General features: G+C 39.3%; 2 protein-coding genes across 4 annotated transcripts; one reads left to right on the top strand and one right to left on the bottom strand.

Annotated features, from left to right (window-relative positions):
• Positions 1 to 12,281: 12,281 nt before the first annotated feature.
• Positions 12,282 to 23,603, bottom strand: TIMM10 (translocase of inner mitochondrial membrane 10). The gene is made up of 3 exons (XM_087950499.1): positions 23,471 to 23,603; positions 22,561 to 22,661; positions 12,282 to 12,590 (listed from the first exon to the last, which is right to left on the bottom strand). The coding sequence occupies exons 2-3, from the start codon at positions 22,629 to 22,631 to the stop codon at positions 12,389 to 12,391; spliced, it is 273 nt and encodes a 90-aa protein (XP_087806625.1). The 5' UTR covers positions 22,632 to 22,661; positions 23,471 to 23,603; the 3' UTR covers positions 12,282 to 12,388.
• An 8,974-nt stretch (positions 23,604 to 32,577) lies between these two features.
• SMTNL1 (smoothelin like 1) lies at positions 32,578 to 52,620 on the top strand. 3 transcript variants are annotated; one of them, XM_026683765.2, is made up of 9 exons: positions 32,578 to 32,731; positions 36,742 to 37,293; positions 39,707 to 39,845; positions 40,565 to 40,619; positions 42,276 to 42,446; positions 45,015 to 45,117; positions 47,089 to 47,240; positions 49,381 to 49,588; positions 52,255 to 52,620. In XM_026683765.2, the coding sequence occupies exons 2-8, from the start codon at positions 36,805 to 36,807 to the stop codon at positions 49,523 to 49,525; spliced, it is 1,254 nt and encodes a 417-aa protein (XP_026539550.2). In that variant the 5' UTR covers positions 32,578 to 32,731; positions 36,742 to 36,804; the 3' UTR covers positions 49,526 to 49,588; positions 52,255 to 52,620. The 3 variants fall into 3 exon arrangements, with proteins under 3 accessions (XP_026539550.2, XP_026539552.2, XP_087806627.1); XM_026683767.2 differs by having other exon boundaries at positions 32,579 to 32,825; XM_087950501.1 differs by having other exon boundaries at positions 32,656 to 32,903.
• The last annotated feature ends 2,032 nt before the right edge of the window (positions 52,621 to 54,652 follow it).

The following is a 54,652-nucleotide window of genomic DNA, read 5'->3' on the forward strand; positions in this document are numbered from 1 at the left end:
TTACTCAGGTTTATATTTATACCTATTATCTTGTAAGCGATTGACAAATCAAATCAAATAAAAAATAAAACACAAAGTATTGTGACCGAGAACAAATATTGCCTTAAAGCACATTTTCTATCCATTGATTCAGTTGAGCTAATGCACACAGTGTACAATAGGTTTCAAAGTGTCATGCTGGGCTGCTTGCCTGTGCTCCAGGATTAAAAAATAAATAAAACATGACGTTTCTCTTTTCCTTCATGCTGTCAGTACTACCACAATGGGGTATGGAAGGAGCTGACATTAATTCAAAGAATATTTTTCAGGCATTTGCCATCTGGTAGTGTGATCAGGATCTCTGCAAGCAGGTGTGCAAGTTGTGCATTGCACAAAAGTGCCATAGCATGGGGAGGGGGGTACCAGAACAATCGATTCGCCATTCTGAACACCAACCATGTGTGCTCAGTTACATCAGATTTCACTTCTTGCAAAAGAAGTGCTGTATATCAGTTCTGATAAACTATATATATGCATTGCACAATCTCAAACTTATCAGTGCTTGGTGTGCATATTGCTGCAGTTCCAGGTAGCTCATCCTAACAAATATGAGCTGCATAGAGTCATCTTTCTACAAAGCAACAAAACATCCCTCTTACCACTGGTTTCTGAGTTAAAGCTTATTCCAAACTTCCTGTCTAGTCTTAATCACTGGCCTGTTGTCTCAATTTAAGAGAGTAGCAAATGCAGGTAATCTTCCTCACTTAACAACCACAGTTGGGACTCACAACACCTTCACTAAGTGAAGGAATTATTAAATGAAACTCCATGTGACCACACAGGACTTACACCATCAGTTCCATCATTAAGCAAATCACCTGCAGTTTTTACGTGAGACATCAGATGGCTGTGACTTCTGACTTATTTGGTTGTAACTTGTGATTCTTCCATTGACTGCTTGTCAGAAGCTGGCAGCAAATTGGCAATTGTGATTGTGGGGACACTGTGATGCTCATAAGTTCAAGGACCAGTCATAACAGTTACTTTTTCAGCACCATCATAACTTCAAACTGTCATCAAACGGCAGTTGTTAACCAAAGACTACCTATAAAATTCTTAAGGGAAGGGGGCCAGCAAAACAATATTTTGCCAGTGGTGTCTTACAAATCAGTGGCAGTCCATAATTTTTAAACATGAAATGGCTTGCAAGCTAAAACACTAGCTCACAGTGTAATCCCCCTTTAGATAGATTTTTCTTGTTTTTCTAGATTCCCTTCTCCTAGAGTCTAGTTAAAATTGCTTTCCGAGAAAGGAGGATAAGAATGACATATGCTCTGTGACAAAGAATTCTAAGAATATTGTTTGACGTTCTAAGTTGTATATATCCATAGCTCCCTACTGTGAGCTCTTGCTGTGAAATTACTGTCCTCTCATCAAGCATATTTGCTTAGATTTCCCCCCCCCCCGCCCTTCCTCTATGTCTCTGTGGCTTGTGTTCCTCCATCAGTTGTTGTGACATGCCACACATGAGTGTTCAATTCTTGTGTCATTTCAACAACCTTGTAGTTTTGCTCCAATGGACTGAAAGACTTTGAAAAAGACAAAAAAAGACACTGAGAAAGACAAAGAGACACTGAAATTCTGAAATTATTTAAAAAAAAACAACCTTTAAATTTCCTACTCAAGTTCTTATGTCCTTGGGTGCATCACAAAGCTTGCTCTCTAAACTGGTTGTCTCTAGAACTCGCCAGACTAGCTAAGGCAGCTGAGCTCACATCTACCATGTAGCAAGAATGGATAAAGAAACAGGAGTCAGGGGGAGAGGAGGTGGGATAAATAACCACAGTGATATCCATGTGAGGGAAACTGCTTGTTGCAACTATGTTAAATTTTTGTAGGTAGTTTCAGTAGCGCTGTAAACTTAGGAGAATCATATAGGCCAGTGCAAGTTAACAGCATGGTGCCGCCTCAATGATATATTATTTGGAGACTAAAAGCATTTATGATTGTATGTGTGCCTGCACAGATGGAGGAAGCGTTCGGTTATCATAAGTCAAGTATTAGATATCATGGCTCTTCAATTGAAGAGACTGCTAAAAAAATATGATCTGTTTTAAGGCAGAAGGATAATTCACTAATTGCTTAGCAATATCCCTCAACCACAAATATTATTTCAGAACTTTAGATTTCTGTGCCTATTTAGGGCTCATGCAATGAGTTCAGTTGGAAACGGAACTGAGAAGCCTACTCGGTGTTGTTTATTCAGTCCAGCAGAACTTCATTTTTAAAAATTCTTCTACTTGAGCCATTCTGTGCATCTGATGAAGTGACGGCAGCTCACAAAAGCTCATGGCTTTTAATAAAATTGATTAGTTGGAAAAAGTGCTACCAGACTCTTCCTAATTTCTTGAGGAGACAGAATACAATTGAGACTTATGACTACTTGACAGGCTACATGTAATCTGTCTCATATGTTACCTTCATGTGCACAACCAACCTCTCTCTTCGGTGGTGGGATTCAAATTTTTTTACTACCGGTTCAGTAGGCGTGGCTTGGTGAGTGTGGTGTGGCTTGGTAGGCATGGCAGGGGAAGGATACTGTAAAATCTCCATTCCCTCCCCACCCCACTAACCTGCTTCCCAGCTCCATTCTCCTGTGCAGGGCAACAAAAGAAGACCCAGCCGATCAGCTGGGACTCAGGAGGCAGAGAATAGATGGGGGCAGGGCCAGTCAGAGGTGGGATTTGCTGGTTCTCTGAACTACTCAAAATTTCCACTACCGGTTCTCCAGAACTGGTCAGAACCTGCTGAATACCACCTCTTTCTCTCTTCCTCCCTTCCCTTTGCTTACCTCATTGCGATTTAAATACCACTTTATGTATCTCTTGAAGTGAGCTGCAGCTCAAAAAAACAGTTTATGTCTTTTAAATAAAATTGGTTAATCACAAAAGGTGCCAGCAGACTAATATATTGGTTAAGGCTTTCATGGACAGTGTTTCTTGGACAACGCTGCCCAACTGCTGTAGATTCTAGCTTTTTGCTACAAGATGGACTGTGTCAAGTAATCTTTGACACCCTAAAAGGAAATTTGTATCCCACATGAAGTTGCTCTCACCAAAATAGTGAATATGTCTGCCTCAGTGCTCCATTTTGGTGTGATATTGAACATAGGTTCTATAGAAGATCTTTTCCAAATAAAATGGATATGATCATTTATTTATGCAAAAGTTTTCAACTATCATAGTTTGTTTAAATACAGTTTTCTAACAGTTATAGCAGATGGGAAGCATATTAAGAATCTGTGGAAGATTGGTGCCTAGTATTAGAAACGCAATCTTAGAATAACACATAGAATCAGTATCCCAATGGCTCAGAAGTATCATTTTGGAATGCAAAATCCCTAGATTCATGTGCCTATGTATCAATAGCCAGGGCAGCAGCAGAAGAAGTAGATATAAATGCATCTTGTCCCCCTTTCCCCAAAAGTAATTGCTTCTCACTAACCCATTTGCTTAATGCTATTATAGTGAAAACCTCTGAGAGCTGTTTCAATAATTAGGGCCAGCTGTTTGGCTCATTCTATGACATGTTATCTCCACCACGGTATCCTCAAAGTATTGTCCAGCAGACTTATTCCAGGTGGTAATATTTAGCATTTGGTTACCATTGTACTTAGTGGATATAGAAGTGAAATTCTTGCCCATCTGCTCTGATAAATTGTTCAGTACATTTAGGTAGTTTCTTGTATCTAATCAGAATATAACACTGTATTTGAAGACAGCCTAGATCGGTATCAAAAGCATTTCTTAGTCATATATGGGATCATTGGTTTCAATAGGCAAGGCCTGAAAAAAAAAGATAAATGCTTGAGTCAATCTGTTCCACTATATGCAGTCTTAATCATTTGGCTTACAAAAGCTAGCAGAAGAATTTGGCTGGCTGGTTTGAAAGGATGGCAGGTGGGGGTTATCTGAGCAGGAGCAGGGTGTTATGAAAAGCGATAGTACAGTCTCTTCAGATAAGGACTTCCAGGAACTCAGGTATAAAAGGTAATCAACCAGTTGCTTTCCAGATAAAATGCTGAGATAATGACAGGCAATCAGCTTCAGACATCTTGGAGAAATTATCTATGGATGATGACCGTTCACTCATGTTCTGGAGGTAAGTTTTTAGACTGAAGTAATCTTGCTTGACCTGACTGGGAAGGAAGGTAAGGTAACTGCCATCTTGCTAGCACACTTGTGTCTCACCAATTTTTATATAATATTTTTTATTAATAATAAATTATTAACAATAAAATACATATTTTTGCACCAGCTATGCATGGTACAAGTTGGTGGCTATGTGATGGTTTCACACTATGTATATGCTGATTCCAAAAACTGGAAATGTTCTGTATAACCATGTCTATTAGGTAGTCTAATCTTTATATGAAGCTGCTAGGTGAGACCACCAGAATGATACAATATAGAAAAACATACTTCTCCATGTCACCAGAATCAAGTGCAGCTGTTGGATCACTGTTGAAGGCTAAAATAATTTGATGGGGAATCCACACTTTGGTGGTAGAGCTGTGACCTAATCATAGTAGAGGAATTCATATATTTTAGAGTATTCTCATGTACTTCACTTTTGAGAACATTCAAAGTGAAGCTGATTAAAAGTATAGTGGTGGCTTGGTACCAAAATCATCCCTGGTTTTAAAGGAATTGCTTGATTTCCATTATGCTTCCAGTCAGAGTTAATGTTAATACTATTCAGACATCTAAATGTTTTGGGACTGTTATGTTCGAGCGAATGTCTTTCCTGTGTCTTCACTTGCCTGAGTATTAAGATTTGCCAAGGAGCTGCTTCCTCTATTAGGGGTACAGTAGTGAATAATGTGGATACAATGTATAAATAATGTATTTATTTGTTTAAAACATTTATAATAGTCACCCATCTTATACCAAACTCTGGGCAGTTCACAGAAGAATATGGCCACCTAAAAAGTTAACAGCCCAAAAGTCAGATTGCTTTTGTTTTTCAAAACAAAAAGTTTTCATTTGTGCTCTTTTTTTTTTTAAATAGACGGCTATTTGTTTTACTGGTTGCTTGTTTTAATGGCTGCTTTTATTGCCTCATGATTACTCGAGATAAGGAGATGGTAGCACATATACTCCATTAGTATTAAAATACATTATAAAAACATTTTTGATTAGAGGTAATGCTCGTACGCCTAGAAAGTTTCACATAAGATAAGCTAGTAAATGCAGTGCATGGGTTATTCAGGTGTTTCTGAACAGCTCGGTTTGCGCCGCAGATTTAGTTATCATTAGCTTAACTATAATTTAGTCCATCTACACTCATTTCTGCAATTACGAACACACTGAGCTTATGAACAATATTATAGGCTTGGATTCAGGCAACATGCCAAGTTGAAATGTGTTTAGCTTGTTTGTGCTTCAGTTAGAATTAACAAATGGCTTGTCTTATCTAGGCATTTATTTGCTTTTTCTATCACTTAAGTTTATAACTTGGGAACTTGTGGCTGCTTAACTACAATAACCATCATCTCTGACCACTGATCAGACGAAAATTGACATTAAACCCATGGGAATGATTTTGGATAAGGCATTCTCTCTCTCAACCCATCCTACCTTCACAAGTTTGAGAAAAGTAGAAGCTAGCACTTTGTCTACTGTCCCGAACTCTTGAATGAAAGGCAAAATACAAATGTAAGAAACATTTTTAAGTTGTCAATCCAGCCCTGCAGTTATAGTAGTGACATTCTGTTTTAATATTGTTTTTGTATAATTTGATTGTTTTGTTTAACTGTTAGATCAAGGATTCCTACCTTTTTGCCATCATACCTCCCTTTAGTGTAATCTTAATGTACATACCTCAGTTCCGCCCCTAAAAATCCAAACACCAAATGAACAATAAAAACAATACAGTTGAACTACTTTCAATAAAGATATTTTAAAAAATCTTCACATCTCCTCTGGCCTCTATCTGCACCTTCCCAAGGCAGGCATACCTCACAATTTGGGGAATCCTGAGTTAGATTAATGTATTTGCCTCATCCTCTTATCCATATTGCTTTGAGATTTATGAATAGTATATGATGATGCACTATTAATTTTGAGGGAACAATCCTTCTAATATCCCTAGTTTACCATAGCTAGGTTACTATACCTTGAAAATGTTTTTTAACTTTGGCACATATCCACCTTACAGATACAGTAGTTGCCGCTCATTTACATTTCTCCTTTTTATTCATGACAATATATGTAAGATCGTGTCAGAAGCAACATATTCATAGTCTTTAGCACAATGCAAAAATATAACCCATTGCAGGTAATTTCAGTGTACTGGGTATATAAGATTCTGCCTGAAATTCTCTCCACCTAATCTTGTTCTTGAAATTCGTAGATGAGCAACATGAAAAATATCTTCAATTCATAGGAGAAAATATTGTGTGCTAAATAAGGAAGATCTGGCTGCTGAGCATAAGCAATTATGAAATAATTCTCTCTCACTGAATTGAATAGGGGCAGCATCTCAGCTCTCTGTTTATTTTAAAGACAGGGGTTGGAGACTTACAGGTGGTTAATGAGTGAAGTAATATGAATCAGGAACGGCATGACCCTGAACATAGAAAAAGCATTTTGATTTTAAGGTCAATCAGTGGACAGAGAATGGCAATGCCAACAAAAGTGAAAAAGCCCGAGACATGTAGTTCTAAGCTTAATTGATCAATAAACATTGCATAGACTGCTTGAGCCATAAGTTCAGCTTTATCCTTTGCAGAACAATAGCAATAGCACTTAGACTTATATACCGCTTCACAGTGCTTTTCAGCCAGGGGTGGGATTCAAAATTTTTAACAACCGGTTCTGTGGGCGTGCCCTAGATGGTGGGTGTGGCTGGGTGGTCATGTGACTGGGTGGACATGGCTTGCTGGTCATGTTATTGGCTGGACGTGATCAACTTGATATCACTCACATCGAGGCACGCATCTCCTCGCCTGGCCTCTCATGGCTGTGGGGATGCTGCAGCAGTCGTAAGTATGAAAAATTGTCATAAGTCACTTTTTTCAGTACCATTGTAACTTTGAATGGTCACTCCACACAAGCAAAGTACCAGCAAAGGACGGGGAAAAAACTCCAGAGATGTTCCTGAGACAGGAAGTCTAGTCCTGCCAATAATGTAATAAGGGTTAACGGAGGGGCAGTTTCTATAAGCAACACCAGAATGTTTCCTTCCTGCCTTCCTTACAGGATTAGGCCAGTAATTTCTTCTAACAGCTGGTTCTCCGAACTGCTTAGAATGTTAACAACCGGTTCTAGCGAATAGGTGCGAACTGGTAGAATCTCACCCCTGTTTACAGCCCTCTCTAAGCAGTTTACAGAGTCGGCATATTCCCCCCCCCCAACAATCTGGGCCCTCATTTTATTGATCTCAGAAGGATGGAAGCCTGAGTCAACCTGGAGCCTGGTGAGATTTGAACTGCCAAATTGCAAGCAGCTGGCATTTAGCAGAAGTGGCCTGCAGTACTGCATTTTAACCACTGTGCCACTGCGGAATTATGGATTTGCTTTCCATTTAGAAGCTGTGACCGAGAAAATTAGTTTCTATTAGAGCTCCTGATAAGGGAAATGCAAGCTTGTACCGCTAACATGACAATGGCAAACATAAAGCTAAGGCTGACAAGGTTTGGGGATCAACACTAATGCAGATTTAAACTTTGGAAGCAACAGAAGGGGACAGACTGAGCCACCCCATTCCTGTGAAAGTGTGAAGCTTATACCCTGAAGCAGGAGTGGGATTCAAAAATCGCAGCAATTGGTTCGTTGCCCAGTTGCTGGGTGGGCGTGGCTATGGTGGGCATGGCCTACCGGAACTTTCAGGAGGGCCATTTTTCACCTTCCCAAGGGTCCAGAGGCTTCCCTCAGGCCTCTGGGAGGGAGAAAACGGCCTCCCCTGGGCTCTGGAGGCCCTCCAAAAGCCAGAAACACGCCCGTTTCTGAACTTCCGGAAGGCCCATTTTTCCTCCTCCCAGAGCCTCCGCATGGACCATGCACTTACTTGCATCGAAAATGGGCCACGTGGAGACTCTGGGGAGGAGTGGGTGGGGCCAGCCGGTCAGTTCAAATACCGGTTCGGCAAACCAGATGCAAATTTAACATCCGGTTCACCCCAACTGGTCCGAACCAGTAGAATCCCACCCCTGCCCTAAAGATTAATAGGCTACCATGAGGAGTGGACCTGGAGGGGGAAAATGTAAATAAGGAAGCAATCAAATAGAAGGCAAAACCTAAATGGGAAAATACAAAGCAATGACATATATGAGAGACTAGGGGAAAATGAAGTCACTTGAAAAAAAAATGCTCCAACCTGTTGAAGAAATGCAGTAGATTCTTGCGTATATTCCCCAAAAGGAATATCTATAATCTGAAAGCCATAGGAAAGACATCTTGCCTCTACTGCAGGAAAGGACCTTTCCCCTCTCGTATCTATCAATAGCATACACATGCCCCAGCATCCTCATTTTTCTGCCGTGTCCTCTTGATGTCATCTTCACCCTGTCCCCAGTGCACAAGATGACGATCTTAAGCTTTCCTGAGCCACACTAAAATACTGCTTTCCCCTTAAGCTAACCAGATTTAGTGACAACTGAGATATAGTTTGCTTTTGTTACCCATTAGTTTGGAAAGAAATCAGGTAACTGCTGGGCCTTGAAAAACGAAGACGGTAGGGAGCAAGGACAGGGATTGACAATGAGGATGGCAAATTTCATGCCAGAGTCTTCTGCTAATTCAAACGGTTGTAAGCCATTCAGGCCAGCAGTGGTGAAAAAATCCCCAGAGACGCAGATGAGAACTGGGGTTTGTTTTACAGCATGGGACCAGTTTGTACAGGGCCAGCATGAAACAAGGGCTTGCATGACCTGGACAGAAAATTGAATATGTGTTTTTACTGTATATTTTTAATTTGTAAAGTACCTATAAAATATATTGATGGAGGATTCATGGATATATGGAACAGTGGTGGGTCTCTTGGCAAACATCTGGATGAAAGTTTATTTTTGATTCCTAACAATTGGAGTCTAGGTAGTCCTCAACTTACGAATGCAATTGAGTCCAAAATTTTTGTTACTAAGCAAGACACGTTAATTTTGCCCCATTTTATGACCTGGCCATAGTTGCTAAGTCAATCACTGCTGTTGTTAAGTTAGTAACATGATTGTTAAATAAATCTGGCTTCCCAATTGACTTTTCTTGTCAAAAGGTCGCATGCAACATGCCAGTTGCCAAGCACCTGAATTTTGATCACATGATCACGGAGATCATGCAAGTCATAAATGTGAAAAATGGTCATAAGTCACTTTTTTCAGTGTCGTTAACTTTAAATGCTAAGCAAATGGTTATAATTCAAGGTCTACTGTAGTACCTTCCTCCCAGAGAAATGAAATTGAATAGAAATGAACTGTTGTGAATCAAATTCCAGGTCTTATTTTGAAAGATGCAGGGGTCCCATTTCTCTTTCCTCCTCCCACTTTTCCCCAATCATGAAATCCTGTGAATGTCTTGCAATTGTTTTGCTGTTGCCCCTGTGCCTTAAACTCTGGTCGCTCTTCCCAGCCCCCGCAGGGTGCATACAGGGATCTATGAAAGCAACTGCAACATAGCATCCTGCCCGGGGTAGAAATAAAACCACAAGCAAGGATTGCCAAATAACTTCCAGCATGTGGTTTTAAATAACTTCTAATTGCTTTAAGCAGCTCTAATTGAATAAATCACCCTCTGGCTAAGTACTGCTATTTAATTAGAAAAGGTAGAGCGAGTCTAAAAGAAATCTAAAGGGCCCAATTATGAACTATACTCATTATAAAATTAGCCATACCTTAAAATTTATTTGTTTGTTTGATAAAAGTAATGCTCAAAAGTCTTTGTTGACCACCGACCCCTGCTGGCCATAAGATGTAGCAGTGTGCTTAGCTCGATGTCTAAGGGTTTTGGGCTCAGAAGTCTACTCAGTGTTTTCTTTAAAAAAACAAATTGTGAGGGCTGACACAGAATGACAACAGTGAGGCTAACGGACAAATAACAATAATTTGCCCGTGAAATTAAATGCCAAATAGACAGGTAGCAAATACTGAAACCAAGGCTTTCTGCTTCTGTAGAACCTCAATTTCGTACAGCGGAAGAAAAAAAAAAGGCAAATGGCCCTTCTGTCTTCACCAGCCGACTCATTTCTCCTACTCCCTTAGTCAATGCTAACCAGCTCAACTCACCCCTTAAAAAGTACCAATTGTAAAATTTTGTTTCATACGTGTGTGTGTGTGTGTGTACATGTGCAGAGATGTAAACCTCCATTTTACTGCCATCTTTTTTCCCTTCCGCTTCCCCATGGTTTCCTTAACCCAGACCTCTTACATTTGAATTTTCTATTTAATTGCATTGATTTTTTTTTCTCCCTCCCTCCCTCACATGCATGCACCATCCTGGACCAACCCACGCTTTTTCACCTTCCTCCCATGGCCTCCATCTGTTTTTTCCCTCCCCTCCTACAAGCCACAACAGGCATAATTTAGCCTCCGCAACCCACAAATATGCTGTGAAATCCAAATGAAAGTGGGTGTGTGCGTTAAGGACCCAGAAAGGTGCACCAAGCAGGCAAAGAATAACCGCTGTTCTGGGAAACAGTTCTTAAAAATATCAATCAATCTATGGGGGGGGGGGAGAGATCGCATAGTGAGCCCCATGGCAGTCTTCTGAAAGCTCCTATATGTTCACAGATGTCACACTAGAGACTGCAACATCCAGAACAATGCAGAAACACAGAGGCATTCTTCAACAGAGATTGAATTACAAGTGCATTTGAGGCAAAAGGCTATTTGGAAAGCAACAACGTGCCGCACCTCATTTCCAGCAAAATGAAGACCACGTGAAGAGAAATAGGATCTCTGCTTCAAATTACAGAGAAATGGTTTATACCCTCCAATAAAAAGCTACAACAAAAAATTTGCTGGTTCAGTAAGTACATCAAACAAGAACAGCAGCTATATTTTAGCCAAGAAGCTAACAGCTAATAATTTCAGTAATCTTTCTTTGAAGAAGTGGTTGAAATCAGAAGTCACTTATCAAATAGTTTACAATTCTCCAAGATGCACTACTCAATCTCTGCCTGGTGTCCATTAAGAATTCCACATATGGGGGCTCCTACTTCCTGAAATCTGCAAACCAACCAAGCAATCCTAGGGCCTTCAAAGTTGCAGGCTCTAGTTCCCCCTTCTGATGATCTGTTGCAACCGCAGCCAGTTTTATCAATGAGCCCAAACACGGGGAAACACTCAGCTCACATCAATTATTTAAACATTAACAATTATGTTATCAGGCGTAATATAGGCCAGCATGATTACTGATCTTGTTCCTTTTCCTTGGTGGAAAAGTCTGCTTCTGAAGCATTTCATATTTGAAATTTGGAGAAAGGGAAAATTCTACCTCTCCCCCGCTTCCTGACATTGGCTGGTAAATTGGATTGTTTTCCGCCCATTTAGCTTGGCTGACTACCTAGATCAGCTAAGAGATAGTTGTGTCATGTGATGCACCACTCCCATTCCCCATGGAAGTGAGTTAAATGGTTCCACATGCTGCAGGAGGGAGGGAACGTATTAGAAACTCCCTTAATACCCCTCAGCTATGATGTTATGATTCTGAACCAGCATTTGCTTGAAGATTGGACTTCAACTTCCAGAATGCCAGCAATGATCATATTGGCTGGGGAATTCTGGGAGTTGAACTCCACTCCTCTCAGAGTTGCCTAGGCAGGGAAACACTTTTCTAAACAGAAAAGCCTGCAGTTCTTTGACGTCAAATGCAAAAGGGGGACACCTGGGGAGATGCACACAGCATGTCTATAAATCTGTTTGGTGTACAGTACTGTAAACAGATCTCAGGAAAAGACATAGCAACTGCTCTAAGGAAGTAAAAGCAGTATTACACAAGTACCCTGCCTAGTCCTGAATTTAAAAACTGAACATAACTAAGAAGGGTATTTTAACTGAATGATAATAAACTGCTTCCTTTTTTCTCATAGTGTACCAAGGGAATGGAAATAAGCCAGGAAATTCTGTGGAGTTGGATAATAAGTGTAAAAATAGCCCACTAAGCAAACCCAAAGGTTCTGCTTCCAATGTTCAATGAGAAAGAATAAGCTAACGAAAAGATTCCAGAGATGAGCTCGTTTTCCTTCACAAGGCACAATCATTTATCAAGCCTAAAAATGGAAGACAAAGTTTCAGCCCCATTAGCAGCTGGCAGAGGGAACACAGCATGGATGTTTTATTGGCAAAAGCAAGAATTTTGAACACCAGTCCGGACACAAGGTGTAGAGAGAGGTTGGGAGAATCAGGAACAGGAGTTTAGGCAGGTCCAGTCCCTTGCTGCATCCGCTTCATCAGTTCTTCATCCTGCATTGAGAGTTCTGTCAGTTTCTTGCCCATCCGCTCATGAATGTCCAAATACTTGGAGACACAGCGATCCAGGCACACGGATTCCCCTTTTGACAGTTCTGCTTCCTTGTAGTGTGGAGGAACACATTTACGATGGCAGGCATTGGTCATTCTGTGATTGTGCAAGAAGAAAAGAATTTGAGAAAACAGCTCATTCTTCAGAGTTCTGCATCTGCTTTTCATTCTGATAAAACATTGAAGGCCATCATGCCCACAACTCTAATGGTATCTAAAACATAATGTTTCCTCTAAGAGTTTGACAATCTGTGGTGCAGCTTTGGTTTCTTTAGGATCAAAATTACAGATTGAGCCCTTCTTGATCTACAAATAGTCTAGACCAGGGGTGTCCAACCTTGGCAACTTTAAGACTTGTGGACTTCAACTCCCAGAATTCCTCAGCCAGCAAAGCTGGCTGAGGAATTCTGGGAGTTGAAGTCCACAAGTCTTAAAGTTGCCAAGGTTGGACACCCCTGGTCTAGACGATACTTTTGGACAGAAACTATCAATTCAATACTGAATTTTGTATATTGGACACTGCAGACTCAAAGCACCCTGAGTGACTTAGTTTAACCTCATCTTAATATTCTAATCCAGATGACACTATGATGGAATGAGTAGCAGCACTTCATTCAGAAATCCATATTTTGCCTCAGTAGCTGGATTACAGTAGGTTTCTTATTCTATTAACAATTCTTCAAATGCTTCTCTGCCATCACTGCTATCTTCTTTTAACAGCCATTCTGATGAAAAAGCACAATCCAGTCAGTCAGTTACAGGTTGTAAAACAGACCATGAATTACTGCTATTCAAATGGATTAAACTTAGAAAATCAAAGAAAAAAGGTATATCAGTAAAATATGACTTAGAGGCTATATAGTTGAAACACACAAGGTCAGTGCATGGTACATATTAGTATATTTAAATTACACAAAACTAAATCTGACAAGGTATGGTAAGAAGAGTTCCTATGGAAACCAAAGCAAAAACAAATAAGCCAGCAAACCAAAATCCCCAAAATTTTACCAAGGAAAAGATTCAAGTGTCTTTCAGAACAAGCTGTCATGATAGCTGAGGAAAGTTCAAAGAAAGGAAATAAGGATGTATGTTGACTGGACACAGACATTCCGTATCAAAAAAGGCACAAAAAGTTAAGGTTGTGAATAAATAGGGGAAAGTATCAAGAAAAATAGCAGTAAAAAAAACCAGAAATCAAGGGAAATTTTTCAGCTCTGGTAAAATATTCAACAAAAAATATAGAAAATATCTGAATGGACAAAAGAGGTTCAAGGAAGATGAAAAGACTACACTGGGATCATTTACAAAAGAGATTGTAAATTGACAAAGACATTTGAAGGGAGAGAGAATATATTTAGGAACTAGCCCAACAAGAACATGACCCGATAGAAAAGCTTCAAACGGGAATACATCAAATGCAGATGAAATGCCCACTGAATCCTTTAAAGTTGCAGGAAAAGAGGCACCGGTAGTTAATGCTGACATCTCTACGTGAGGCTTAGACAGTTGAAAATAAAGTGTATCTACCTATATGGGGCTAAAACAGGGACATATAAAACTATGCAGAAATTACCAAAATCCCACAAGCTAATAAATAAATATTTAACTTTTTACAAAAAGCATCCATACAGGTAATCCTTGATCTACAACGACAGTCGAGCCCCCAAATTTCCATTGCTAAGCAAGAGAGTTGTTAAGTGAGCTTTGCCCCATTTTACAACCTTTCTTGCCACAACTGTTAAGTGAATCCCTGCAGATGTTGAGTTAATAACGTATTTGTTAAGTGAATCTGGTTTCCCCACTGACTTTGTTTGCCAGAGGGTCACAAAGGGGGATCCCATGACCCTGGGATGCAGCAACCCTCATAAATATATGCCAGTTGCCAAGCGACTGAATTTTCATTACATGAACACAGGAATGCCCGTGACAGTAGTAAGTGTGAAAACAGCTGTAAGTCCCTTTATTTTTTGTTCTGTTGTAACTTCAAACAGCCCTTAAATGAATGGTTGTAAGTTGAAGATTACCTGAACATGGAAAGAGAAATGCCAAATAAAAAGGATGTTTTTTTAAAAAAATAGAGATGTGCAAAACTTTTCATTTTTAAAGAGTTTCAAACATGAAATTTCATGAAATGTTCTGCTTCAAGGAAAAAATTATTGTTCTGGATTGGAAATATTTTCCAAAATGCTTGAAGGAATCCATTTTGGGCATGCAAAAGTCACTGGCCAATTAGACCTGGACCAAATAATGATTGGCACTTCCCCTGGATGATAAAAGCAGCAAAAGATACGGATGGTCTAATCCAGGGGTAGTTAACTTTTTTATACCTACCACCCACTTTTGTATCTCTGTTAGTAGTAAAATTTTCTCTAACCGCCCACCGGTCCCACAGTAATGGTGATTTATAAAGTAGGGGACAAAACCCCTACCGTCCACCATGAAAGCTGGAAGGCCCACTAGTGGGCGGTAGGGACCAGGTTGACTACCACTGGTCTAATCCTATCAGCCTTTCAAAAGGCTGTGAACGATTGCCTCTTTCCTCAGAGGCTGGGCCAGACCGTAGTTATTGAAGCTATAGTCTCCATTTACGGTCTTGGTATCTTCTCAGATTTTTAATGAGGAGACTCGACTTGGGGTTTTTATATGACTGTTGATATTTTTTATTTGGTGCCCAGAGTTTCAATACATAGATAGGCAACCTTATAAAACTGATTAATACAGTAGCCCTCCGCTTAAGGCTACAGTTGAACCCCAAATTTCTATTGCTCAGTGAGACAGTTGAGTTTTGCCCCATTTTACAACCTTTCTTGCCACAATTGTTAAGCAAGTCACTGAAGTTCAGTTAGTAACACGGTTAAGCGAATCCAACTTCCCTACTGACTTTGCTTGTCAGAAACTTGCAAAGAGGTCATCACATGACCCCGGGATGCTGCAACTGTCATAAACATGAGTCAGTTGCCAAGTGTCTCGATTTTGATCATGTGACCATGGGGATTTTGCAATGGTCATGTGAAAAATGTTCATAAGTTGCTTTTTTCAGTGCCGCTGTAACTTTGAATGGTCACTAAACTAACGGTTTTAAATTGAGGACCAGCTGTAAATAAAAATAAAGAATTGAATAAGCAAATACTTACATACTTTGGGAATATGACGCAAGTAGTGGATAATAAGTATGTTTGGCATATTTAGGAAAAAAGGTATAGATGGATGGGATTGAGGGAAGCCAACACATCTTATCAGATTTAGACTTTCCAGACATCCTTTCTTACCTGTCCTTTTACATATAACTGTTACTACTAGTGTATGCCAGTTCCAGTTCCTTTTATTTGTATGTTTGTTTTTTCTGTTTATTTTTTGTTTTTTTTGTTCCCACTGATTCCCGAATGTCTGCTTAGTTTGCAGATATAAATATACATATGTTTATATATTTCTCAGGAAATAAGAAGCCTGTGTCAGCATATAAAAAGCCTATTCATATGAAAGATCAATGGAAACCAGGAAATTGAAAGAATATGGAAAGAGAAGAAAAACGGGGAAATCTCAGGTATTTTGTTTTTTTGTATTTATTAATCAATGACAGTGACATGAAATAAGCTGTTGTAATGGAATAGGTGGATGACTTTGGGAACGAGGAGAAAAGATGCTACCCAGGAAACTATAAGAGAAGAGAGCAGGAGCCTCCTGTGGCTTAACAGTCAAAGAAAGAACATTGGGAGGGAGCTGCCCTAAAATATCAAGCAATTAAAAGTGATGGTGGGAAGTTTGTACTTTCAGACTTACAAGATTGTTAATTCATTCATCTGGTTGTGTTTCCTGATTGTCATCAATTTTGCGATGCTGAAAGTACTGTACAAAATTCCTGCCCCCACTTTTAACTGCTTGAACCAAAATTGGCAGATATTGGTGACCATTCATAGAATTTTGGCCAGCATTCTTTTTGGACATCAGGAGAGATTGTGAAATTGCCATTTGCAGTTGGGGCAGGTGCTTCTTGAGAATAGACTGCAAGAACCAAAGTTTTTGCAGTCGACTCATGAATTGGGTGGCTGGGATTTCAAGCAAACTCACAGCCATAACACAGCTTATATGGACACAAAGTTTGCACAAGCTTACTTTCTTAAAAATTTTCTGATGTAACTAATTTTGAAATATTTTGGGGGTAAAATAACTTTTGAATAAATTGGAGACCAGAGATATTTATGTGGGACTGATGGAAAGAGAGTTGGGGGGAAAAAGTCATAGAACTTTGTTGTTGCATATGATAACTGCTGCAGATAACTTGTTACTATAGTGGTAAGTATCCCCACCTGTCACATGGGAGATTGGCATTCAATTTCCCAACAGGGAAAGTAATAGAAGCTATATACTATAAGCAAACGGCAAAGGTAATGATAGAGGGAGAGCTGACAGACTCTATTAATATAAGAAAAGGAACAAGACAAGGGTGCCCACTATCACCTTTGTTGTTTGTGTTAACTTTGGAAGTGTTAAACACAAATATTAGAGATGAAAAGAATATAAAAGGAATGAAAATCAAAAAGGAAGAATTTAAGCTGCAAGCATTTGCAGATGATCTGGTTTTCATCTTAGAAGACCCTTTAGAAACAGCATCAAAATTGATAGAAAAGATAGAGACATATGGAAAGGTGGCTGGTTTGAAAATAAAGATAAGACAAAGATTTTGACAAAGAATATGCTATTAAGACAAAAGGAAGAACTGGTAGACCTATTGAAAATTCAAGTCACGAATAAGATTAAGTATCTGGGGATATATTTGACAGCAAGATGTAGTACATTTAAAAGAGAATAATTATATTAAACTTAAACAGCAGATAGCGCTAGATTTGGCAAAATGGGAAAACTTACAACTGTCACTAATAGGGAGAATCTCAACAATCAAGATGAATATATTACCCAGAATTTTATATCTGTTTCAAACAATTCCAATTAGGCTTGGAAAAGATTATTTTGAAGATTTAAGTAAAATTGTGTTGAAATATATATGGCAAGGTAAGAAAGTGAGAATAAAGTTAAAACTCTTGCAAGATGCTAAAATTAGAGGAGGATTTAGTCTGCCTAATTGGGAATTGTACTACCAAGCTACAAATCTGATGTGGGTTAAGGAATGGATAACACTAAGAAATGCTAGATTGTTAACATTAGAAGGACATGATTTGTTGTTGGGGTGGCATGCTTTTTTATGGTACAAAGGAACTAAAACACAGGGGTATTTTAGAAGACATTATATACGGGAGTCTCTGTGGTTAAACTGGGAGAAGACTAAAAGGCAATGTTATTTGAAAATTCCAGTCTGGTTATCGACTATTGAAGCATTTCCGTATCCTATAATATACAAAAAGGAGCAAACAGTTAGATATGGTGAAATACTGAATGAAACGGGTGAACTTAAATCTATGCAAAAACTAGAGGAACAAGGTATGAAGATGAATTGGTTTTCATATGCGCAAATACATTCAAGGTATGATAAAGATTCTAAAACAGAAGGTTTCTATGATAAATTGACTGATTTAGATAAGATTTTGACAGGTACTGATGAAAAGGTGATTAAAAAACTGTATGGATATTTATTAGAAATTAAATTAGAAGAACAAGTTAAAGAAACTATGATTGTTTGGGGGAAGAATTTTGGATATGGGATTGATCTAGATAAATGGCAAAAATTGTGATCTCAAAATTATAAAATAACAATGTCAACAGCATATAAATAAAATTTGTATAAGATGTTTTACAGGTGGCATTTCCCCCCCGACAAGAATAGCAAGAATGTTCAAGAATAAATCCGAAAAATGTTGGAAATGTCATCAGACACCTGGCTCATTTTACCGTATGTGGTGGACTTGTGCGGATTCCAAAAAATACTGGACTAAAATCCACATGTGGTTGAAGAAAATGACGAAAAAACACATAGACTTGAAACCAGAGATATTTTTATTGGGAATTTTACCTGAAATTTATAGTAAAGACTTGAAATATCTGATTGTAAATGTATTAACAGCGGCTAGGATTGTATTTGCTAAAAACTGGAAAAATGAGAAGATACCATCACAGGAGGAAATCATTAAGAAAATATTGGAGTGTGCTGAAATGAGTAGATTGACATTTGAAATTAGAGAACAAGAGGATAAACAATTTTATAAAATTTGGGATCTTTTTTATCAATGGTTAGATAACAAAGTACAGTAATGAAATATGTAGATTCTTAGAAAATAATAAATATATAAAGATGATACTTCTTTTTTATTATAACTACAAAATGATTTTAGGATAGATTTGGGATGATAATATGAACTGTTATACAATAAATTAAGTAAATTATGGTTATCTTGTAAAATATGAATGAATCAAAGTATAGTCAAAGGATTAATAATGATACTAAGGTATTTAGTTTTTGATTGACAATATGAGATTATATGTAATGTAATTGTAATTGAAGACTACGAAATGGAAGCACAAAACAATTTGTAAACCAACTGGCACACTGTATGTACACCTATGGAAGACAGTTTGATGTTTTTATGTTTTGTTTGTTTATGTTTGTTTTTAAAAACCAATAAAATCCTTTTTTTTAAAAAAAAATCCCCAACAGGGAGCTTTCAATGCTTCTAGGTTTTTGTGGTCTGTCCACACCTTGAAGGGGATTTTACTGCCCTCCAGGAATTGCTTTCAAGTAAGGAGTGCCCAACAGACTGCATAGGGTTCCTCCTCCCAGATAGTCCATCATCTCTCAGTCTCAGAGAGCTTGTGGGAGGTATAAGCACATGGCTGTAATTCTCCCTTTGCGTTTTACTGAACAATCACCGCCCCCACAGCCACATCACTGGCATCTGCTTATATTACAAAGGGCTCATCTTGGTCAGGGCTTTTAGGACAGATTCAGCGGCTAAAAGACGTTTGATCTTCTCTAACGTGGGCTTGGCACTCCAGTCATCAGTTTTGAGGTTGGCCAGGCCTGGGTTTAGCTTTCAACAAGTTTGTGACTGATAGGGCTATTCGAGCAGATGTTGCGCTGAACTGATGATACAAGTTAGCAAAGCTGAGGAAACTTTGTAGTTTTCTACTCGTTTGCGGAGGCTCCCACTCTAGGATCGCTGGGACCTTCCCAGGATCCATCTCTATGCCATTCTTCAAGCTTTTTTTAGCCTAGAAAGTCCAAGCTGGTCTTATGGAAATCACATTTGGACATGTATGCCCAATGAGGAAAAGAGTTAGTGAAATCTACAAAGGAAGAATGGTTGGTGAAGATGATGAACTTGCTGAGATAGCCAAATTCTCTTCTTTGATTAGAGAAAAGCCACTATCCATGTTAATTACTGATAAAAAAACCCTTATAGACTTATTGCAGAAAAGAGAAAAAAATGAACTTATGATTTTTGGCTTTGATTAGACAGAATAGATGATAGAAAGAAGGCAGACGTTTTGTAACTTTAGAAAAAGAAGGACATTTATAATTGTACTTATAACTGGAATAAAGAAGTTTGGAAGCCACTTCTTTGCATTTTTTATTTTCTTTTTAAAAAACTTTTTCCTTTCTTGCATTTCTAATGTTCTCTTTTGATTTTTCTTTTCCTGCCTTGCTTGTATTAGTTTTTATCTTCTTTTAAAAACTTTTTATAAACTTATTTTTAAAAGGGAAAACTGCAAGTTTCTATTAACAGACAGGCTGAGATGGTGAGACTTTGTTCATTCATTCACAAGGAATCAAACTTATGGTGCCATCTTAATAAGCTATTTCAAATTCATCATGTCTTTATCTCTCATCTGAGGGTGATATTCCTAAACTTCCCATCACTTCTTACGTAGATTATTTTAATGTTAAGATGTTAAAAATTTGCTTTGAACATGTAGCTTTAAAAACAGCCTAACTTTTTCTCAGGAAAAAAAACAAGTAAAATACAGAGCATCCAGCATAAATATACTGCATAATCAAGTATGTAAATTTACCCAGTTTTAGAGGAGGTGGAATTAATCAATAGTCAATTCTCCCTTTTAGCCTCCAGTCTCCAATTCCAACTCCTACACCTGCATATCCATTAGTTTGTTCAGTTTAGCATCCTCAATGGACACACATGAAACTATAGCGCAGCTAGGTCTTCCACCAACCCCTGCATGTTGGCTATGACTATAAAAAGGACTGTTATACCTATTCCTTTTGCTTTTTATCATAAAACTTACACAATAGTTAGGAACTCATAACTGTTACCAGCAAACAGTTATATGTTGTAATTTGTTTACCCATATTATTGCTAAGCACAGTATTAACATTTAATGAAAATATGCCTGTATTACTTACTACTAAACTGATCTGTTAATCTGTCTCAGAAAAAACACGTTTTGGATTAAAACAGACCAGCATCTTTTTAGGCAGGTGCCATTTTGGCATATCTAATTTATGAGATTTATCCCCACTTAAACCCTTCATGGACTTCAGGAAGTTGATATAGTAATATTAAATGAAACAGTGATACTAAATACAAAGCTATGATACAAAAATATTTTAGATACCACATTATTTATCCCAAATTCAATAACCAGTTAAGACTGAATCATTCATTACTCATCTTCATTAATTACAAGTTCAATTTTAAGTTTTCTTTCTATAATTTTAGCTCTAACAACCATTTTAGCATTAATAGCACTTTCTTTATTATAAGTGTCTAATCAATAGTTTCCAAATAGTGGGCCATAGACTCTGAAAAACTGCAGTCACTGCAAGAAGCCCACAATACATATGAAACATAAAAAACCCACTTACACTGGTTTTTGGGTTGTTGGTTTTTTTTTTGCTGGGAGAGGTACTTACAAAAAAGAAGGCAACTTCACTGCCTTGAAGTGGAAGAGAGCAAAATACTGGGCAGATCTAGGAGGAGACTAAAAGAAATAACGGCAACCATCTCTCCTTTTTTCCCCGCTGGGTAATGCTAGTATTTCTCTTCCTCCCAGCATGCAAGTCTTCCTGCTGTTGCCACACTCAGTGCATCATGGCTGGAGATTGCCCATAAATGCTCTTGCCCCATACTAGTGATATTACTGTACCTATATTCCCCCTCTGCTTTCTTTGCCTCCCAGAGGTATCTCACCAGGCTTCTTAGGCTTCTTTCATCTGCTTCAGTTTATTTATTTATACTTCTTATTTCTAAACTGCCCATCTCCTTCAAATGGGGACTAAGGGCAGCATACAATATAATACGACCGATAAATAAAACATAAAAATATTAAAACTAAAATTAAATTACAATTAAAAATTATAGAATAGTGACTATTCAACATCAGAAGATTTTTAAAAAGTTCGTTCTTATATTTTCCTTCTCTCATAAACTGACAATCTCATTCTCTGGTACTATGCTATGCTTCGTCATTTGACTTACCGCCAGAGCTGCAGAAGTAGAGGAGCTCACACCTTCTTAGTTGTATCACCAAGCATCTCCACAATTAAAAGCTCCTAAGCCTATCCAGCAGGGGTGGGATACGACAGAGTTAACTACCGGTTCGGGATTTACGAGCTTCCCTGCAGGCTGCACGCCTGTAAATTGTCATCAGCAGCTGCCTGCCGAGAAGCAGCCTTTGAAACAGCCCTCTTTTCCTGCTTTTCTAACTGCAGCTGTGTCTCGTTTGGCAGCTGAAGTTGAAAACTCAGGAAATAAAGATCAGGTAAGAGCCCAGGTGAGTGGGTGGGCAAAAATATCAGCAGACATTGAACCGGTTCTATGTCTGCTGCTCTTCAGAGCTACCGGTTCTACAGAGGTGGACAGAACCGGTAGAAACCCACCCCTGCTGTCCAATCACCTGAGTGACAAGCATGGAGGTCTCACTAAACTCCAGCATTTCATGCACTGGCCACCATTGCCTAGCAGAAACAGCTTCCATGATCAAAATTCAAAGACAGTTGGAGTTTCCTTGTAAGGATCAACTTGGCTAACCGCAGATACCTATGACTGTATTCCAATGGTGTAGTCCAAAATGAATGAGATAACAACTCTGTTAGCTTTTTCATGGGGTTAAAAAGCTAAAATAGCTTTAAAAAATCTTGTACTTATAAATGTTAATACCTGTTGTACATATCAGCCATCATCTCCACTTCCAGCTCAGCTGCCAGCTGCTGAGCCCTCAGAGGATCCATAGCAACTTCAAGTAAATGGATTTTTTATAGCTGGAGAACACAAATATTAGAAGCTAGTAATTCTATCAACATAAACATATGCACACTCGCATTCACTAACTCAATAAAATTGTACATGCTCAGTATTTTAGAAACCTCTTTCAATAACCTAATCCTACTGGCTAATAAAATGTGAGAGTGCATCAATCACTTCAGGTCCCATTTCCCACTTTAACCAATCAATGTCATGGCAAGAAAAAGCCATCATATCAACTCTTGAAGCAGAAAGAGACGGGAGTTAAAAAGCCTCAGAAAGGAAAGGAGAAGAATAAGGTGGCAATTACTTGGGTAGAAATTAAATTTTAACTTGTACACATTGTCATCTTGCATTTTATATTTTAAAAAATGTATGTCATATATAGTATGCTTTATTTTAATCGGGATGCTTCTGACACGAATAAACAAACTTGATAGGAGGAAGGGCTTTCTCTCTTAATCGTCTACTTTTGTGCACTTTTGTTATATTGGGAAAAAAAATAAATGAAATTTAGGTTAAAAAAAGACCTGAAGTAGAATGACGGAAGCCCGAATCTCAAAGCTTTTTCGCTCAGGGTGAGCTCGTTTGGCGGCTATTTGCTGGCAATGGTGGGAGGCAGGCGCGTCTTTTGACTAGCTTCCCTTATGAAAGTGAGCAAACCCATTGGTGTTTCCAACCCTGCCTTCCCCTTTTTTCCCCAATTCCTGTGCCTGCAGCCTCGCCTCCACCAAAAAGACCCCGCTCCATCCTTTTTCTGCCTCTCCAATCAACTTCTATATAAACCGCACAACAGCCTCCCGCTCTCCTCGCTATCAAAACTCACCTTCGGCCCAGGTACCAACCGGAAGCACGAGGAAGCAGCACTTCCGCCAGTGTGCCTTTGGGTTCATTCCCTTCATTGGATACCATAGAAACTTTCCGGACAGAATCTGGCCTTCTCTAGGCAGCTGGAGAAGTTCTCGAATTAGCTCAGTCCAATACTGTACGACTCTTGACATCACGTGCCAGGCGCAGAGCCTACTGCGCAGCTGCAGTGTGATGGGAGCCATTTATTCCTATTTCAAACCATAGAGAGAGGAGGGAGCCGGGAGGAGAAGTCTGAGATATGGTGGCTAGAGCGTGGCTACCTGAATTCACGGCTGGCATGGCTTCTAGCTGGGGAATTCTGGGAGTTGTAGTCCAAGACGTCAAAGAAGGCTGTCCTGATGTTCCAGAGCATCGTAGGGAAAAGAGCAAGCCAGAGGGGATCGGGTGTTGTTGTTTTTTACTGAGAGAAGGGCAAAATAAACTAGACCTGCTATTTTATCAATGAACCTTTGCACGAGACGTGGGGCGATTTGTTGATCTTGTGGTCGCCTTTGCAGCAGGCGCTGATGATTCACTGTACCTAAGGCTTTTTCAACACCACTTTTCTGGGTTCGGGCGATAGACGGAACTCTAAGCTAATCAACCTGTTCGGGTTTCTTAGAGCATATAGAATAAAATGTTGTTTCCAGTCACGATAAATAACGCTGGCACTTTATTCTACTTTGATCAGTTAATATCTTTGATCAATTAACAAGTCTTCCCGAAGAAAAATAAGCATGTAATCTGCAAATATAAATTTATAGAATAACTTTATTGTCACTTTGAATGTACTCTAATCTGCATAAATTAAAATGAAATTTTGTTGCATACAGCTCTCAAAGGGTCACCACCTTCAATATGTACTACATAAACATTGTCACCTTATTTTATCCCACTTTTTAATGTGCATACAGAGAGAGATATCAACTAAAAATGTGAATTATCTTCTAGCACTTTGGGAATATGTCTATAGAAACACATATATACAATATATGGTGATATGTCAACATCCTCAAAAGCTTTTTGAAAACCAAAATATTTCCAAATCCCTCAAGGCTCTTGAGTAAATTTAGAGATCATGGGATAAGAGGATCTATATCTTTATAATTACATAATCTATCAAAATCAGAAAACAATGTGTAAAAATCTGAAAACTCTGTAAAAAATAAATAAGAGAGTTTGCTCAGTGGAGAGAAATAAGAACTGAAGTCCATCAAGAATATATTTTGGGATCAGTGTTTTTTTAAAAAACAAATCTCCTTGACTTAAGGGTGACAGCAAGGCAGCCAAGTTTACAGTTGATCCCACTTGGTAGTTATTCAGGGAGATGTTTTCGAGCTGATGTAAGACCATCATCTACCAGGGATACTTTAACGTGAATTCCTGTATAATTCAGATACTACAGATCCAAGCTCAGTAACCCTAGAAAAATCCTAATTGTTGCATCGTAATGTTGGGTTAATGTTAATAATGTTTATTGTCTAAAAAGGAACTGCACTAGTTAACCTGAATACAACAAAGCAATGTACTTTTTCTATTCTATGGGCTTTAAAAAATTTAGTTGAAAGAACTATTCAACTCATTGAGCCTCTTCTTCCTAGTGTTATTCTTGCGCTCGTGTTATTCAACTTATTGGATCTACTTCTATATAAACATGCACAGAATACTAGATTTCAATCTATTTTTTCACCTAGTTATTTCACCTTGGGCAAGTGTATCATCCAAAGATAACTGAAAATTTAATATGATTAAGGACTGATAATTGTACTGAATATATTTGTTGGTTTGAGAGAAAAAAAGATTGTAAGTTGACAACTTTGGAAACTGAGAATCATCTAAAACCTTTCCATCTGTCTCATCAAATATAAAGCCAACATTTTGGTCTCCTACAGATTCTTGCCAGCATGCTCATCATTATGCCTCCCTAACAAAACCCCATGGTGCACATATGTGATAGTCCCCTAAGAAAATATTTTATTACACCTTAATGCAGGAGAGTGACAGGTATTAGTCATGGAATCTGCGATAAAATATGATAAGGTATTTGTTCATATTGGGCCAAAAAAGAATGAGATCCAGCACAGGCAGCAACACTTATTTTTTCAAAATGTTACATACTTGCATTTATTATTGCTTGAGATGTTGATGACACCTATTATACCAGCAGTCCCCAACATTTCTGGCACTGGGGACCAGTTTTGTGGAAGACAATTTTTTCGATAGAGCAGGGATGGGGGTGAGGGGTGTAGAATGGTTTCATGCACAACGTAGATCATATGGATGCATTCGCCTGCCGCTTGCACAGCCCAATTCCTAAAAGGCCATGGACTGGTACTGGTCTGTGGGCTCGGAGTTGGAGGGCCTTTTATTATGCTACTCCTAAACATTTTCATAATACCCTCTCTGGCCCTCATAAAAAGGCATTCTCAGTGACAAGGTTTTAAAAGTTATGACAGGAAAATCAAGAACATCCCTTACTAGAAATGCATATACAGGTATCACAGCAGCTTGTATTTTATACGTTATCTGCATGCAAAACTAATTTTTCTATTATTAACTACATGGGATGACCCCAGTCAGAGATTTTACATTGTTTATTGAAGAATCTGACTAGCAAAATCTTTGCAAAAGTTGTAAAACCTTCCCTGTTGCAACCATTAGAAACCATTGGTTCTGTGCTAAGCAAAGCCAAAAGAAGCTTTTGATTAAAACATGCTACATTTATTTTGTAATGATTTTTCACCCTTGATAATTAGCTTTCAGATACCTTGTTCTAAGATTTATATTGAATTTGTCTGTGACCATAGAGCAAACAAACAAATTGTACTGATATCTCTGAAAATAAGCTGCAGGAAACTGTTCATGTTGCTATATTACACTGCCTGCATTGACTAAGCTGCCCAAATCCTGTCTGGTGAACTCTTTCCTTAGATCTAGTCTCAGGGTAATAACTTCCCTGGATAAAATGGCATCCAGGGCTAATGCCAGCTAAGGAAGGTGTTCCAACATTTCTGGAATTTAAACCTAGGGCCCAGACTGATATCTTTGTAAATTATGTCCTGAGAGAAGAACAAACTGCGGCTCATTTTGTGAAGGGCTATATCTGTCCTTTTTTCCTTTGTGCAAGGAAGCAACTTAGAGGGACAGATTGTCTGCCTGATTATTTTCTGAGACTAGATGATTTCCTGACTTTGGGGTTTACTGTTGGTCAGCGCTGAATGAAATTTGATTTGCCTTGTGTCTGATTAGCTTCTGCAGTGGCAACTGATGTAAGCAGACACTTCATTGGTACGGTTCACGATGCAGAAGCTTTAAAACATCAGATAGCCTCTTTAAAAGTAGGCCACAAGAAGTTTGGAGACAAAAAGAATAAATTGGTCAGATAATTGACCATTCAGGCTGCAATGTGGGATGAGCTTGAGCAACCTGTATGACTTGTTATCTTTCTATATTCTGTATTTTGGTTGGCACAAACGATACCACATCAGGCAAGGGGGTTAAGAATGGAGCCATAGCAGGGGTGGGATGCTACCGGTTCTGCCTGGTTCTATAGAACCGGTAGCTCTGAAGAGCAGCAGACACCGAACTGGTTTTGTGTTTGCTGCCGTTTGGCCCACCTGCCCGCCCGGGCTCTTACCTGTCCTTTATTTCCTGCTTTTCCAACCTCAGCTGCTTTGAGCGGCACAGCTAAGTTTGAAAAAGCAGGAAAAAAAGTGGCTTTTCTAATGCTGCACACCTGCATGCAGCACTTTTCAGCTGTCCGGGCAGCACAGCTTAAAGTTTTTTACACGCACGCACAGCAAAACGTAGTCACCAAACCGGTAGTAATAACGGTTGAATCCCACCCCTGAGCCATGGCTCCTTCCATAACTCAAAAGAGGACCTGTTTCACAAGGAGAAGATTCTAAATTCTATTCCTGACACAAACATAGCAAAGGAACTCTATGGATGGGTGTTAGTTAATAGTCCTTGGGCAAAGGTGCTGCCATTCTGCTGCTGAGCTGGATTAATGGACAAGTAGCTTGACCTGATAGAAACATATTTCTGTGAGTTCCAACTAGATTTTAAGTTTCTTGAATCCAAATAAGTAAAAGTACACATAAACACATGCTAGTTTATAATGCTGGGACTATGCAATCTTAATTAGCTCAACAGGACTAAGATTACTGTTTGGTCCAAACTCTGCTTGTCTGTCAGTTGGATACTACTTTTCCTCCATGAAGAAAAAATATTTACAGAGGAATTTTTATGTTTTATGATTAGAATAGCAAACCTTGGAGGTGGACTGAGAGAATGTAACCTGGTCCAAAGTAATCCAGTGAATTTCCATGTCTGGGAGTGGACTTGGATCTTCCTACTGCTGGTATCATTACATCATACTAACACATAGTATTGTGGTCACTGAAAGTACTTGGCATTTCAATTAAGTATATTTAGTTCATTTCCATTGTTTTCCTTTATATCTACTTTTTTCCTTCGGTTCAATCATGTTTAATTCTTGAAAACTGCCTGGACTTCCTGCAGTTTTCCTGACAATTTTTTTTTAGAACTGGTTTGCCATTATCTCCATTTTCAGGCTGAGAGAAAGTTGTGCCTAAGGCATGGAGTGGTCTTTCAAATTTTATTTATTTATTTATTTATTTATTTGATTTGCCAATTGTTTACAAGATAATAAGTATAAGTGTATACATAGTTGTGAATACATGAAATGGGTACATATAAGAAAAATAAAAGAAGAATAAGAGAAACAATAGGACAGGGACGGTAGGCACGTTGGTGCGCTTATGCACGCCCCCTACAGACCTCTTAGGAAAGGGGTGAGGTCAATAGTAGACAGTCTAAGGTTAAAGTTTTTGGGGTTTGGGGAAGAAACTACAGAGTCGGGTAGAGTATTCCAGACATTGACCACTCTATTGCTGAAGTCGTATTTCCTGCAATCAAGTTTGGTGCGGTTAACTTTGAGTTTGTATCTATTGTGTGCTCTTGTGTTGTTATGGTTGAAGCTGAAGTATTCATTGACAGGTAGGACATTGCAATGTATGATTTTATATACCATGCTTAAATCAGACCGAAGACGGCGTAATTCAAGGTTTTCTAGTTCTAGAATTTCAAGTCTGGTGGCATAAGGTATTCTACAACAGTAGAGGAGTGGAGAACTCTTCTTGTGAAATATTTCTGGACTTTCTCAATTGTGCTAATATCAGATACGTAATGTGGGTTCCAGACTGATGAACTGTATTCGAGTATTGGTCTAGCAAATGTTTTGTATGCTCTGGTTAGTAGTGTGATATTACCAGAGAAAAAGCTACGTAGGATTAGGTTAACAACTCTTAATGCCTTTTTGGCTATGTAGTTGCAGTGGGCTCTAGCACTTAGATCATTAGAGGTGAGTATTCCAAGGTCCTTTACAGAGCTTGGGTCATCAACAAGATCTTGACTATTCAGCTTGTATTTTATTTTCTGATTTTTTTTGCCAATATGTAATACAGAGCATTTATTTGTTGAGATTTGAAGTTGCCTTAACCACTACATCAATCTGGCTCTCATCCTATTATTTAGGTATATTTATCATCTGTTAATTGATAACAAACTGTAATGTATCTAACAAAGGGGATGCTCATTTTTTATGTTCATCCATTATAAAATGTGTATAAAATATTCCGCAACAAGCATTTCTGTTTTTTGTCTTTCTCCTTAAGACTGAAATATTGTTGCATAGGACCTCTACAAGTAAATGCTCCCAGAATAGTGGGGTCAACAACATCCTTACATCTGGACAGCAGGTAGGGTGGGGTGGCCGAAAGGAAAAAAGAACCTGGCAATTATCATGGCTCAGCTTTAAATTGTCTTGTTAGCTGTTAACCATTTCAAAAACCTAAATAGCAATAGCAGATTATATACCGCTTCACAGTGCTGTCTAAGCAATTTACAGAGTCAGCATATTGCCCCCAACAATCTGAGTCCTCATTTTACCCACCTCGGAAGGATGGAAGGCTGAGTCAACCTTGAGCCTTGGTGGGATTTGAACTGCCAAATTGTAGGCAGCTGGCTGCAGAGGTAGCTTGCAATACTACACTCTAACCACTGTGCCACAGAGGCTCCTAAATGCTCTGCATGTAACAAAATATTGTGGCAGTTGCTTTCCTGGAAATATGTTTGCATCGTAGACATAAAATAGTTTAATGGTTCTTCCTTCTGCTCATGGACAAACACATGAATTGATTGATTCTCTGGACTGGAATAGTTACTACCGTATAGGCCTTTTGGAATCAGTTTTTGATATCTTGCAAGTAATGCCAATTCATCAAGTCAGATGCCTTGTAAAGGCCCTTGACTAAACATGGGTGCAAGCAAAGATTAATTATATGAAACATGTCACTAGCAAAGATTAATTATATGAAACATGTCATTCAGACTATTTTAATCAAGGCTAAATTTGGAAACACAAATGACAAATTTGTCTGTTCTTTTGCCCAACTAATTGCAGTCTGTCTGCCTGTGACTCACTGAAAGAGAAATCAATGTTTCTTGAGTTTGACCACAACTCTGGCTGGAACTGGCTCTGGTGCTTGTATTAGGAGGGTTAGAAAATACCTTTATCATGCAGTATCTTTTACTGGCTGACATTGCTTTTATATTTAGCAAGTAATTTGAGACCATCTTTGTGTATCTTGTGGTATAAAGAGCAAATAAAGCCATTTCTCTCTGCAGCCTATGAATCAATACAGACCTGATAAGAAGATCATCCCAAATAAACACGATTTGTTTACTTTAGACAAAAACCTGCAGTGTGATGAAAAAAAGATAGCTCCTCTTGATCATACACGTGAGATAGACTGTTGAAAACATGGTATTTCTCTAATTAGTAGACCAATTCCTAGCACCGGGGTTTTTTAAAAAAAATATTTTATTGGGCTTATGTCACTCCAACCAACAACTGATTCTGACCAGATGATAATCTTACCATTCTATCTTAATCTAAGTAAATAAAATTATAGTAGCAAAAATAGTCCAAACTAATAATTTTAAAGTACTACATTATATAGCTTTCCTATATAAGGGAAATCATAACCCTGTAGAATCGTATATAGAAGGAATTTCAATCATCTCCCTGTCAAAGGTCTTTTGAAATAACTGAGTTTTAATTGCTTTTATAAATTCTAATAATGTTGGGGCACATCAACATGTCATGAAAGCAGCTTAGGAAGAACAAAAGTAGTAAATCAGTGCTTAGGAAGAAGATTACCAGAACCTCCAACATGGTTTCAACCTCCATTGTGTATAATTTGTCTTTGGAGACAAAACACTAATTACAAGTGAGTCTTTTTCTGCTTGTAGATTGTTGATATAATAAACTCTTCCTATACAACTGGGCATGGCTTCATAAAGTAAATGCCTTTCTTCCAGTTGTATTCTGGTGAGGAAGCTCGTGTGTAATAAAAGTAAGGTTTGTTTTTAATCTCTGGATCATAATGCAGTTCTTGTTACTGTTCTCCATCCCTATGTCTTGTCCCTGTTGTAGTCTAATTTTAGGAACTCGGTCTTGTTTGGCCACAAGGCGTCAGAGTGGCTTCAGAAATGAATAAGTGGGTAAAACCAACTGGAGTTGTGTAACTGTCATACTGAAGAGGTTAATCCCATAGTTTTCACCAGATTTTCACTGTCACCCCAGGAGCACATTACAAACTAAGTCTACCAGAGCCCTTAGCAAATCGTATATTTAAAGCATGAGCTCCTTCCAGCAGAGAGCTATCTCAGTTTTGTTCCCATAGCAGTGTTTACAGCAAATACTTTCTGCTAGATTGTGAAAGATGGGGGAAAGATTGTTGACGGTATTTGTGCAACTTGTGTTTCCAGCGCAACTTAACTCTATCATAGAAGATATTTTTTCTTCAAGGAAACGTAACTGAAGTGATGATATTCAAAAACATATTTGCCCAAATCATAATATGAATATGTTTTTTGACATTGCATCTTTGGAAATTGCTATCTACAGTAAATGCTAAATATGATCTGCATAGTTAGCATGTCCCTTAGAACTCTAACCATTCCTAATAGATATTGTTCCATGGAAGCCAGTGGGAATCCATGTTGGAAGGAGATAGAATGAAGGTTAGTTTCAACCGCAAACATGCTTTGTTTTCATACTTTATATATAATGTATCAAAATCTCCAAATATCTCAATTTTTGACAGTTGATATGTAAGCTACAATATCAAATTAAAATAATTCAAGCAAAGCTCTCTTTACTTTATCCGAGATGAGTGAGGTGCACTTGTCTCTTGATGAAACTAAATATTCAACTTCATTAAGGATGATGAAGTCTCAATATTCCTTTAGACATTCTCCATTTTTGTAAAATTGACTGCTTTTCAATAACGGAGAGTGTCCCAGGGCTTCTGTGATGCTAAACCCATCCTAAAGAGAGTGCAAAAATGAAGTATGGTAAAGTCAGTTCACCCAACGTCCTGCATTGTATCATCTCTAATCCTCAGTGGAAAAACAGCACTAGAGCCTGGATTCCTGCTTTTATTTATTTAGAATTTTTCCCCTCTTACACATTGTATACATTAAATAACATAAATGTCAGTTCTGCTCTAAATGGAAACATTTCATATACTTCTACAGCTCCTTCTATCCTCTTAAGGATATGGCTTCTTTTTAAAGTCTTCTAGCAGTTTCCTTTGCTTTTTGTATAAATGTTCTTTGAATCCCTGTAGGCCACCTTTCAAATTTCCTTTGAATGTCTGTTGTTTATCAGAAGTGACAAAAGGCTATGGAAACTATGTCTATTATTAATAACACGGGAGTATTCTCCCATATAGCTGATGCCTCAAGAGACCAATACACATGCTGAAAAATCTCTTACAGGCAGCTCGCTAGAAATCATTTTCCGCCTAAAAGAGAAAACTAGTTCTTTCCTATGATTCCCTGAAATGTTGAGCTGAATTGCTAAGAGGCTGCCAGCAGCTCTCTCTCTTTACCTTGTCCTGGCTCCATCTGGCCCTTCTGAGAAGTAGGGGCTATGATTGAAAGAAGCACCTGCTAGTTTCCTGATAAAAATAGGAGTGTTTAGTTACCCGTCACAGAATGGCTGTATCAACAGAGTAGTAAACAATGAGAGAAATGCTTCAGGCAGGCATAGTGATAGGAGTGGGGATTGAGATACTGGCAGAAGCAGCCAGGAGAAAGAAGACACGAAGAAAGTCAGCTAGTCTCAGGGAACGACCTGCCAAAGGTAGGTGAAGTTTGATTTTTAGAGCATCGTCTTTCTAGATGGACCATAGTAGACTCTGGGCTCGCTAAAGAACTGTTCCTAGGTGCGACTCCAGGTAAGTGTTTATTTCCAAGATATAAGGAGATGGCCATTTGATGACTCCTACACCATGTTCAATTCCCAGAGAGCTCAGGTAGGATTCTTAAACTCTGGAAGGAGAAATAGATATGGGAGGGAAACTTCATGGTGAAGTTATATTTAAAGCATATCATGCTCTCCTATCTCCCAAGAAAATTTAGGAGACATAAGAAGAATGGTTATATATAGGAATTAGTTATTCTTTAAAGTATACACTGAAGAACACCGAGAACTACGTAGAAAAGAAGAAAAGTAATGAAATGTGTGATGCTGAGAATTCTTCAAAAGAGCAAAGATGGACCATATCTCAGGGTGGCAAGTAATGATCAGAAACAGAGCCTTCTCATGGATAGTGCACTGGTTGTGGCATTAGTTCATCAAAAAGGCTCAACTAGTGTTTATTCTAGTTGTTTCAGCAGCAGACCCACAGCTTTTGATTTCACTGACTCTTTAAACCAAATTTATATTATGCAACCTATTTTATCACAGGATTGTTTTCCTGTGCTTTTCGATGTACTGCTGATTACTTTTATGTTGCCTTTTTATATGCTGTATGGAATTATCTTCATGTTTTTTAATAGTGTTTTTTACTATACGTCTGAGATTATTTTGGAATATTCAGTTTAAATGTTCATTGAAGGCTAAGTTAGGCAATGCTTTTCCTCAGGTAAACAATAAATGTGTTATCTCTACTTCTCTGAATCTGTAACTTTCTAGTTTTGTTCATGGTAAAGGTATATTTTGGAAGGTACACCATTTGAATTTCTGTTTATTGTGTTTCTGTTGAAGGCCAAGAATCTCTCTCTCTTTTTTTTTACACAATGGTGACACCTCTGAGAAAACACTTTTCTCCTTTACATAAAATACCTTAGTGCTCTTTAGAATTTGTAAAATACCAAAACTAAAAAAAAAAAGTGTTTTCTCCCTTTAGGGTAAAAAAAAAAAAAAAGAATGATATATTATTCCCCACAGCAAAGAGAAGCAGCGATGGTTAAATTGATTCTTTTATCCAAAGTAAAGAATATATAACCTTTTCTCTATTCTGAAATTGCTTCCGGATTTTGTGCTTGCAACAACGACAAAAAAATGAAACTTTAATTAGATAGTCTTATTGTTATAGAAATGGCTTGTACATACTGTTGTGTAAAAGCAAAAAGTTGTGGTTGTAATATTGTTATCTTCTACTGTGCTAAAGAGAGTCAGAAGTTGGTGCCTTTTCCTTTTCTTTACACTATATTTATTTTCTGTCTACCCTTTTCAGTTTCTGACATCTTTTTTTCTTTGTATTTTATACTTAAACTAATAAAAATTTAATAGAAAAAAAGAAAATAAAACTGATGTATGAAGGAAAACAGCAAATGTTCTATGGTGGAGCTCTCAAGGAGCTTTGGAATATATCTTCAATTTAAACATATTATTCATAGAGCTTTAAATTTTAAATGCATGCGAGTTAGCAAGGCACAGAACTTCTGCTTTGCTTTGCTTTTCTATTTTGTTTTGTTTTTTTGAAGAGAAAAATAAAGATACCACAGTTGATACAAATCTCATATAAACCAATTTCAATAAAGTTACAAAGGACTATACTCTTTAGGATTTGTCCACAACCTCAGACTTTAGTTAGTTTGGTTTCAAGGAATTTATGGCATTTCTGCATATTCGAAGGCTGGAAAGGCATCAACTGGTATTAGAAGGACAAGAATAAGGCAGGCAGTGATACTCAATCTTCCAGAATTCACCACAATATTCGGCATCTAGCTTAAACAATGCCCTATATTCTATGTGACTGGCATGCTCAGGTTTTAAATATTTCTTTATTCAGTGAAATGCTTTTAATCTGCTCAAATTTCTTCTGTCACTTAATGAATGTATTCTATAGCTCCAGCAGAGAAGTGAAATTTGCACCATTATCCCAGCAGATATACTCTGATACTTCCTTCAAATCTGATTCAATTCTTGATAACTTTGTGGATGTATCTCATCAGCATTACAAAACTGATTTGCTATTACCCTTCCAGGATGCTTTTTCAATTTCCCAGTCCTGCCTACAGGCCTGGTTTTTTTTCCCATTCTGGTTCTAATAAGCTCCTCTCTGTTTCACATTCTTAAATCATCCGAGGTCAGCTAAGTGCTACCTCTTAGCTGAACAAAAACATATATTTTTCCCAAATGTATTAGGGATATTCTCATACTTTAGTAAAGTCCCATACTGAAGGGACACTTAGGGATTTCTACAGATGCTATAGTATGAGAATTTACCATGCTACTGAGTTATGAGTATGCCACTGGAAATCCAAGGCAGAAATGTGGAGATGAAAGAGAAAAACAAGAGCCCACTTCAGGAAGGATGATTGGCTGAAAGCAAAGTAGAAAAATACATTTGAAAACAGTCAATGGACATACACAATTACCTGCTAATGGTTCTTTGGATAAGATTCCCATCTTTAGACAAATTACACCCAGTCATCATTGTTCAGTGAGGGCCTTTTTTTTGGTAGCTCTTTCTCTCTCACGCTTTTTCAGGAAAAAGTTTTCTTTCCTGAAACAATAGGAAGCTTCCCCTACAATTCATATATTGAGCAAACAGGATAGCAGAAGCACGGACATAAAAAAACAGATAATATATGGTGTAGCTTTTTTAACTGACAGAGCACTTTTACTGACAGAGCAATACCATGTGTTTAGTAATTAAAAACTAACATATCCATTGCTTTCAATAGAACATGGAGTTACAGCCCACAGAAGAATAACGGGTAGTACTAAGCAAAGCAAGCTAAGAGGCTTCTAGGCATCCTGACCTCTCCACTGTTTTTGCAAATGTCAGGAGGGTATTTTTAGTTGGTGTTACAGCCACTCACCTGCCCCCCTTTCCCCAGAACTGCCTCTTACTCTTTCCATGTCTGAGTCACTGGCTGTTCCTGGACTTCGTTGGCAGGTTTTATTTAAAGATGATTTACTAAGTGATAAGAAAGGAAGAGGACAGGAGTTTCCCAGCCTCTGAGGGCCTAACTTGTGCTTCAATCATTTGCTCCTTTGAAGTGTTTTCAGACGGGATCAATCTCAGCATTAAGCAGAAAGAGGCAAGAATAGCAACTTCTAAAACTTTTATGACTGCTGTGTTTTTACTGCCATAGGAGGAGGAGATTGTCTACAGAATTGTTGCCTTACATGCCAAAAGACTTTATACTGTATTTACTTGGAATATCACCATGTATCTATGCTGGGAATGAGAAATATTTGCTACCCTGTCATAGGCAGAAAAATGTACTGGATTAACCCAGATAGAGGTTGGTGAGTTTAGCCGTGTGCATAGTTCTTCTGCCTGTTAATACTCAAAGCACATGTTGCCAGGTTCAGTGTTAAGCCATGTTTTGTGATCTCACACATGAGATATGAGACTGTAGGTCATGTTGTTTCCTTTGTTCAGAAGCATAGAGGGATGCACACAAATGCAGCCCCACTTGCACTAGAATGTTCAATAACAGCAGCTGCTGTTCTGAAAACTGTAGAAGTTTCTTAGCTGCATGCCATATACTTTAGAAGAAAGGTTTTGTGAAATCAACCTCTCCTTCCATACTCCTCCTGCTGCTGCTGCTGCTGTCATCTACAGTAAATCTTAAGGAATAAAATGTATTCAGTGCAACATGTACACACACACACACACACACACACGTTCACTGATGACTTCTTTGGGTGAATAGTCCCTCATCACATTAAACGCCCTCAGCTTTTCAGTAGAGTCAGATCACATGTTAACTGCAAATTAGAGATGCCAAGGATTGCCCAAGCAGTTGGGGCAAATTAACAGTTACAATATACGTTATTCATTTGTGTAAAAAAGTGGAAACCTTTAATACTGAGGTCATGCTTATTTTTTTCACTATATATATTTCCAGGAGTGGCATGTGAATAGGCCACTTACTTTGCACTCAATTGGAACAACAGAGAAACCTGGTACTATGAAGGCTGGAGACGCCAAGGAGCAAGAAAAGAACCAGCAGATCAATGGGCTGCAGCAGAAGTCAGAAATGACTCAAACTGCATTTGAAGGGGAGAGTGAGGCAGGAAAAGCAGAGGTTGCTGAGAAAGAAACTAAAGAGGACAGAAAGTTTGCAGAAGAAACTGGGAAAGAGTTGGATGATGCAAATGAAGCAGAGAAAGCAAAGGTGGCTGCTGGGAATGAGGTGCATGGAGAGAAGGAGGCTGGGGAAACTGACGCTGCTAGGCTTGAGGCACAGCAGAAGAAAGAATCTACAGGAGACACTTTTGAATCTGAAAAGGGGGAGGCATCCAAGGCAAACCAGAAGGAGGAGAAAGTCAAAGACAGCAGCCAACCAGTATCTGAAAGTGTATCTGAGGCCAAAGATGATGTTTCTGGAAAACCAGAAGACCTACAGAGAGAGGAAGGGGAAAAGGCTGATGTTTTGAAGAAAAATGCCAAGGAAGAGGTGAGAATAGAATGCATTTCAAATTGTAATCATTTGCTTCTTTTCTTTCAAGAGAATTAGTTTCTGAATTAGCTTCTTTTCTATAAAACATCAAGAGTATTTTTATCCTTCCTACCTTACATTTTCATGTCACATTATTTTAGTCTATGTAACTTCATGTTGGTGGATAAACGGACAAAGTACACTTACCCAGACTTATGTATGTCACTAATTTTAATTTGTCTCCCTTTAGCTATGTGTCAGCTTATATTATGTTTACAACATACAGATACAATTTTATAGCAAGACAAGTTTTATTATACAGATAGTCCTCGACATGATCACAATTGAGCTCAAACATTTTATTATTAAATGAATCACTACAGTTCTTAAGTTGGTAACCTGGTTGTTAAGTGAATCTGACATTCCCATTGACTTTGCTTATCAAAAGATTGCAAAAGGTGATCACATGACCCCAGGGACACCGCAACCGTCATAAATATGAGTCAGTTGCCAAGCATCTGGATTTTGGTCATGTGACCATGAGGATGCTACAACAGTCATAAGTGGGAAAAAATGGTCAAAAGTTGCTTTTTCAGTGCTATTGTAACTTCAAATGATCACTAAAAGAACTGTTGTAAGTCAAGGACTACCCATACTATTCTTCAACCATTCACAAAGAATGTGAAAGAACTGTTAAATAACAACACATTTATATGTTAACTTGCCTAGTTTTCTTCACCATTGTTTCTAGTTTTTCTAATCATAAGATGTCTGGTAAAGACAGGTAAAGCAAAGAAGCTGTGTTATTCTTCCACAGGTCCTCATAGGAAACTAAAATTGAATGAACTTTTCCTTGGGAAGTTGGTTGAAAGAAGTGGGATTTTTTTTATAGCCTGAGTAGATGATCCATCATATATATGCTATTCCCAGTCACTGTCCTACAGCCCCCCACAAATGACTGATTTTCTGCCACTGAAACTAGCTACCAAATTGTCAAAAAAAGGCCTGCAAAAACATAGATTAATTAAGGTTATCTAACCTTCAAAACTTAATGTCTTCGTTCAAAAAATGTCACAACTTCTTCCTTAACTTTTCTCAGAATTATCTTAATGCCATTGCAATTCCCTTTGTGGATTTCAGATATGGGGAGGGAGGGAAGGAGAGAGGGAGGGAGGGCGGGAGAGAGGGAAGGAAGGAAGGAAGGAAGGAAGGAAGGAAGGAAGGAAGGCATTTGTCCTTGTTCTATAGTTGCATAGCAACCTCTAGACTCTAGAGCAGGAGTGTCAAACTCAAGGCCTACAGGCCGGATCTGGGCCACAGGGTGCTTAGATCTGGCCCTCAGGGCCACCCTGGAAACAGCAAAGGTCTGGCCCGTGGGGCCTCTGTCAGTAAAAATGGAGCTCAGAGAGCCGTCTCACGAACTCTGTTTTTGGCCGTGACAGCCTCCTGCAGCCCTCTGCCAGCAAAAATGGAGCTCAGGGAGGCTTTGTTTTTGCTGGCAGAGGGCTGCAGGAGGCTGTCGCAGCCAAAAGCAGAGCTCAGGAGCCAGTTTTCTCTGACAGAGTGCTCGGGCCACAGGCGCCCCCAACATGAGTGACCATACCACTCTGGCCATGCTGGTCAAGTTGGTCACGCCCCCCTCACCACCACCACCCCGAGGTCAAACACAACCCTGATGCGGCCCTCAATAAAATCGAGTTTGACACCCCTGCGCTAGAGGTTTCTCTGAGCTTATGAAGATAGGAGATCACTTTAAACTAGCATTACTTGCATTACTTACTTATAAGTGAAATTGGGTAAACTTTGGATGCAAACACGGCACCTGTTCTGGTAGGAAAGCCTACAGGAAATTTTGATGAGATTTTGCCAGATGAGTTTATAAAAGGTAAAGTACTGTTTATTTAAAACTGACTAGGAAAAAAAATTGAATTCCCTGCTTACATTGTGAAACTGATTAGAAAAAGTCAGAATTTCCACCCTGTAATAAGCATAATAATATATAAACTGGATAAACTATTGCTCTTTAGGCTAGAAAGCAAGCACAAGGGAAGAATAGCAAGGAAAGGTTTTCAATAGAAAGAGGAAATCCATGTATGTAGAAGTTTATAAACTATCATTTCTGTTTTTTATTTATCAATATATTAATACATAACAAAACAAGAACTTTAAAAGGCCAACTTACGAACAAAACAGCCAGGGATAAGGATTTAGACTGGGGCATCTCAATCTGAAGGAAGTACATTGGATGACTTTGGGAAAGTCACTTTTTCTCTGCCCAATCTAATCACAATGGGAAGTTATTATAGGAGAAGAAAGTACTATGCATGCTGCCTTGAGATGCTGAAGGTAAGACAGAATATAAATCTAGAAAATCAAATGAAGAAAGAAATTAATCTGGTTGACCATCCCAATCCTCCTTCCCTACCTGCAGGGTCAAAGTGGCAGCACTTCTGTTGAGCCTCTTTCACCAGAACCTGAGGAGGAAGAGGAGGAATTCTGGCCAGAATTCCCTCCCCGTTCTCCTGAAGCAAGTCCACAAAGCCCAACCGAGCTCAAAGGTTTGGAGACAGGTAAGGAAAACGTCATTCAGCAAACTCAGAAGACTGAATACACTAAAGTTGGATAGAACAGACTAAAAGGAGAAGCGACACACAGGGATTTCTTGCTTAAAATAATACCTCCTAGAACAGACCTAAGTATTTTATGGCCCATGGGTCACACCTGACTCTTCGGCTATCCCTCTCCAGCCTGTGGCATCAGTGGGGTGGCAGAGTGGGGCTCCAAGGGCAGGGCAGCATCAGTGGCCTTCCACAACAGTCCCAGTTTCTCATGGGGAAATTCCCTTGGGAAAATTAATTGCCCACCCTTTATCCTAAAAAGTTTGCCTGGACCTTAATCTTGAGTAAATCATTTTAATTTTTTTTACCAGTGAAGCAACAATAACAAAACTCTCCACAACCAATGTTTCTAGACTCCATAACTTCCTGCATTACTGCCCAGTCCTCCTGAAGACATTTTTTCTCATGACCTTCGCTGATACCTCTCTTAAAACTCCACCAGCTATTGACAATGTAAGCAGGAATCCCAATTTTGCCCCCGGTCCCTATGGCTGGTCTCTTCTCCATTTCCCTGTAATGATTTATGAAACCATCTGCTGCTATTTTCTATACTGAGAAACATGGATGAGGGTAAGATACAAAGGAGATTAAAGAGGCCACAGCTCAGACATGGGACGGAGGTTCATTCACAAGGTAAGAAAAACTAATAACATGTCTATAATCCAATCTAGGTGGCATTACTCCACCAACTACCGCTCCAGAAGCTGCTCCAGCGGAAATCACCAGGTGAGATAATCTTTGGAAGCCTTTCTAGAGGGTGGGCTACATTTGAGATGGACAAGATTCAGGTTTACAAGATACATTGGGGGAGCAATGTATCTACAAGCCTGATAATCGCTTATCAGAGCTTGGTGCAAAAGATATATCCATAATCATTGGATACGAGTTGGACAGCAAATACATTTTCTAAACAAATAAATATTCACCTAGGAATTGAAGAAGTGAGGAGAAGATTGAGCTTCAGAGTTAAATATCATTCATACTGCTGAACACACGAACTTTTCTTCCTCAAAGTTTTTTCCCCACTTCTGGTCTATCATTAGATACAGAAGGAAGAAAGCAGGGGTGAGTTGGTGGCTCCTTTTGTTAAACCATTGGGAGAAAAAGATCCTTGACAATTGATTGCAAATCAATGCAATGTCCTACCTGCAAATGAATACTTCAGGTTCAATCATAACAATACAAGAGCACACAATAGATACAAACTCAAGGTTAACCGCACCAAATTTGACTGCAGAAAATATGACTTCAGTAACAGAGTGGTCAATGTTTGGAATATTCTACCTGACTCTGTGGTTTCTTCCCCAAACCCCAAAAACTTTAACCTTAGACTGTCTACTATTGACCTCACCCCCTTCCTAAGAGGGCTGTAGGGGGCGTGCATAAGCGCACCAATCGTGCCTACCGTCCCTGTGCTATTGTTTTTTTTTTATTTTTCTTATAAGTATCTATCTCATGTATTCAAAACTATATTTATTCTTATACCTGTATCTTGTAAGCGATTGACAAATCAAATAAATACTAAAAAATGCTAAAAATTCTCCATCTTTTGCCCATCCCAGAGGCTGCATTACCACTTTTTACTCTGCAGGGGGCACTCAGAAATCAAAGTTCAGCAATGAGTGGGCTGACCAAAATGGGACAAGGAGTAGTAACAGTGAGGAGAACTGTTCTCCTCAAAGGTTAAACCCTGACCTCCAATCGAGGACTTCAGATTTCTAATACATACCCTTCTGTGGTCATAAATTGGTTGCTGAAAAGATTCTTAAAGCTTGGAGGAGAGCTGTGAGGTGGGCATATGATGTCAGGCTTCCAAACCGGATGCCTTCTGGAGGTGCTGAGGCTAAAACAGGTTTGTCAAACTTGCGGCCCGCGGACTGGATGTGTCATGCGCTGGCCATGCCCACCCCATTTTAGAAAAGGCGGGGAAAGACGCAATGTGTCACATGATGACAACATAATGACGCGAGTTTGACACCCCTGGGCTAGAACCTCATCTTCTAGCCAAGGGCAAATCAAGGGAGGACGCTAATAAAGATGTGAACATTCAGAAAATTGGGAAGGGCAAAGAGAAACTTTGGGGTGGTGAATGAAAAAAATTGGGAAGAAGCCAAAACTGGAGCTGGTAGTGCTTCAGCTTTTCCCTGGATCTTCACATTTCTAGCTGCAACTGTTGACGATTTTAACCATGATTCTCCAGGGAACTATGAGCCAAACGATTGGCATTCTTTACTGAAGAGCGGGATGAAAGGGATTTCCCCTTTCTGAGCCATCACACCCAACTCTTCTGAGAGGCTCTCCCTGAAAACCCAGGATAGAGACTCACCTGGTGCCACTTCTCCAGTGCTTCAGGCTCAGGGTGTTTTTATTTCTGGTTCTCAGCCCTGAAGCGGCCCTGAAGGGAGAGAAAGAGGCCCCTTCTGCTGCACCAGAGGAAGCAGCTGCTACCAAAGATAAAAAGAAGAGGCCTGCTTTTGACCGGAGAGAGATAACCAGGCCGAGGATGCCACCCAGGGGACAGTCCCGCAAAGCCATTGTGGAGAAGTTTGGAGGGTAAGGAGGCCGCTGTGCCTCAGATTCTGCCATAACTCATTTCACTACAGTTTGTTCAGCCCTGCTGATGGATATACCGATAAACCTTTATGTAGTTTGGCTTGCAAAACACGACAGCTAAATTCATGCCTTACAGTAAACTGAAATCGAGGCAAATTATATTGGTATGTCTTAGCCCTAGAGTGGGCAGTATCTCTCCAGCTGTATGTGGCCTGCCCAACTTACCGGTAAAACTCTGCAGCATGGTTTCCAGACATTTTGAGATTGAAAACAAATGAATAATTTAACACAAGCCCTAAAATAGTCCATGCATTGAGGATGATAATTTGTTCCATTTGCAAAACATCCTTAATGTGCTTTGTTTCATTCTCACAGTATGCAACTCCCAAATGTGTTTATCATACGGCCTAATTCAGTGCCATCCACTGTTCAACCTCTCTTCTATTGCCACAGTCATACTCAGTATCTGAGTACCGAGACAAGCAGACATACCTAGGATAGGCAGTCAATAAGAGTTCAGTCTCCCTGCCTCAATATTCTAACCATCTGGTCCATAGCTTCCTAACTCTAATTCTCTGCAGGAATTCACAAAGTACCAAAAGAAAAATAAAATTAAAGAAACTCCTCCCTTTTTTTCTGGAACCCTTTCCCTTCACATATACAGTGTCGTGCATTTGTCCAATACAGATAGTCCTTGATGTATGGCGACAATTGAGCCCAAAATATTTGTTGTTAAGTGAGATATTTCTTAAGTGAGTATTGTCCCATTTTATGATCTTTTTTACCTCAGTTGTTAAGTGAATAACTGCAGTTGATAAGTTAATAACCCTATTGTTAAGTGAATCTGTCTTCCCCATTGACTTTGCTTGTCAGAAGGTCGCAAAAGGCAATCATATGACCTTGGGACACAGCAACGGTCATAAGTATAGAACAGTTGCCAAGCATATTAATTTTGATCACATGATCTTGGTGGTCCCGCAAAGGTCATTACTGTGAAAAATGGCCATAAGTCACTTTTTTTTCAGTATCCTGGGAACTTTGAGCTGTCACTAAATGAACTGCTGTAAGTCTGTGGTTTACAAAACATTAATCAAGACTGCCTGCTATCTGGGTCATTGCAATGGATGGATTGCTTTGGGGAAATGTTGGCAAATGCTGAGAAGCCAACAAAGCCTTCTTCTATGGTGCCAGATCAGCCTTGATGATGAATATAGTATTCCAACAAATCCTGGCAGGAATGTATGGTTTCATACCAGCATAACTGCACTTGAGAAGTTTTCTCCAGGTTTGGCTGGCTGAAACATAAGCTATGAGGCAAGGGGTATGACAAGCCTTCTGTTCAATGAGAAAGCAAAGAAGGAAACTGTGCTTCACACATAGCTGAAGTGAGAGATTAGCGAAACAAAAAACAACAACACCCAAATCTGATTTTCCAAAGTTCTTAAGGAAGTGGAGTATTTAGAACACAGATGTCAAACTTGCGTCGTCATGTGATGTATCAGGACTATTCCCCACTTCGTTAAACCGGTGTGGGTGTGGCCAGCGTGTGACACATCCAGCTCACGGGCTGCGGGTTTAACAGCCCTGATATAGAACTTTACATATGCTACCGCTGCTTTATTGAAGGGCCATTCAATAAAAGGAAGATATCATGCAACGTAAATGAAGCATATTTGTCAGACAGTGTACCTTAACATTTAAAAAAACAATCCCACCAACCCTAAAAGAAACCCCCAAAATTCCAGGTACATATATTTATGTAGCACAGACAGTACTGCCTTGTTTGCTTCACTGTATCACCCAATTGTGCTCTTAGTGAAGTAGTTTCTTCCCCAAACCCCAAAAACTTTAACCTTAGACTGTCTACTATTGACCTCACCCCTTTCCTAAGAGGTCTGTAGGGGCGTGCATAAGCGCACCAACGTGCCTACCGTCCCTGTCCTATTGTTTCTCTTATTCTTTTATTTTTCTTATATGTACCCATTTCATGTATTCACAACTATGTATACATTTATACTTATTATCTTGTAAACAATTGGCAAATCAAATAAATAAAATAAATAAATAAATAAATAAATAAATAAAACTCTATAATCCCTGAAGAGCTAAGGGTTACTCATACTTGCCTTACCACAATATAAAAACCCAGCCTTTCCCAAGCAGTATCCATCATCCCCAGACAGCACTGGCCACAATTATCATCCAAGACCATTTATAAGGGGACATGTTTAAGAAGTGTGACTAGATCCAACTGTAATAAACTTCAGATATTGGGCAGCAAATGCCCACACCACAAAAACACAACCATATTCAGCACCTTTAGAAAAAAAACTTGCTTTGACCAAGTGTTTCTCTTGCACAAATTATAAAATCCATACATGTTTACATAATCAAATCAGATAGCAGATATTGCTACAAATCAGGCAGATCTATGTCCCACCAGAAAATGCGGTAATGGGGCAAAAGGGACTTATACCAGCCATAGGATCTGTGTACGATTAAAAAAAATACATGTTTATTCTTTCCCTTCTTATTCCCTCCCTTTCTTCCCTTAATCATCTTCCAAAGGGCTGCAACTGGTCCTGCCCCCAATATCAAGAGGACTGGAGGTACAAACACTGTGAAGACCATGTTGCTGGAATGGTGTCGGGCCATGACCCGTGGCTATGAAGTAAGGTATCAGCTATGAAATGAGAACTGCTCCAGTGCCCTTAAAAGTTTATGTGAAGTGAAGTAGGCAAATTGGTTTCCCTTGGAAGGTGAAATCAGGTTTAGGAGGTACCAATAATGCAACAGCAGGAAGGCCTATGTGGATGGTCAGAATTTAAGAGATGTGAAGACAATATTCCTCTAGTTCTGGCAAACTTACTCCAGTATGCTTACTCAGAAGTGAGTGTACACCTTTCTGGGTTTAAAAGAGTATTTGGGAAAGCATCACTACTCAGAGTTAACGACTATGAACTTATAGCACCTCCCCCCCCAAAGCCCCCACATGCTATCTTTTGTTTGTATTGTCTTTTGTTGTTGTTGTTGTTATATATACAGTAATCCCAGGGACATTTCTAGATTCTGATGGCATTCTAAATTCTTGTCCTGTTTTTTATCAAAGTTGGAGACCAAAACCCTGGAGGGATCATGTCATGCCCTTATTAGAGTGGGATTCTAAGGGAGAGGAGGAACAGCCGAGAGGGAATGGAGGTGTGGCTCCGAAGGTTGTGGAGGAGGCTGGGGAAGGGCAGAGGCCGGCTGGGCAGTCAGAGGAAGAACCAGGCCCATCCCCTCTTCATCCTAGGACACGCAGGGAGGAATGGAGAAGGAAGCAACGTGGTTTATGAGAGAGGAAGTGGCCATGATCCCCCTCATTGGTTGCAGCTGGGGAGAATAGTATATAAGAGAGATGGTTAAAACACAGCATTGCCAGAAGCAAAGCGTGTTTTATTTTGGGCTGAAGTTATCTTGGTTGGCCTCCTTCCAACAGACTGTGCCTTGTTATCTTCTTGAAGTTGGTAATTACTTATCCTGGTCCATTGTGGAATTTCCTTCATTGTAGTTTGTTTTGGGTTTTTTATTTCACCTCTATCTGCTCATTAAGTTCGTACTGTATTGCTTTATTTTAAAGACTATTTTTGAATAGGTTTTATCTCCAACTGAGAATTATTGAACAGTGGGGCCAAGTTGGAGGATTAAAGGACATTTATTTACGTTTTGGATTTTGTTACATTTGTGTTACACTCCGGGTCATCACAGATCATAGTAGAATACTCTCTTCTGTGAACTAGGTCAAGAAATACTGTACTTCTTTGTATGCTATTGGTATTTCTTTGTTATTAACCAGCACATACTCACTATCATGCAAATATGAAGACTCACATGTGCAATTTTAGCCTGTACTGTTTTCTCATTATGTCTTACATTCAGATGTTGAATTTTACTCAAAGAGTTAACCGAATGAGTTCATAAACTAAAAATCTTAGTTGAAAGCCAATATAGCTCACATACTGAGATTGTAAGATACTTTGAAGTTATAATGCCTAACCTTTAGTGAAACTGTTAGGACGCAGTGAAAATGGTGAAATATGCACTGATAATTCATGTACTACAGAACACAGGGCCTATCACAATAGCACTAACATCCAGCAGAACAGAAGAAACCATTGCTACATGCAATGTGTGCCGTGTATCAGAAATGATGGCTTCACAAATCATGACCTATAATGCAGGCAGGTTTGAAGGATTACGGAGAGATAAATGATGCAAATATATGAAATTCTAAAATATAAAAGTAAGGTGAAGTAAGAATGCTGAGCACATGGGGGCAGTAAGTTAATTCTCCATCATCCTTATATGTTTTCCTTTCACTTCCAAGTTACAATTAACAATGCTCAAAAAGGAGAGGATGTTAACACAATAATCCAGATTCAGAATGCTCCCAAATTACTGCCATATTTTACTATTTCATGTCATATGAAAGTAAATCCATTCACACAACTTGTTCCAACCCAACAATGTGTTCTACCAGAATGATAAGCTTCTATTAAATAGGCAGGAATGCATGTTTCAGTCACTTGCTAGTGCAGGAAAACCTAAAAAAGGAGACGTGGTTGACCTTTTGTGCTTAATGTTCTCTTTTTCTCATTTTCAGCATGTGGACATTCAGAACTTTTCTACCAGTTGGAAAAGTGGCATGGCTTTTTGTGCCCTCATTCACAAGTTCTTTCCTGATGCCTTTGACTATGCAAACCTTGACCCAACAAATCGGAAAGATAATTTCACCCTGGCCTTCTCTACTGCTGAGTGAGCACTCCCCTCCATTCTAGACCTACGGCCACAACCACAGCTATAGGGCAGGCTGAGTCAGGGATGAGTAGTAACCTCCAGAAAGTGTACCATGTAAATGTGTGAAGTTATTCTCTGGAGTACTTTTGTCTTACTTTCCAGCTCTACTGTTATATAGTTCATATGAAATAACAGTGTTACAAAAGATCAAAACCATGTCCAATAACTGATCAATTAAACTGGCAGATGTGCAAATGCTGCCAACTTTAACAGGGATTAAAATTGCAACATGATCAAAAGGCCTTCTACTCATAAGCAGCAGGATGTGGAAAGTCCAGGGAGGCACATAACCTCCTTAACTAGGGAAACCTAGAGAAAAACATATAGAATTATCTTCATATGTAAGTACGCTTGTGTAGTTTTATTCGTTACTTGAGCTCCATACCATGTGGGATGTACAATCTGAAATCTTGCAGCTTCCTTTCAAACTGACTGGTGGCTAAAAGTTTGGCATCATATATTTCTAACCAACCAATCCTATCTATATTTAGCAGCAATATTTTGGATCAGTTTTAAAGTTTATGAAAAATCTCTCTAGGCAACCCACATGCAGCAGACTGCAATAGTCTAATCTCATTGCTGTGAGAAATACATAGTTATATTTACAATATTTAGGGGTGTCTGCCACTGACAAATGACTTTTTTTTTTTTGCTCACACTTAGCATTTAGGCATCCCCATCTAACATTCACACGGATCCATTAAGCTGAGAATCTGAATTTTAAAAGAAGAATACAGACTTTTACAAAGAGACTGACCTTCATTTCTCCAATCCATAAAGTTATCTGCTATTAATTCCATTGGTTTCCCAATTTCTTTGAGTTGACCCATATTCCTTCTCAGATAGCCAGGATCAGGAATATAAATATAGTCAAAAGTATTGAAACATCCAGCTATAGAATATCTATGAGAATTAGCAATATCAGAACTGAGATTTTGGCCCAAAGCTAAGCTTGAAACCAGACTATAGAATTTTAAAAGCCTGGAATTATTATCTTTAACTTGTTAGCATTTCTTGTTTTGAAAAGAAATAATTGTTAACTGGCACATAGTGAGGTTTGCTAAGGAGCTCTTCACAACTGCTTAACACAGTAGGGATTGCTTTACAAGGAAAAAGTAGTTATGTCATAGTTGATCAACCTTCAACAAGCATAATAAAATAGGAAACTTCAAGAAATCAACACACCTTCAGGAACATTATCATAACAACCTAAGTGTCCTCTGGATTAGATTAAAGTCTAATCTAGACCAGAACTGTGTTCTTTAATAGTTAAACATAAATCTTGAGTAGCAACCTCCCATTTGTCCTTCAATAGTGGTATTGGCATGCACACTATTGTATCTCTGAACTTGGAGGTAGTATACAAACCATAAATAATAATCAGTAATTATCTACTCTTTGGAGGAAAACAGCACATTTAAAAAATGCAGCAGATGCAAACCAAGCAGCAAGAGACAATTACTTTTAGGACACCTCTTACCAAAATTGCTAAATCAGTTAGTATACTGGTGAGGCTGAATAAATGTCAAGCTTCAAGGTAACATTAAACTCTGAAGGAGAGAATTCAAAGCCTTTGAATAGCCAGAGTAAAGACCCATTCTGAAAAAGAAGCAGGAGTCCTTGCTAGATAATTGAACAAAGGAAAATGATAGTCAGATGATAAAAAGCAAGAGTAGGTTCTGCATTTATATCATGTTCCCCAGAGTTTCAAAATAATTTCAGTGGCTTATGGTATCCCCAGTGTGACTCTAGTTCAGAGGTGTCAAACTCACGTTGTCACGTTGTCACGTGACATATCACAACTTTTTCCCCCTTTGCTAAACTGGGGGGTGGCCATGGCCAGCGAGTGACGCATCTGGCCCACAGGCCACGAGTTTGACATCCCTGCTCTAGTGCTATAATTAAATTTATTCAACTTTAAAAGGCAAGAGGTTTAAATTAACTATCTCCTTGGACCTCACCATGATTTTGGAAATCTTTGCATCCTGATCCAGTTCTCTAGAATAAGGCTTGTTAATTCTGGGGGTGAAGGGCTATACTCAAGCTTGCTTTGCCAAATCATTGGGGTATAGTTGACTATTTGTCTATCTATTTCCAGGAAATATGCAGACTGTGCTCAACTTCTGGAGGTGGATGATATGGTGCACATGAGTGTTCCTGATAATAAGTGCATCTACACCTATGTCCAAGAACTTTATCGCAGTTTGGTGGAGAAAGGGCTAGTAAAGACGAAGAAGAAATAGAAATGCAAAGCAGGCTTTGGTTTGAGGCTCATTGGAAGCTATAGAAAAACTTGGTGGGGGAAGGTAAGAAGGTTTCTATGGCTCTCATTTCACCTTCTTGAAATTCTCGAATCACATTAAGTGCAACTAGATAAAACCAAAGGAAATGGAAAAATAATAGGTTTGAGATCTTGCTCATTGGTAGCACATGGCAAAGAAGAATTTCAGTTGTAATTTATTTTTAAATTATTCCCCCATCTTCCAGCTCTAGCTCTGAACACCTACATGTGCTTAGGTATTAGGGCTAAAAAAAATTAAGGTTTCATATTTAACTTAAAAATCTTCCAACATATTCATTGGAAATCTTACCTTTTTTTTTTTTTTTTTGCATAACCAATATTATTGTCCCACCCTTAGAATTTGGGTATGATGCTCTTATTGGGATATAGTATATTTTCCTTCATGGATCTCAATGCCATGTTAGTTTATTAGCTACCAAGTAATATACACTGCTCAAAAAAATAAAGGGAACACTTAAACAACACAATGTAACTCCAAGTCAAACACAGTTCTGTGAAATCAAACTGTCCACTTAGGTAGCAACACTGATTGACAATCAGTTTCACATGCTGTTGTGCAAATGGAATAGATAACAGGTGGAAAGCATAGGCAGTTAGCAAGACATCCCCAATAAAGGAGTGGTTCTGCAGGTGGTGACCACAGACCACTTCTCAGTTCCTATGCTTTCTGGCTGATGGTTTGGTCACTTTTGAATGTTGGCGGTGTTTTCACTCTAGTGGTAGCATGAGACAGGGTCTACAACCCACACAAGTGGCTCAGGTAGTGCAGCTCATCCAGGATGGCACATCAATGCGAGCTGTGGCAAGAAGGTTTGCTGTGTCTGTCAGCGTAGTGTCCAGAGCATGGAGGCGCTACCAGGAGACAGGCCAGTACATCAGGAGAATGTGGAGGAGGCCGTAGGAGGGCAACAACCCAGCATCAGGACTGCTACCTCTGCCTTTGTGCAAGGAGGGACAGGAGGAGCACTGCCAGAGCCCTGCAAAATGACCTCCAGCGGGCCACAAATGTGCATGTGGCTGCTCAAATGGTCAGAAACAGACTCCATGAGGGTGGTATGAGGGCCCGATGTCCACAGGTGGGGGTTGTGCTTACAGCCCAACACCGTGCAGGACGTTTGGCATTTGCCAGAGAACACCAAGATTGGCAAATTCGCCACTGGCGCCCTGTGCTCTTCACAGATGAAAGCAGTTTCATGCTGAGCACATGTGACAGACATGACAGGGTCTGGAGACGCCGTGGAGAACCTTCTGCTGCCTGCAACATCCTCTAACATGACCGGTTTGGCAGTGGGTCAGTAATGGTGTGGGGTGGCATTTCTTTAGGGGGTCGCACAGCCCTCCATGTGCTTGCTATAGGTAGCCTGACTGCCATTAGGTACCGAGATGAGATCCTCAGATCCTTGTGAGACCATATGCTGGTGCGGTTGGCCCTGGGTTCCTCCTAATGCAAGACAATGCTGGACCTCATGTGGCTGGAGTGTGTTTGCAGTTCCTGCAAGACGAAGGCATTGATGCTATGGACTGGCCCTCCCGTTCCCCAGACCTGAATCCAATTTAGCACGTCTGGGACATCATGTCTCGCTCCATCCACCAACACCACGTTGCACCACAGACTGTCCAGGAGTTGGGGGATGCTTTAGTCCAGGTGTGGGAGGAGATGCCTCAGAAGACCATCCGCCACCTCATCAGGAACATGCCCAGGCGTTGTAGGGAGGTCATACAGGCACATGGAGGCCACACACACTACTGAGCCTCATTTTGACTGGTTTTAAGGACATTACATCAAAGTTGGATCAGCCTGTAGTGTTTTTTTCCACTTAAATTTTGAGTGTAACTCCAAATCCAGACTGCCATGGGTTGTAAAATTTGATTTCCATTGATAATGTTTGTGTGATTTTGTTGTCAGTACATTCAACTATGTAATGAACAAAGTATTTAATAAGAATATTTCATTCATTCAGATCTAGGATGTCTTATTTTTGTGTTCCCTTTATTTTTTTCAGCAGTGTAGTATCTCCTTAAATGGAAATGTCCATTGATGATGTTGCTACTTTAGTCAGTGGAAAACAACAAAGGATAACACATAAATGATTAAGAAAGATGTTAAAGGTCACTAGAAGTCTATTTTGATGGTAGGGATCTTAACATTCTCATTACTGGGAAGATAAGTCATTTTGGCTTGCAAGACCATTTTATTTTTAGATAAGAAATGTTGTTTCCAGTTCCAGTTGAATGTTAGAGGTCTAGATGGAGCATGTTGATGCAGTAAAAAATGGTACATAACGACAATTACTTGTGAAAGAATAATCCCAGGCAAAAGATGAAAAACCAGCAAAGTACTCTAGCAATGACTGACCAGGTGCCCTGTAGATATGAGGCTTCATGCATAAAGATCCCCAGTCAACATGTCCAACACAAGTGGAGGCCTCTAAATTGGGAAAAGACCAACAGCTGGATCTTTTCCACATTAAAGCTTGTAGGATTTCAAAGAAACATAGGGGTGTAGTTTGTATCCAATTGTCAGGTAGGCTGGCCTATAAACCCGTTTAGGAACACTGTAGAAATGATAGCAGTTGTTGGGAAACTATGCTTGGAACCATCCGCTGTGCTAGGCTTCTGTGTTTTCTCCAAGACATCTCAAATTTGGATTTTTATTTTTATTTTTTTCAGATGGAATGCAACATGGGATGTACCCAGGCTAAAAGACATGTATATTCTGCAATTTCCTGAGTAAGGCATTGGAATCAACCACTGTAACTTAACCCTGACTAAAGTCTGCTATGGGCCACCCTTCTGCCACCTGAAAAGAGCAGGAAAGGAACGCTTCCTAATGTCATGTCAGCACATCTGATGTTTATGGAAGCAGACCTGAGCCTGCCCCAAAGACACATGACTCAAGAGCAGCATGTCCTTCCAGATGTTATCATCAGTAACTCCGCGTCCTCTTTTTGAATTGCAAAAGCCTTCCTGCAACCCATGCTGCAATCACCCTTTCCCTTACCAGGCACCGGTTCCATTAAAGCACAACTGAACCAAGTCAGGGTTGTCACACTGTATTTTTATGCTGCATTCTGTTTTAGCAACGGCCATTCAGGTGGCCTACAAGCCTGATTTCCAAGGGAGAATGCAAACATGCTCTGTTTGAAGTAGCTGCCCGGGCATACTAGAATGGTTTGAGCAACACGGCATACGTGGCCCAATCCTATGTTTGTTTCCTAAGAAATAAGCTCCTCTGCATTCAGCTACTCCCCAAACCATTGAACTTTGAGCAAAGAAATCACACTGTGCAGATAAGAGGCTAAGAATAAACAAGCTGACTGGAGGGAGTGGGGGATTCCCTCCTTTGTTGGTTTACAGGAAAAGTGCTGGACAAACATCAAATGGCAAAGCTTTTAATGTGTGGCAATGAAAACCTCAGAGATTTTACATGTGGCAATTTTGCTCTGTTCTCGGCAGCTTGGAAGGACTTTGGGGGAGGATCAGGTTGAAATTGTTCGGAAGACAGCTCATTTTACAAGATGGCAAAAAAGGATCCAATTCAGTGTAAAAGTCCCCACTTTGAGTCTTCTTCCCACTTTTCAATATAAACACAGTATATTTAGAAAGGGAAGAGGAGGAGGAGGAGGGCTTCAAGCCTGAACTAAAGAGGAAGGAGAGCTGCAAACTGTTTCTTATTTATTGAAAACAATAGACAGGTGTACATGCTGGTATTTTAGTTTGCAGAAATACATACTCCTTTACAGGCCTATTTCCAGTGGCCAATGCAAGTAACATTTAGAGGAAAAGCTCACTTTAAAAAAAAAAGAAAGAAAGGGGGTGGGGCTTGAAAGGAAAGCAAGTCCAAGGAAAGTTGTAGGAAAACAAGATCTAGTGGTATAATACTGCTCTATTGCTCAGCTCAAGCTCAAAGGAGCTGTGCTTTCTAAGTAATGAGAGGCAATTCATTACTTCTTCTCTCCTAGGTCAGATATGAACTAAAACTTAAAGTGGTACAATCATTGGAGGTAGTTTTTAAACTGCTTTTCCCGAACAAATTATGCAAAAATATAGTATCAGTAAGTGGACAAGGAAGTTACAAAAGTTGTACAATTAGAGCTCAGTATATTATTAATGAATTAACCATTTAAATATATTTGATTATTTTTTCATGGTTAATTCTTCATCAATGACATACTGAGCACTAACTGTACAGTTTTATTCTTATTTTAACAATAAGGAAAAGGATTTTAGACATCTTTTTGAATCTCTGCACTGAGTGCCACAGTTTCCACTACTTATTATTTAAAGACACCACAAATAAAGCGAGAATCAACAAACTACTGAAAACATTTTGAGTAGTTTGCTTCTAACTTCCCCTCTGTTATACTCTTAACTGATACTTATAATTGATAACTATCTTTGGAGACACTGGACAGTCTTGGTGCACATCATTGTGATCTGAGACTGATTCAACTAGACAACAGCACGCATACACACGCACACATTGCATTGACCAAGAATCACTGCTTGAATTCTGGCCTACGTTTAAGCACTGGACCAGGAGGAAAAGCGTCCGAAAGGCTTGCTTTCCCTCCTCAACAGCTCTCTCTGGAGATGGACAATAGCTAGAAAGAGGGCCACTCCACCCCAACTGAGGCATTTCAAAATCTGAACGATATGGCCTTAAGACCTCCAACAGAATAGCAGAATAACAGAGCTGGAAGAGGGAAGAGTTTAGAGGTCTTCAGGAAACCCTGTAACGGGGGTGTCAAACTGGATATCTTTTGAGGGCTGGATCCCCACAGGCCAGGTGGGTGGGCGGGAGACAGGACGGACGTCTCTTGCAAGCACCCTGCTGGCCAAAACAGGTCACGGGAGGGACCATATGCGCCCCCCCCCCCCATGCCCCATTTTAGCCAGCAAAGTGCTGCAGGAGGCCATCCAGGCTGAAAACGGGCTGTGCCCCATGCCCCATTTTGGCTGCCAGAGGCTGGTCCTTTGCTTTTTCCAGGCTGGCCTTATGGGTCAGATTGAAACACCCCGCAGGCCGGATCCAGCCGCAGGCCTTGTTCCACTGATAATTGCTCGT

The sequence above is a fragment of the Notechis scutatus genome, chromosome 1, assembly GCF_049901735.1.
Source record: "Notechis scutatus isolate UNSWTSFEM ecotype Mainland chromosome 1, rNotScu1.2, whole genome shotgun sequence".
Lineage (NCBI taxonomy): Eukaryota > Metazoa > Chordata > Lepidosauria > Squamata > Elapidae > Notechis > Notechis scutatus.

What these genes read in the sequence shown, in the direction of transcription:
- TIMM10 (XM_087950499.1), bottom strand. Translation starts at nt 22,631, where the DNA reads ATGGATCCTCTGAGGGCTCAGCAGCTGGCAGCTGAGCTGGAAGTGGAG. An exon ending in ATGGCTGATATGTACAACAG is followed by an intron (nt 12,591 to 22,560) that starts GTATTAACATTT and finishes GCACAATCACAG; the next exon opens with AATGACCAATGCCTGCCATC.
- SMTNL1 (XM_087950501.1), top strand. Translation starts at nt 32,880, where the DNA reads ATGTTCAATTCCCAGAGAGCTCAG. An exon ending in TCAATTCCCAGAGAGCTCAG is followed by an intron (nt 32,904 to 36,741) that starts GTAGGATTCTTA and finishes ATATATTTCCAG; the next exon opens with GAGTGGCATGTGAATAGGCC. An exon ending in GCTCAAAGGTTTGGAGACAG is followed by an intron (nt 39,846 to 40,564) that starts GTAAGGAAAACG and finishes AATCCAATCTAG; the next exon opens with GTGGCATTACTCCACCAACT.